The following is a 72,089-nucleotide window of genomic DNA, read 5'->3' as shown; positions in this document are numbered from 1 at the left end:
GGAGAAAGAAGGGCAACAAAGTCATATGCAAAATGACCTGTGTGGTTAAAAAAAAAAAAAATGCAGGTGCATTTGACTTGTCTAGAGAAAAGAATGCCTATGCCAGCAAGACAGAAAATTGAGCTGAATAAGTGGTCAGATGCCAGAACACAAAGGGCTTTACATGCTAAGCCATAGCATCTGACTTGTACATATCCTGAAGGCTATGGTAATTTACCAAAAAGAAGTTATACAATCAAATAAGCATATAAAAAAAATAACCTTTACTGCAAGGGTTAGATGAGGCTGAGGGCAGAGTTGGCAGAGTGGGGCTGGGGAAGAACTTAAGCACAGAGACCAGTTTGAAGAGTGGCAACAGATAGCTAAGCAACTGTGAAGACCTGCAGCAGTGGAATGAAAAGGAAAAGAGAAACTTCAGGAAGTAAAATAAATAGGATTCAGTGACTAACTGATGTGGGCTGAGGATGATGGAGGCTTATATGATAACTTCAGGTTTGGGGCTTGGATAAACATGAACATAATGGAGCCATAAAAAAAATATCTTGGTTAAAGACATAAAGGCATCTTGGTTAAAGATGAGAAAGGTTGAATAAAGTAAAAGGAGGAAATAAAGTGAAGACTACTCCAGCAGTTACTATTACATCTTTCTACATCAAGAGCAGATGATGAAAACAATCTCATAGATTTCTCCCTAATCCTCTATATTTCCTTATATATGGCCAAACCATGCTTTGTGCAGAACAAAATAGATTGTTTAATAACCAAAGGAAAACTTTAGGGTACACTTGGTACTTAAGAATATACTTGTAAAAGAAATTACTCTGCTAAATTACTTTTGCCTCTTCAGCAAAGTGTACAAAACACTCGAAAATTCTGAATGGATTAGGTGATAAATAGGGCAACAGTTAGCTTCCTGCCCAGAACTTGAAAATGAAATACCCCTCTGGTAATTAAACAATAAAAGCAACACATAGTGAAACATATCAGGAATATGCAGAATCTTAAAGAAACAGATTGTTAAGTGTATTAACAAATCTAAACAATGCATCTATTTAGAATTACGTGTTAATAGAACTAAACACAGGTAGGAGCCATCTAAGCATTTCTCAAGGAGAAGGACACCCAGTAAAGATGAACATCTCGTCTTCCTGGCACATATATTCCTACTACTGAACTGCATTAATAAAGCTATTAAAATCTGATGCAACTAAAAATTCAAATTAAAAATCCCTTTCCTTTGATTACAGATACTTTACTGGATCACATGTTTAAATTTGGCTTCTAAAGTAGATATCTATTTTTAGTCTGTCCCATACCCATCTCTTCTTCTGCATAGAACTCCACATTGACCAAACCCTTCCTCCTCTTCAGAATAATGCTCCTTCTTTTACCCCAGTAATGTAACATAGTACCCGCCATGTTCTTAAAAACTCAGCCCCTTAGAAACAATAGAGAACAGTGGAAGACAGAACCAATGAATGGAGAGCAATAGTTGTGGCGACATCATTTGAGCCCTTGGGTCAGACTATACTAGAAAGGCAGTCATAATTCCTAGACTTCCCACTTACATGAAGTATTCAACTCTGTAATTTTGTTTATGCCAATTTGAGATTCATTGTCTAGAACGTGTAACTCTGAGTTCTAGTTAATACTTTATATGCATCATTATATAATGTCTAGGGCATACACCACCCCACTCCAGTACTCTTGCCTGGAAAATCCCATGGACAGAGGAACCTGGTGGGCTGCAGTCCATAGGGTCGCTAGGAGTCGGACACGACTGAGCAACTTCACTTTCACTTTTCACTTTCATGCATTGGAGAAGGAAATGGCAACCCACTCCAGTGTTCTTGCCTGGAGAATCCCAGGGACGGGGGAGCCTGGTGGGCTGCCGTCTCTGGGGTGGCACAGAGTCGGACATGACTGAAGCAACTTAGCAGCAGCAGCAGCAGGGCATACACCCTATCTGTCAGCTACTTATGAACATCAAGCTCTATATACAATGAACTGTTCCTGGTCTTATAAAAAATTAAACACCAACCCATAATACTAACATAGGGCTCCAGTTAAAGCAATCAAGTCCAACCTTCAAGTCCATTAAAGTCTATAAACAGACAATTGAAATGAACACATTTTTCTCAAATTATGGTCTTTTTTTAATTATAAAATACAAGATGTGGAGAAGATTTACATCTATTTCATTTGCCAAGTTAGAGGGAATGGGTATGACTTAATTCTTTTTAATCTTAATCATACAGTGATTACTGAAGCTTAGTTTCCATAAATCATTTCTATGAGAAATTCTTGAAGTTGACTGCCAGTTTGTTGTTGTTCAGTCACTAAGTCATGTCCAGCTCTGCAACCCCCTGGACTGCAGCACAACAGGTTCCTCTGTCCTCCACTCTCTCCAGGAGTTTGCTCACTTCATGTCCATTGAGTCAGTGATGCTACCTAATTATTCAATCTCTGCTGCCCTTCTTCTCCTTTTGCCTTCAATGTTTCCCAGCATCAGTGTCTTTTCTAATGACTGCCAGTTTATCAATCTGCAAATCAAGATGGCTGAAAAATCTCAGTGTCAATCATGCAGAGTGGCTAGGAGATCATAACTGCAACCCTCAAAATACCTCTCAATTAGAAATGCAAAGATTTCTGAAAATCAAGAACACTGAAACTCCCTCCAACATGGGAGATTTCTTTTTTCTTAATTTAAGAAAATTTCTCCAATGTCTTTTTATTGAGTTAAAGCATTACTGAGTAAAGCATTCATAAATGCAAGTCATGCAAGTCATCTACAGGGTAGATGATCTCCAAAAGTGGAATAAAATAAACTAAATGAAGTTCAGTTCAATTGTGCATTAAAATGTGCTTATGAAGATACAGCTCAAAAATAAAATAAATTATGTATGAAAATGAGTTACATTACTGCTTTGATATCAAAACCAAAATGTTTCATAAAGTTCACATGTAGAAAGTTACTAGTAAATTAGTAAAAAATAAAAAAATACAAGCTTGATTATTTTTCACAGTGATTATATTTTTAAATTTCTCATCACTTTTATAAAAGGTTTCATCCAATGTCAATCACTTGCTTTCCCCTTTCTTACTATAGTTTGAAAACTTAAATTAATGACTACATAAATTTGATTAGAAGTTAAATATCATTATTTCAAATCAATATTCCATAAAACTTGGGAAACAGGAATTCTTTACTATATATCCTACACAATCCTGCATATTAATAAAATTTTTAATAAATAATGAGGTCATCCTCAAATTTTATTCCATGTACTATCCAACCTCTTTAGGGTAGGTACAGAAGAAATTTGGAGAAGAGTATCTAGCAGAAATAATGTGCCTATATAATCTTTCACAGTCAAGTTAGGGGCCATAGCTTGTGAACTGTATCATAACAGATCACCAAGAAAAAATGATGGATAGTGTATCTTAAACAGCAAAGCCACAACATAAAGAAATAGTAATACCGGCTTCAATTGATTAAACATCTTCTCCATGATACACTTTATGCCGAGGTCCAGCCCCGGCTGATCCAGGGTTCTTGAAGGGGAGACGGCATCAGCGACTTATTCAAATATTCATCAAAGATATAAAGAGTAATAGAATGAGGATAGCTCAGTAGGAAAATTCAGTGGAGAAAAGAGGCTGAGTAGCTTGGTTTACGCGGAAAATCAATATAACCTGTGACACCAGGTTAGCTCTGACCACGGAGGCCACAGGCGCCCTCTTGAATAGCGGAAGGTGCCCCACCCTAGACACCTTCTTGAGTGGGTCTTAGAAGCCCAGGCAAATAAATGGTCACAGAGGACCTCCGCGCTTCAGATGGAAAATTCAGCCGGAATGTGAAAAGAAAGAATGACATGGGGAGACCAAGCTTTGGTGAGCAAGGCCCGTAGCTTTATTTTCAACAGGGGCTTTTATACCCTAAGTTACACATAGAGGATAATAGGGGATGTGAAATCATGCAAAGTCAGCAGTCTTTGATCCTTATCAAAAACTAGGGTTTCTTTCCTGCAAATTTATCGTATACAAATGGTTTAGGTGATTTACATCATCTTCTGGCCAGAAGGCTATTAAATTTTTATGACTCTTGACAATGGTTTGTCAACCGTAAGACTTATTTTCTCTAAGAGTAATTATTTTAAAGTTTGGTGCCATCTTCCGAAGGTGTTAGATAAAATTGCCATTCCTATAGGGCAGAGGTGTATGGGTTTACAACAAAGGAAAGAATTTTTACCTTAAGGGTCTAAAGTTGCTAACACAAAGGCCACTACTTATTTTTTTCTACATACCAGCTATATTAATTATACACATTTAAGGATACAATACAGGGGATGTGGAAACTTGGCAGCAAGCATTGGCTTCATCAATGAAATCTTTTACTAGTTTTATTCTGACAGTTTCTAAACTCTCTGAGAAGCTCTAAGCTATTTGAATATCTTAAGCTTCCTCTGCCTTTCAGGGCTGAGAAGACTGTAAACATCATATGCATAGCTGTAGGAGTCGGGTAAACATGTCAGGCGAGTTAGAGAGCTATCTGAGGGGTTTGGATTTAAACACTCCTAATGCCCAGGAAGTTTATTAATGGAGCTGTAAGTTAACTGTTTGTCAGAGAGAGCAAGATGGTGGTGGGGGACAGCCCCCAGTAAACTCAGAGGTGAGAGCACAAAGCAATAAAGTAGGGCAGATTCTGTTTTTTGGGTGTAGATGCTCGAGAATATCCAGGGGGACTCCTGAGGCTCGATTCTGGCCTTTGTGTATGCCGAGCCTCCTTCCTCATGACCTTTGCCCATGAGTGGAGTGCCTCTCACCGGCTCCTGGCAACTTTATCTGTACTAATTTATTAATCCTACAAATGCCTAAATGGTAGTCTAAATTTGCACCCCAGATAAATGTCCCTCTCCTCCACAACAACCATTGTGCAATTAAAATTTTTACCTTAGAAAAAATGACTAGATGTTACATGACTTTGAACTTTGAGAAGGCTCACAAATAGTTGAGACGCACCAATGAAAGCTTAAGTTGATAGTACCAATAACCTCCTTCATCTCATACCCCGACTTCCATCTCAAATGATGCTAGTATTCCAGTAGCTCATCATTTCTTTACATTTGATGTTAGTTTTCTTTCAGTGTCATAAAGAGGGAAAGAAAAAGATGGTAATTCTAACTCCAATTAGAGTATCCTTCTCTCTTACATACATGTGTGTGTATATATATATATACATGTGTGCACATTACACAAATAATATTCAACAATCAGATAAGATCAGTCACTCAGTCGTGTCCGACTCTTTGCCACCCCATGAATTTCAGCACGCCAGGCCTCCCTGTCCATCACCAACTCCCGGAGTTCCACTCAGACCTCACGTCCCATCGAGTCGGTGATGCCACCCAGCCATCTCAATCCTCTGTCGTCCCCTTCTCCTCCTGCCCCCAATTCCTCCCAGCATCAGAGTCTTTTCCAATGAGTCAACTCTTCGCATGAGGTGGCCAAAGTACTGGAGTTTCAGCTTTAGCATCATTCCTTCCAAAGAAATCCCAGGGCCGATCTGCTTCAGAATGGACTGGTTGGATCTCCTTGCAGTCCAAGGGACTCTCAAGAGTCTTCTCCAACACCACAGTTCAAAAGCATCAATTCTTTGGCACTCAGCCTTCTTCACAGTCCAACTCTCACATCCATACGTGACCACAGGAAAAACCATAGCCTTGACTAGATGAACCTTTGTTGGCAAAGTAACGTCTCTGCTTTTGAATATGCTATCTAGGTTGGTCATAACTTTCCTTCCAAGGAGTAAGCGTCTTTTAATTTTATGGCTGCAGTCACCATCTGCAGTGATATTGGAACGCCAGACAAATAAAGTCTGACACTGTTTCCACTGTTTCCCCATCTATTTCCCATGAAGTGGTGGGACCGGGATGCCATTTTTTCCTTCGTTTCCTGAATGAGAGCTTTAAACCAACTTTTCACTCTCCACCTTTCACTTCATCAAAGGCTTTTGAGTTCCTCTTCACTTTCTACCATAAGGGTGGGTGTCCATCTGGGCAATATCCCCTGGAGGTTAAATTTGATATTTCTCCCGGGCCATCTTGATTCCAGCTTGTGTTTCTTCCAGTCCAGGCGTTTCCTCATGATGTACTCTGCAGTATAAGTTAAATAGGCAGGTGACAATATACAGGCCTTGGACCGAACTCTTTTTTCTATTTGGAACCAGTCTGTTGTTCCATGTCCACTTCTAACTCTGGCTTCTTGACCTGCATACAAAATTTCTCAGAAGCAGATAGGTGGTCTGGTATTCCCATCTCTTTCAGAATTTTATTTTATTTTGTTTGTTTATTGTGATCCACAGAGTCAAAGGGCTTTGGCATAGTCAATAAAGCAGAAATCGACTGTTTTTCTGGAACTCTCCTTGCTTTTTCCAATGATCCAGCGCATGTTGGCAATTGGTTTCTGGTTCCTCTGCCTTTTCTAAAGCCAGCTTGAACATCAGGAAGTTCATGGGTTCACATATTGCTGAAGCCTGGCTTGGAGAATTTTGAGCATTACTTTACTAGCGTGTGAGATGAGTGGCCATGTGCAGTAGTTTGAGCATTCTTTGGCATTGCCTTTCTTTGGGATTGGAATGAAAACGGACCTTTTCCAGTCCTGTGCCACTGCTGAGTTTTCCAAATTTGCTGGCATATTGAGTGCAGCACTTTCACAGCATCATCTTTCAGGATTTGGAATAGCTCAACTGGGATTCCATCACCTCCACTAGCTTTGTTCATAGTGATGCTTTCTAAGGCCCACTTGACTTCACATTCCAGGATGTCTGGCTCTAGGTCAGTGATCACACCATTGTGATTATCTGGGTCCGTGAAGATCTTTTTTGTACAGTCTTCTGTGTATTCTTGCCATCTCTTCTTAATATCTTCTGCTTCTGTTAGGTCCATACCATTTCTGTCCTTTATCGAACTCATCTTTGCATGAAATGTTCCTTTGGTATCTCTGATTTTCTTGAAGAGATCCCTAGTCTTTCCCATTCTGTTGTTTCCCTCTATTTCTTTGCATTGATCGCTGAAGAAGGCTTTCTTATCTCTTCTTGCTATTCTTTGGAACTCTGCATTCAGATGTTTATATCTTCCTTTTCTCCTTTGCTTTTCATTTCTCTTCTTTTCACAGCTATTTTAAGGCCTCCCAGACAACCATTTTGCTTTTTTGCATTTCTTTTCTGTGGGAATGGTTTGATCCCTGTCTCCTGTACAGTGTCACGAACCTCAGTCCATAGTTCATCAGGCACTCTATCTATCAGATCTAGGCCCTTAAATCTATTTCTCACTTCCACTGTAGAATCATAAGGGATTTGATTTAGGTCATACCTGAATGGTCTAGTGGTTTTCCCTACTTTCTTCAATTTAAGTCTGAATTTGGCAATAATGAGTTCATGGTCTGAGCCACAGTCAGCTCCTGGTCTTGTTTTTGCTGACTGTATAGAGCTTCTCCATCTTTGGCTGCAAAGAATATAATCAGTCTGATTTCGGTGTTGACCATCTGGTGATGTCCATGTATAGAGTCTTCTCTGTGTTGTTGGAAGAGGGTGTTTGTTATGACCAGTGCATTTTCTTGGCAAAACTCTATTAGTCTTTGCCCTGCTTCATTCCATATTCCAAGGCCAAATTTGCCTGTTACTCCAAGCAGTGCCAAAATTAACTGATTAATTTGCTAGATTACTGGGAAAAACTTTACCACTGTCCATCAGCACAGCGCCCTCTTGAGGCAGGAATTCTTTTATGATTTCATTTTTCTTTTTCATTGATCTTGTAAATTATATTTTTGCCCCAAAGACACCACATCTATTTCTGCATCACTTCAAGACAAGTAGATGGGGGAAAAATGGAAACAGTGTCAGATTTCATTTTCTTGGGCTCCAAAATCACTGCAGACAGTGATTGCAACTACTAAATTAAAGATGCTTGCTCCTTGGAAGAAAAGCTATGACAAACATAGACAGTGTATTAAAAAGCAGAGACTTCACTTTGTGACAGAAGTCCATATACTCAAAACTATGGTTTTTCCAGTAGTCACATATGGATATGAGAGTTGGACCAGAAAGAAGGCTAGAGCTGAAGAACTGACGCTTTTGAACTGTGGCGCTAGAGAAGACTGCAAGGAGTCTGTAAGGAGATCAAACCAGTCGATCCTAAAGGAAATCAGTCCTGAATATTCATTGGAAGGACTGATGTTGAAGCTGAAACTCAACACTTTGGGCACCTGATGCAAAGAACTGACTCATTGGAAAAGAGCCTGATGCTAGGAAAGACTGAAAGCAGGAGGAGAAGGGGACCACAGAGGATGAGATGGTTGGATGGCATCACCAACTCGATGGACATGAGCTTGAGCAAGCTCTGGGAGATAGTGAAGGACAGGGAAGCCTGCTGTGCTGCAATCCATGGAGTCACAAAGAGTCAGATACAACTTAGCAACTGACAACAACAAAGACAGTGGGAGGGATCTTAAGTTTTTATTCATCATTTAAGGAGTTAATAGTGAAATAAGTATTATTAGTTGAATACTTCTTTCCAAATAGTCCTTATGTAGAGATCCTGTTGATCCAGGATTGGGTTGGAAGGACCAGAACACTGTCCACCTGGCCTCCCCTCAATTCCTAGAGCAGCTACTAGGAGAATTTCAGAGAGCTGCTAGAAATCACTGATGAAGGCACACTAAGACGGGAGAACAAAGGCTTGTGTCAGATATTGTAAAAGTACAACCCTGTAGGCCAAATCTGTCCTGTAAGAGTGTTTTGTTTGGCTCACATTGTTTTTTCTTTTTCTTTGAGGTAAGCATTTTAAAATTGAAGTATTTTCAGTAAAATTTCTTGACTTCCAGCTTTTATTTAAAAATAAAATAATCTGGCTATAATGAACTTCCATTTTCATAGGAAAATAATCAGCTAGATCTGTGTGGCAGTGACTCTTTCACGTATGCTGTTTGCCATATTTCCTTATTCACCCCCTTTTATACCTTACAATGCTAAATTATGCTTTCCACCTGAGCCTTGTAGCAGTTAACTTCGTAACCAATGACCAAAATTTTAGTAAAAGTGTTGCTGCCAATAAGCTGATTGACCTTAAGCAAGTCATTAAATCTCTTTGGGACTCAGTGTCTTCACCTGACATTGGGAAATAAAGCTTAGAAAACAATACATCCTCATCTCTAAGAGTCCTTCTAGCACTAATATTTATTCTAAAATTTAGAATATTCTCTCTCTCTTGTAAATGGACTGCCTCCTATAACTTCTACTATCAGTGAAATCTTATCTTGACAACCACTAAACTAAATTTAAAATAGTTTTATTAGTTCATTTAATCACAAAACAAGACTTCACTAATTTAAGAGTACTGAAAAGAAATATACACATACTTCAATCTTAATGCCCTTGGAAAGGCTTATTCATGCCAAATTTGATTTGGAAAATTTTGACTGAGCAGCCTCTCTGAACACCTGGGACAACTGACTTCAATTAGATTACAGCTGGTATTGTCCATTGTCTATTAAAGCCTAACAAAGAAGAGAGAAAGGTGGGGGTGTGTTCACTCTCTTCAATTAAATTCTCTTCCACACAACTGATTTTAGGAAGTGATCTTACCCAAAATTTACCCAAATTTCCTTTGCCATAATTACTCTACATTATCTAATTTGGATTTGTTTTCAGTCTATTATTTCAAAAAATTAAGTCACTAAAAAAAACCCTGAGTAATTTTCTTCCTAGTAAATTAAATCTCTCTCAGATCACATTCTCAAGAGTATATTGTGTATTTGCTGAATCAGTCTAGAACAAGTGTACACATAATCACTACCTAGGATCATCAATAAAACAACGTAAGGTTCTCCAGAAAACAAAATACTAAATATGCAAACTGATAAGTGTATTAGTTGTTCTATCTTCACTCTTTAATACAGAAGGACCCCAACTAAGAAGGGTTTGAGGCTTTGCCACTCAAACTATAGTTTGTGAACCAGCAACATCAGCATTCCCTGGGAGGCTTTTAGAAAAGCAGAATCCCAGGCTACACCCACAAACCTGCGGTACTAGAACCTACAGTTTAGCAAGACCCTCAGGTGATTTATGCATAGATTACAATTTGGAAAATACTGGTCTAGGCACATTAAAGACATAATGGGTAGGCCTAAATTGTAACCTGATGCTGCTATTTATTACCTATACTTAATTTCACCTGTTTCTTCATCCATAAAATGAAACGAAATATTAATTACCTCAAGGAATGTGCCCTGATTTTATTTCTTTTTTACCCCTAAAGAGACTGGCACAGAGTAAGTCCTCAATAAATATTTGCCAAGTCTAGTTACCAAAAAAAGTTAGAATCGAAAAATTCTGACTCTTAAAACGTAAATGCATATTTAACAAATCAAAATTTTTTTTACCATGAACTGAATCTGTTTATTTTGATTAAGATGTGGAATTATTTTCTTTGGTCTTTTTTCTTAAAAACTTAAATGGAGATTAAAAGAGAACTGACTTCCTTACTCTTTCTTCTCTCTTCTTCCTCAAACTCATTGTCCCTTCTAACACAAATGAAGGAAAGATCTCTGAAGAGAACACTGAATGAGCACTGTAGTAATTTTTCAGGACCTCCAAATGACTGTAACTAAATTGAAATCCCTCAAAGTCCCAATCCAGCACAAAGAAACCATGCTGTTAAATGGCTAAATTACAAGACAGCAACACAAATCAAACTTATCCACAGCACAGATGCAATGTTTGGGTAAAAGCATTGATTTGTTGAAAGAGAGAGAGTTGCAGGATAACCAGGGAACTGAAGTTTGCTAAACCAAATAAAGAAAATCAAAACAAACAGGAATAAATGTAACAAAGATACCATAAAGGGTACCTTTGAACTACATGAATAAAACACAGGATGTGGGCTATCAACAGCCCTAACTGTTAGGAGCAACTAATTAGGAGCAACTAATATGAGACCCTTTGAATAACTTGGCACCCCAGCTTTTCAACTATGGACCAAAATTATAAAATGTAAAACATTCTATTGCATTTGTAATATGAAAGAAACTGCTCATCCAGTATTGGTAGTAATAGGCTTTTCTATGTAAACCATAATCTTAACTAAATTAGTAAGATGTTTAAAAATTATTTTATAAAATATCAGTTCAGTTCAGTTGCTCAGTTGTGTCCAACTCTTTGCGACCCATGGACTCCAGCATGCCAGGCTTCCCTGCCCATCACCAACTCACAGATCTTGCTCAAACTCATGTCTATCGACTTGGTGATACCATCAAACCATCTCATCCTCTGTCATCCCCTTCTCCTCCTGCCTTCAATCTTTCCCAGCATCAGGGTCTTTTCAAAATGAGTCCGTTCTTCACATCAGGGGGCCAAAGTATTGGAGTTTGAGCTTCAGCATCATTCCTTCCAAGGAATATTCAGGGTTATTTCCTTTAGGATTGACCAGTTGGATCTCCTTGCAGTCCAAGGGACTCTCAAGACTCTTCTCCAACACCACAGTACAACAGCACTAATTCTTCTGCACTCAGCTTTCTTTATGGTCCAACTCTCACATCCATACTTGACTACTGGAAAAACCATAGCTTTGACTATATGGACTTTTGTTGGCAAAGTAATGTCTCTGCTTTTTAATACACAGTCTAGGTTCATCATAGCTTTTCTTCCAAGGAGCAAACGTTCATGGCTGCAGTCGCCATCTGCAGTGATTCTGGAGCCCAAGAAAATAAAACCTGTCCACTGTTTCCATTGTTTCCCCAACTATTTGCCATGAAGTGATGGGACTGGATCCCATGACCTTCATTTTTTGAATGTTGAGTAATAAGCCAGCTTTTTAACTCTCCTCTTTCACCTTCATCAAGAGGCTCTTTAGTTCTTTTTCACTTTCTGCCATAAGGGTGGTGTTATCTGCATATCTGAAGTTATTGATATTTCTATCAGCAATCTTGATTCCAGCTTGTGCTTCATCCTGTCTGGCATTTTGCATGATGTACTCTGCATATAAGTTAAATAAGCAGGGTGACAGTATACAGCCTTGACGTACTCCTTTCCCAATTTGGAACCAGTCTGTTGTTCCATATCCACTTCTAACTGTTCCTTCTTGACCTGCATACAGATTTCTCAGGAGGCAGGTAAATGGGTCTGGTATTCCCATCTCTTTAAGAACTTTCCACAGTTTGTTGTAATCCATACCATCACAGGCTTTGGCGTAGTCAATAAAGCAGAAGTAGATGTTTTTTTGGAATTTGCTTGTTTTTTCTATGATTCAACGGATGTCGGCAATTTGATCTCTGGTTCTTCTGGCTTTTCTAAATCCAGCTTGAACATCTGGAAGTTCACAGTTCATGTACTGTTGAAGCCTGGCTTGGAGAATTTTGAGTATTACTTTGCTGGCGTGTGAGATGAGTGCAATTGTGTGGTAGTTTGAGCATTCTTTGTCGTTTCTTTGGGATTGGAATGAAAACTGACCTTTTCCAGCCCTGTGGCTACTGCTGACTTTTCCAAATTTGCTGGCATATTGTGTGCAGCACTTTCACAGCATCATCTTTTGAAAGCAAAAGTGTAGTTGCTCAGTTGTGTCTGACTTTTTGCAACCCCATGGGCTGTAACCTGCCAGTCTCCTCTGTCCATGGAATTCTCTAGGCAAGAGTACTGAAGTGGATTGCCATTACCTTCTCCAGGGGATCTTCCTGACTCAGGGATCGAACCTGGGTCTACCGCATCACAGGCAGATTCTTTACCATCTGAACCACAAACAGCTCAGCTGGAATTCCATCACCTCCACTAGCTTTGTTAGTAGTGATGCTTCCTAAGGCTCACTTGACTTTGCACTCCAGGATATCTGGTTCTAGGTGAGTGATCACACCATTGTGATTATCTGGGTCATTAAGATCTTTTAATATAATTCTTCTGTGTATTGTTGCCACCTCTTCTTAATATCTTCTGCTTCTGTTAGATCCATACTGTTTCCTTTATTGTACCCATCTTTGCATGAAATGTTCTCTTGGTATCTTTAATTTTCTTGAAGAGATCTCTAGTCTTTCCCATTCTATTGTTTTCCACTATTCTTTTGCATTGATCGCTGAAGAATGCTTTCTTTTCTCTTCTTGCTATTCTTTGGAACTCTGCATTCAGATGGATATATCTTTCCATTTCTCCTTTGCCTTTAACTTCTCTTCTTTTCTCAGCTATTTGTAAGGCCTCCTCAAACAACCAGTTTGCCTTGTTTCATTTCCTCTTCTTGGCTATGGTCTCTTTTTTTTTTTTTGGTAACATTTTTTATTTTATTTTTTTTAATATAAATTTATTTATTTTAATTGGAGGTTAATTACTTTACAATATTGTATTGGTTTTGCCATACATCAAAATGAATCCACCACAGGTATACACGTGTTCTCCATCCTGAACCCCCCTCCCTGCTCCCTCCCTGTACCATCCCTCTAGGTTGTCTCAGTGCACCAGCCCCAAGCATCCAGTATCATGCATCGAACCTGGACTGGCGATTCGTTTCATATATGATATTATACATGTTTCAACGCCATTCTCCCAAATCATCCCACCCTCTCCCTCTCCCACAGAGTCCAAAAGACTGTTCTATACATCTGTGTCTCTTTTGCTGTCTCGCATACAGGGTTATCATTACCATCTTTCTAAATTCCATGTATATGCATTAGTATACTGTATTGGTGTTTTTCTTTCTGGGTTACTCCACTCTGTATAATAGGCTCCAGTTTCATCCATCTCATTAGAACTGATTCAAATGTATCCTTTTTAATGGCTGCATAATATCCCATTGAGGAGAAGGCAATGGCACCCCACTCCAGTATTCTTGCTTGGAATATCCCATGGATGGAGGAGCCTGGTGCACTGCAGTCCATGGGGTTATGAAGAGTCAGACACGACTGAACGACTTCACTTTCACTTTTCACCTTCATGCACTGGAGAAGGAAACGACAACCCACTCCAGTGTTCTTGCCTGGAGAATCCCGGGGATGGGGGAGCCTGGTGGGCTGCCATCTATGGGGTCGCATAGAGTCAGACACTAGTGAAGCGACCTAGCAGCAGCAGCAGCAGTACACCATTGTGTATATGTACCACAGCTTTCTTATCCATTCATCTGCTGATGGACATCTAGGTTGCTTCCATGTCCTGGCTATTATAAACAGTGCTGTGATGAACATTGGGGTACACGTGTCTCTTTCCCTTCTGGTTTCCTCAGTGTGTATGCCCAGCAGTGGGATTGCTGGGTCATAAGGCAGTTCTATTTCTGGTTTTTTAAGGAATGTCCACACTGTTCTCCATAGTGGCTGTACTAGTTTGCATTCCCACCAACAGTATAAGAGGGTTCCCTTTTCTCCACACCCTCTCCAGCATTTACTGCTTGCAGACTTTTGGATAGCAGCCATTCTGACTGGCGTGAAATAATACCTCATTGTAGTTTTGATTTGCATTTCTCTGATAATGAGTGATGTTGAGCATCTTTTCATGTGTTTGTTAGCCATCTGTATGTCTTCTTTGGAGAAATGTCTATTTAGTTCTTTGGCCCATTTTTTGATTAGGTCGTTTATTTTTCTGGAGTTGAGCTGTAGGAGTTGCTTGTATATTTTTGAGATTAGTTGTTTGTCAGTTGCTTCATTTGCTATTATTTTCTCCCATTCTGAAGGCTGTCTTTTCACCTTGCTTATAGCTTCCTTTGTGGTGCAGAAGCTTTTAAGTTTAATTAGGCCCCATTTGCTTATTTTTGCTTTTATTTCCAATCTTCTGGGAGGTGGGTCATAGAGGATCCTGCTGTGATATATGTCGGAGAGTGTTTTGCCTATGTTCTTCTCTAGGAGTTTTGTAGTTTCTGGTCTTACATTTAGATCTTTAATCCATTTTGAGTTTATTTTTGTGTTGGTGTTAGAAAGTGTTCTAGTTTCATTCTTTTACAAGTGGTTGACCAGTTTTCCCAGCACCACTTGTTAAAGAGATTGTCTTTAATCCATTGTATATTCTTGCCTCCTTTGTCAAAGATAAGTTGTCCATAGGTGTATGAATTTATCTCTGGGCTTTCTATTTTGTTCCATTGATCTATATTTCTGTCTTTGTGCCAGTACCATACTGTTTTGATGACTGTGGCTTTGTAGTAGAGCCTGAAGTCAGGCAGGTTGATTCCTCCAGTTCCATTCTTCTTTCTCAAGATAGCTTTGGCTATTCGAGGTTTTTTTGTATTTCCATACAAATTGTGAAATTATTTGTTCTAGCTCTGTGAAAAATACCGTTGGTAGCTTGATAGGGATTGCATTGAATCTATAGATTGCTTTGGGTAGTATACTCATTTTCACTATATTGATTCTTCCAATCCATGAACATGGTATATTTCTCCATCTATTAGTGTCCTCTTTGATTTCTTTCACCAGTGTTTCATAATTTTCTATATATAGATCTTTAGTTTCTTTAGGTAGATATATTCCTAAGTATTTTATTCTTTTCGTTGCAATGGTGAATGGAATTGTTTCCTTAATTTCTCTTTCTGTTTTCTCATTATTAGTGTATAGGAATGCAAGGGATTTCTGTGTGTTGATTTTATATCTTGCAACTTTACTATATTCATTGATTAGTTCTAGTAATTTTCTGGTGGAGTCTTTAGGGTTTTCTATGTAGAGGATCATGTCATCTGCAAATAGTGAGAGTTTTACTTCTTTTCCAATTTGGATTCCTTTTATTTCTTTTTCTGCTCTGATTGCTGTGGCCAAAACTTCCAAAACTATGTTGAATAGTAATGGTGAAAGTGGGCACCCTTGTCTTGTTCCTGACTTTAGGGGAAATGCTTTCAATTTTTCACCATTGAGGATAATATTTGCTGTGGGTTTGTCATATATAGCTTTTTTTATGTTGAGGTATGTTCCTTCTATTCCTGCTTTCTGGAGAGTTTTTATCATAAACGGATGTTGAATTTTGTCAAAGGCTTTCTCTGCATCTATTGAGATAATCATATGGCTTTTATTTTTCAATTTGTTAATGTGGTGTACTACATTGATTGATTTGCGGATACTGAAGAATCCTTGCATCCCTGGGATAAAGCCCACTTGGTCATGGTGTATGATCTTTTTAATGTGTTGTTGAATTCTGATTGCTAGAATTTTGTTAAGGATTTTTGCATCTATGTTCATAAGTGATGTTGGCCTGTAGTTTTCTTTTCTTTTTTTTTTTTTTTTCTTTTGGCATTTTTGTCAGGTTTTGGTATTAGGGTGATGGTGGCCTCATAGAATGAGTTTGGAAGTTTACTTTCCTCTGCAATTTTCTGGAAGAGTTTGAGTAGGATAGGTGTTAGCTCTTCTCTTAATTTTTGGTAGAATTCAGCTGTGAAGCTGTCTGGACCTGGGCTTTTGTTTGCTGGAAGATTTTTGATTACAGTTCCAATTTCCATGCTTGTGATGGGTCTGTTAAGATTTTCTATTTCTTCCTGGTTCAGTTTAGAAAAGTTGTACTTTTCTAAGAATTTGTCCAGTTCTTCCACGTTGTCCATTTTATTGGCATATAATTGCTGATAGTAGTCTCTTATGATCCTTTGTATTTGTGTGTTGTCTGTTGTGATCTCTTCATTTTCATTTCTAATTTTATTGATTTGATTTTTCTCCCTTTGTTCCTTGATGAGCCTGGCTAATGGTTTGTCAATTTTATTTATCCTTTCAAAGAACCAGCTTTTGGCTTTGTTGATTTTTGCTATGGTCTCTTTTGTTTCTTTTGCATTTATTTCTGCCCTAATTTTTAAGATTTCTTTCCTTCTACTAACCCTGGGGTTCTTCATTTCTTCCTTTTCTAGTTGCTTTAGGTGTAGAGTTAGGTTTTTTATTTGACTTTTTTCTTTTTTCTTGAGGTATGCCTGTACTGCTATGAACTTTCCCCTTAGCACTGCTTTTCCAGTGTCCCACAGGTTTTAGGTTGTTGTGTTTTCATTTTCATTCGTTTCTATGCATATTTTGATTTCTTTTGTGATCTGTTGGTTATTCAGTATCGTGTTGTTCAGCCTCCATATGCTGGAATTTCTAACAGTTTTTCTCCTGTAACTGAGATCTAATCTTACTGCATTGTGGTCATAAAAGATGCTTGGAATGATTTCAATTTTTTTGAATTTACCAAGGCTAGATTTATGGCCCAGGATGTGATCTATCCTGGAGAAGGTTCCGTGTGCACTTGAGAAAAAGGTGAAATTCATTGTTTTGGGGTGAAATGTCCTATAGATATCAATTAGGTCTAACTGGTCTATTGTATTGTTTAAAGTTTGTGTTTCCTTGTTAATTTTCTGTTTAGTTGGTCTATCCATAGGTGTGTTGGGGTATTAAAGTCTCCCACTATTATTGTGTTATTGTTAATTTCCCCTTTCATACTTGTTAGCATTTGTCTTACATAATGCAGTGCTCCTATGTTGGGTGCATATATATTTATAATTGTTATATCTTCTTCTTGGATTGATCCTTTGATCATTATGTAGTGTCCTTCTTTGTCTCTTTTCACAGCCTTTGTTTTAAAGTCTATTTTATCTGATATGAGTGTTACTACTCCTGCTTTCTTTTGGTCTCTATTTGTATGGAAAATCTTTTTCCAGCCCTTCACTTTCAGTCTGTATGTGTCTCCTATTTTGAGGTGGGTCTCTTGTAGACAACATATATAGGGGTCTTGTTTTTGTATCCATTCAGCCAGTCTTTGTCTTTTGGTTGAGGCATTCAACCCATTTACGTTTAAGGTAATTATTGATAAGTATGATCTCGCTGCCATTTGCTTTATTGTTTTGGGTTCGAGTTGATACACTGTTTTTGTGTTTCCTGTCTAGAGAATATCCTTTAGCATTTGTTGGAGAGCTGGTTTGGTGGTGCTGAATTCTCTCAGCTCTTGCTTGTCTGTAAAGCTTTGGATTTCTCCTTCATATTTGAATGAGATCCTTGCTGGGTACAGGAATCTGGGCTGTAGGTTATTTTCTTTCAACACTTTAAGTATGTCTTGCCATTCCCTCCTGGCTTGAAGAGTTTCTATTGAAAGAGAAGCTGTTATCCTTATGGGAATTCCCTTGTGTGTTATTTGTTGTTTTTCCCTTGCTGCTTTTAATATTTGTTCTTTGTGTTTGATCTTTGTTAATTTGATTAATATGTGTCTTGGGGTGTTTTGCCTTGGGTTTATCCTGTTTGGGACTTCTGGGTTTCTTGGACTTGGGTGATTATTTCCTTCTCCATTTTAGGGAAGTTTTCAACTATTATCTCCTCAAATATTTTCTCATGGTCTTTCTTTTTGTCTTCTTCTTCTGAGACTCCTATGATTCGAATGTTTTGGCATTTAACACTGTCCTGGAGGTCTCCGAGATTGTCCTCATTTCTTTTAATTCATTTTTCTTTTTTCCTCTCTGATTCATTTATTTCTACCATTCTATCTTCTAATTCACTAATCCTATCTTCTGCCTCTGTTATTCTATTTGTTGCCTCCAGAGTGTTTTTGATATATTTATTGCATTATTCATTATATATTGACTCTTTTATTTCTTCTAGGTCCTTGTTAAACCTTTCTTGCATCTTCTCAATCCTTGTCTCCAGGCTATTTATCTGTGATTCCATTTTGATTTCAACATTTTGGATCATTTTCACTATCATTATTTGGAATTCTTTATCAGGTAGATTCCCTATTTCTTCCTCTTTTGTTTGGTTTGATGGGCATTTATCCTGTTCCTTTACCTGCTGGGTATTCCTCTGTCTCTTCATCTTATTTATATTGCTGAGTTTGGGGTGTCCTTTCTGTATTCTGGCAGTTTGTGGAGTTCTTTTTATTGTGGCATTTCCTCGCTGTGTGTGGGTTTGTACAGGTGGCTTGTCAAGGTTTCTTGGTTATGGAAGCTTGTGTCGGTGTTCTGGTGGATGGAGCTGGATTTCTTCTCTCTGGAGTGCAATGAAGTGTCCAGTAATAAGTTATGAGATGCCAATGGTTTTGGAGTAACTTTGGGCAGCCTGTATATTGGAGCTCAGGGCTGTGTTCCTGTGTTGCTGGAGAATTTGCATAGTATGTCTTGCTCTGGAACTTGTTGACCCTTGGGTGGTGCTTGGTTTCAGTGTAGGTATGGAGGCGTTTGATAAGCTCCTGTCAATTAATGTTCCCTGGAGTCAGGAGTTCTCTGGTGTTCTCAGGGTTTGGACTTAAGCCTCTTGCTTCTGGTTTTCAGTCTTATTTTTACAGTAGTCTCAAGACTTCTCCTTCTATACAGCACCGTTTAAACATCTCCTTTAAAAGACAATGGGCTGCTTTTCTGGGTGCCTGATGTCCTCTGCCCGCATTCAGAAGTTGTTTTGTGGAATTTACTCAACATTTAAATGTTCTTTTGATGATTTTGTGGGGGAGAAAGTGGTCTCCCCATCCTATTCCTCCGCCATCTTAGGACCGCCCCCTTGAGTATGGTCTTGATTACTGCCTCCTGTACAGTGTTACAAACCTCCATCCATAGTTCTTCAGGCATTCTATAAGATCCAATCCTTTGAATCTGCCACATCCACTGTATAATTGTAAGCAATTTGATTTAGATCATACTTGAATGGTCTAGTGGTTTTCCCTACTTTCTTCAATTTAAGTCTGAATTTTGCAATAAGGAGTTCATGATCAGAGCCACAGTCAGATCTTTTTTGTTGACTGTATAGAGCTTCTCCACCTTTGGCTGCAATGAATATAAACAATCTGATTTTGGTATTGACCATCTGGCAATGTCCATATGTAGAGTCATCTTTTGTGTTCTTGGAAGAGGGTGTTGCTATGACCAGTGCATTCTCTTGGCAAAACTCTGTTAGCCTTTGCCCTGCTTCATTTTTTACTCCAAGGCCACACTTGCCTGTTACTCCAGGTATCTCTTGAATTCCTACTTTTGCATTCTAGTCCCCTATGATGAAAAGGCCATCTTTTTCTGGTGTTAGTTTTATAAGGTCTTGTAGGTCTTCATAGAGCCATTCAACTTCAGTTTCTTCAGCATTAGTGGTATTTATAAAATATATTTTAAGTCAAATGATTCCCTAGGTACCATTTACTTGCAGATCTTAGGCATAACCATTTTAATGCTTTTTTTCCCAATGCCACTAGATTAATAGTCTCATCTTGCCAAATGGCAGGCCTTTAATCCTTTTTGGTATCCTTGGATGTTCTAAAGTTAATGGAGAATATTTCACATAGTATTTGCAGAGCCTCCTATCTCTGCTGGCTTTATTCTCTGGCTCTTAACATTCCTTTTAGCTAATTCTATTTGGCAAGGAGCACATAGGTGGTAATGACCTTTGACATCCTTTGAGGTGTCTATTTTCTCAACATCTGGTGCCTGTGACACCATCCTGCCTCCAAGTTCTTGAGATAAACACCAGCTGCAACTCTATTCTGGTCTTGAATACATTGATGTTAACCCAGTCTTAACCTAGAGTCCTCACCTGGAAAGGAGGTATTTCCACTTTTCATCTCTTCACATATGAAGGCAAAAGAAATTCCACAAACCTGGGCTTATGGTGAAAAAGTGCCTTCAAGTTTGCCATCTCTTTTTCAATATCATAAGCACCCACAAGAATCTGAGCAGGAATAAATTTTATTCTCACATCTATATCCTACACTAATTCTCCCTTCCCATTATGACAGATAAACCTTCATTTACTGTGATGACTCTTTTCTCACAGAGGCACTTTCATCTCTTACCTTACCTCACTCTGGTTTTCTTTATGAACTCCTATGGAGCCACTTTCCATCCTTTATAAGGGTCACAAATGTCAGTAAGAGTCTGACCTTGGATCTCAGGCAAATCAGAGGATGGAGTTAGAAATAAGGGGAAGTCTGAGAAGAAAGCATTCCATACCTCCAGATACTCAGAGTGCTGATCTTTGTAGGTCCACATTTTAAAACTAACCAGCAGCATGTTTTTGAAATATTAGAAATATAAACTTATATTAAAATGATTCTGATCAGCATCTTAAATACAAACATTTCTCAACTATTGAGTGTGCTTTTCATAAAGTCTGAGATAAATCTCAATGTTTTTGGCAAAAATATGATGGTGTAGGTGAGCCAAATAAACACAGATTTCAAAGTTTACACAGACAATTAAAACTATTTGCAGTTAACACACTAAGTAAAAATCTAATCATTAATCTGTAAGTTTCAATAGTATACATTTTGAAAAAGAAAGAATTTTGGATTATATAGGCCAACTATTGATACTTCATTTTAGAAATAAGAACTTGGGTAAAAATAACACTAAAAGTCATCAGGTTTGACCTCAAATTGAAACCTCCTATTCTTAGTTTTGTTCTCTTTCCCTTACATTCATTATCTTACAAGGATAGCCTGTGGGGTAAAAGCATTTTGCCTCAATGATACATTCATTCAGTTAGCAGATATTAATATTTATTGAGCATCCAACTGTGTTTCAACTGTTTTAGGTCACAAGAGAGGGTGACCCACCAGGAGTAAAAATCTTAGTTCAAATCTCAGGTCTTCCAAACTTCATGTGTGTTCCTATGCAAGTAGTATATATACTTAAATCTTAGCATCCTCATCCTAAAATGAAGCTTATAGTTAAGTCATCTGTAAGGTTTCTTTCGGTTCTCAGAATCTATGATTCAGTCAAACAGTTATACATGTTAAATAATAACAAAAAAAAAAAACCTCATGAATGAAGATTTAAAGTTTCATAGATACTTTAAGTAAGTGAAGTCACTCAGTCGTGTCCAACTCTTTGCGACCCCATGGACAGTAGCCTGCACCAGGCTCCTCCATCCATGGGATTTTCTAGGCAAGAGTACTGGAGTGGGTTGCCATTTCCTTCTCCAGGGAATCTTCCAACCCAGGGATTGAACCCAGGTCTCCTGCATTGTAGACAAACGCTTTACCATCTGAGCCACCAGGGAACTCCATGAGGGATCTTAATTCATAGATGCTTTACCCAAAACCAAATGCAAGATGCTCATTTGGCAGATTTAGGTTACCGGATAATATGTGATGAATATTTTTGCTACAAAAGGAGAAAAGAAGAGACTATGATAAATTACTACCTGTCACTATGCCCAAATAAATCAAACTACTAATACATTAAAAAAAAAAACAGGTTTAGTGAGTATCTTACATACTCAATAGTATATATTTTTAAATCTGGGTGATTCTAGCCATGCATCCCTTAAAAAATAGTTTGATAGCTCTAAACAGTCAGAATTAAGTCCTCAAATGCCTTTTATATAGAATTTCTAACCTCAGATATGCACATGACACCACCCTTATGGCAGAAAGTAAAGAACTAAAGAGCCTTTTGATGAAAGTGAAAGAGAATGAAAAAGCTGGCTTAAAGCTCAACATTCAGAAAACTAAGATCATGGATCTGGTCCCATCACTTCATGGCAAATAGCTGGGGAAACAGTGGAAACAGTGGCTGACTTTATTTTTTGGGGCTCCAAAATCACTGCAGATGGTGATTGCAGCCATGAAATTAAAAGACGCTTACTCCTTGGAAGGAAAGTTATGACCAACCTAGACAGCATATTAAAAAGCAGAGACATTACTTTGTCAACAAAGGTTCATCTAGTCAAGGCTATGGTTTTTCTAGTGGTCATGTATGGATGTGAGAGTTGGACTATAAAGAGGGCTGAGCGCTGAAGAATTGATGCTTTTGAACTGTGGTGTTGGAGAAGACTCTCAAGAGTCCCTTGGACTGCAAGGAGATCCAACCAGTCCATCCTAAGGGAAATCAGTCCTGGATGTTCATTGGAAGGACTGATGTTAAAGTTGAAACTACAGTATTTTGGCCACCTGATGTGAAGAGCTGACTCATTTGAAAAGACCCTGATGCTGGGAAAGATTGAAGGCAGGAGGAGAAGGGGACGACAGAGGATGAGATGGTTAGATGGCACAACCGACTCAATGGACATGAGTTTGGGTAAACTGGGAATTGGTGATGGACAGGGAGACCTGGCATGCTGCGGTTCATTGGGTCACAAAGAGTTGGATATGACTGAGTGACTGAACTGAACTGAAAGGACATCATAAATAAAATTTGACATCCATCTGAATTAAATTGAGATAATAGATAGTCTTGAAGGTCAGCATAAATATTAGATCTCATACAAGAGAGCAATTAGGGAGGGAGGTATAGTTTGATGAATTTCTTTAATATTTCTAAATATTTAATATTTCAAGAAATGCCAGAGGTTTAGGTTTTTAAAATCAAGTCTAATCAATAAACAGAATGACTAGTCATTTTGCTATCATAAAATAAGACAGTATGTTTAATTCTGGTCTTCTCTTATAAAGCTACAGTTGTAGATCACTGTAAATCCCATCCTTTCTTGTTATAAATGAGAAAAGCCAATCCTAAGGAGGTAAATATTTTTTCAGAAGTTTAACAGAGCCAGAGCTAAGACTGTAGTATTCAATTCTATTACACCATACTGCTATTTCCTAATTATTTTTTCCATTTAACTGGAAGTATAGCTTAACTGGAGTATAGCTGAAGTACAATAAACCGCATAAAATATACAATGGGATCAGTTTTGACATATGTATACACCCATAAAATCATCATCACAATCAGGATGATACTGTCCATAATTCCACGAAGTTTCCTCTGTATTTCTTTCCTTCCTCTACCCTTTTGCTCATGTGAGCATCAATTTGTTTTTAGTCACTATTGATTAATTTTCATCTTCTAGAATTCCACACAAATGAAATCACATAGTATATGGTGCTGTTTTGGCCATGGATTCTCTCACTCTGCATAATTTTAAGATTATCCCACATTATTGCATGTATCAGTGTTTATTCCTTTCTTTGGTGAGTATCGGAGAAGGCAATGGCACCCCACTCCAGTATTCTTGCTTGGAAAATCCCATGGAGAGAGGAGCCTGGTAGGCTGCAGTCCATGGGGTCGCTAGGAGTCGGACACGACTGAGCAACTTCACTTTCATTTTTCACTTTCACGCATTGGAGAAAGAAATGGCAACCCACTCCAGTGTTCTTGCCTGGAGAATCCCAGGGACGGGGGAGCCTGGTGGGCTGCCGTCTCTGGGGTCGCAGAGAGTCGGACACGACTGACGTCAGATACTGACTGACTTAGCAGTAGCAGTTGATGAGTATATTGCATTGTGTGGCTTCCTTGGTGGCTCAGCGGTAAAGAATCCACCTGCTAAGCAGGAGATGCAAGTTCCATCCCTGAGTGAAGAAGATCCCCTGGAGAAGGATATGGCAGCCTACTGCAGTATTCTTTCCTCATAAATCCTCTCGACAGAGGAGCCTGGAGGCTATAATTGGTGGGGTCAAAAAAGAGTTGGAAACAACTTTGCAACTAAACAAACAAACAAACAAAAAAGCATATCGAATTATGTGAATAGCAATCAGCTCAGTTCAGTCACGCAGTTATGCCCGATTCTTTGTGACCCCATGGACTGCAGCACACCAGGCTTCCCAATTCCCAGAGCTTGCTCAAACTCATGTCCATCGAGTTGGTGATGCCATCCAACCATCTCATCCTCTGTCATTCCCTTCTCCTCCCATCTTCACTCTTTTCCAGCATCAGGGTCTTTTCCAATGAGTCAGTTCTTTGCATCAGGTGGCCAAAGAATTGGAGTTTCAGCTTCAGTATCAGTCCTTCCAATGAATATTCAAGACTGATTTCCTTTAGGATGGACTGATTGAATGTCCTTGCAGTCCAAAGGGCTCTCAAGAGTCTTCTCCAACACCACAGTTCAAAAGCATCAATTCTTCGGCACTCAGCTTTCTTTATAGTCCAACTCTCACATCCATACATGACTACTGGAGAAACCATAGTTTTGACTAGACTGACCTTTGTTGGCAAAGTAATGTCTTTGTTTTTCAATATGCTGTCTAGGTTGGTCACAGTTTTTCTTACAAGGAGCAAGCATCTTTTAATTTCATGGCTGCAGTCACCATCTGCAGTGATTTTGCTGCTAAGTCGCTTCAGTCGTGTCCAACTCTATGTGACGCCATAGACGGCAGCCCACAAGGCTCCCCCGTCCCTGGGATTCTCCAGGCAAGAACACTGGAGTGGATTGCTGTTTCCTTCTCCAACGCGTGAAAGTGAAGTCGCTCAGTTGTGTCCGACCCTCAGCGACGCCAAGAACTGCAGCCCACCAGGATCCCCTGTCCATGGGATTTTCCAGGCAAGAGATTTCGGAGACCCCCCAAAAATAAAGTCTGTCACTGTTTAAATTGTTTCCCCAACTATTTGCCATGAAGTGATGGGACCAGATGCCATGATCTTTTTTTTCTGAATGTTGAGCTTTAAGACAACTTTTTCACTCTCCTCTTTCATTTTCATCAAGAGGCTCTTTAGTTCTTTTTCACTTTCTGCCATAAGGGTGGTGTCATCTGCATATCTGAGGTTATTGTTATTTCTCCTGGCAATCTTGATTCCAGCTTGTGCTTCATCCTGTCTGGCATTTCGCATGATGTACTCTGCATATAAGTTAAATAAGCAGGGTGACAATATACAGTCTTGATGTACACCTTTCCCTATTTGGAATCAGTCTGTTGTTCCATATCCACTTCTAACTGTTGCTTCTTGACCTGCATACAGATTTCTCAAGAGGCAGGTCAGGTGGTCTGGTATTCCCATCTCTTTAAGAACTTTCCACAGTTTATTGTGATCCACATAAAGGCTTTAGCATAGTCAATAAAGCAGAAGTAGATGTTTTTCTGGAATTCTCTTGCTTTTACTGTGATCCAAGGGATGTTGGCAACTTGGTCTCTGGTTCCTCTGACTTTTCTAAATCCATCTTGAACATGTGGAAGTTCATGGTTCATGTACTTTTGAAGCCTGGCTTAGAGAATTTTGAGCATTACTTTGCTAGTATGTGAGATGAGTGCAATTGTGCAGTAGTTTGAACATTCTTTGGCATTGCCTTTCTTTGGGATTGAAATGAAAACTGACCCTTTTCATTCCTGTGACTCCATTCATTCAAGTTTTCCAAATTTGCTGGCCTATAGAGTGCATCACTTTCACAGCATCTTCTTTTAGGATTTGAAATAACTCAACTGGAACTCCATCACCTCCACTAGCTTTGTTCTTAGTAATGCTTCCTAAGGCCCACCTGACTTTGCATTCCATGATGTCTGGCTCTGGGTGAGTAACTACACTGTGGATATCTGGGTCTTGAAAATCTTTTTGTACAGTTCTTCTGTGTATTCTTACCACCTCTTCTTAATATCTTCTGCTTTTGTTAGATCCATACCATACCCCTACAATCAGTCTGTCTCATCAGGAAGCTTCCATAAGCCTCTTATCATTATCTATCAGAGGGCAGACAGAATGAAAACCACAATCACAGAAAATTAATCAAACTGACCACATGGACACAGCCTTGTCTAACTCAGTGAAACTGAGCCATGCTGTGTAGGGCCACCCAAGATGGACGGGTCATGGTAGAGAGCTCTGACAAAATGTGCTCCACTGGAGAAGGGAATGGCAAACCACTTCAGTATTCTTGCCTTGAGAACTCCATGAACAATATGAAAAGGCAAAAAGATAGGACACCAAAAGATGAAGTCCCAGATTAGTAGGTGCCCAATATGCTACTGGAGAAGAGTGGAAAAATAACTCCAGAAAGAATGAAGAGATGGAGCCAAAGCAAAAACAACACCCAGTTGTGGATGTGACTGGTGATGGAAGTAAAGTCCAATTCTGTAAAGAACAATATTGCATAGGAACTTGGAATGTTAGGTCCATGAATCAAGGTAAATTGGAAATGGTCAAACAGGAGATGGCAAGAGCGAACATCAACATTTTAGGAATCAGTGAACTAAAATGGACTGGAATGGGTGAATTTAACTCAGATGAACATTATATCTACTACTGTGAGCAAGAATCCTTTTGAAGAAATGGAGTAGCCCTCATAGTCAACAAAAATGCAGTTTTTGGGCACAATCTCAAAAACGACAGAATGATCTGTTCATTTCCAAGGCAAATCATGTGGATAAATCACAGATTTATTCATTTACTCATTGATGAATGTTTAGATTTTCTTTAGACTGGGACTATTACAGATAAAGCTGCTATAAACTTTCATATACAAATTTTTCTGTGAGCATATGTCCTCATTTCTTGTGTGTAAATAGCTAAGAATGGAATGGATGGGTCATATGGTAGGTGTATGTTTAACTTGAAAACCTTGTGTCAATTTCCCAAAGTAGTTGAACCATCAGCATGTGAGTTTTGTTCTTTATAAACTTGCCAACATTTGGTATGGTTGGATTTTTTTGTATTTTTGTTATTGTTTTTTGTTTAATTTTAACCATTCTAATGGTATGCCATCACAGTTTTTATCACATTTGTTTAATTCCTTGGACTTTCTTGACACAATTTGAGCTATCCTGCAAATCTAGGGGAAAGAATGACACATATAATAATGTGATATGTAGCTGAAGGACAAGGATAAGTCTATTTTTTTTCATAAGTTATTTTCACCACAATGACAGTTACGTTAGTATCTGTACTGATTGACAATTAAAAATTGACTCAATGATTGTTGTTGCTGTTTAGTCACTAAGTCGTGTCTGACTCTGTGCAACTCCATGGACTGTAGCCTGCCAGGCTCCTCTCCCGTGTGATTTTCCAGGCAACAATACTGGAATGATTTGCCTTCTCCATGGGACCTTTTAAACCGTGGGATCAAAACCTGCATTCCTGCATTGCAGGCAGATTCTTTACCACTGAGCCACATTGGAAGCCCTTAATGATGCATAATACTTAATTATTTTTAGCTTTTTTAAAAGGACATTTAAACTTTTTTTCTCTACTCTTATTAACTTCTTTTTTTCTAAACAGAGTACAGAAAATAATCAAGGGATTTAAAACACAAGCGCCCAAAGGATGAGGGTGGATAATATAAAAACATGAAGTCATTCAAGGAATAAAATAGGAACTACTTATTGCATACCAAATTGAAGCACAGAGGCATGACCAACTAATTATCTGTGTTCAAGGAATTTCTTTTGAGCTGAATCTGGAAGAATAAGTAGTTTTCCAGATGGAGAAGTGGTAGAAATACATTCTTAGAGGAAGAAATAATGTATGCAAGGCCACTGAGTTGTTTGCATCCCTGGAAGAGAGTTCAAGAGCTAAAGATTCAATTAATGTCTATTGAATACACTAAAAAATGAGTTAAAAAACAAAACAAAACTTCATTTTCTCTTATTGTTCTCTGTCCCCTATACTTCAGTCACTAAAATTCTACTACTAGAGCATAATAATATAATACAAATTTCAAAGTGACTAATTTTATATCAGTTATATCCTAGGATGCTCCTTCCTAAAATCACCTTGGAATGCCTTAATTTCATCAGTAATTAATCAGTAATTTATTAAATAGTTAATGTAAAGTAAGCTAATTCTGGAGACCTCTCAGAGAGCCAAACATCACCTCTTAAAAGTATTAATCTTTTTCTTGCTTTATATCATAAGAAACAGATGATATTTAGACCGAGTCCTCTATCTATTCACTAACTATAAATCAAAAGAATGACTTTAATTGATTTTGGATCAAAAAATCAATTAATTGATAATTTTTCTTTAACAAAAAACCTACTTACAAGGGGATCTTTGATACAATTTAGGTGTCTTTTAAAAAAAAAATTTGTTTGGTGCTGTTTATGCTTCTCAAATAATAAAGTGATATGCTGGCAATGTTGATTGCTAAATTGATATTAAAAGATCTGTACAGTTACTTAATTCCTGAGTCATTATTTATCTTAACATTCATAAATACTAAAGTCCATCATCCTTTGTAAGAAATTATGAGATAGAATGATTAGATGGAAATTTAATATTTTTTTTCTAATCTAATATTTTACAGGAAAAATGACTACACAAAGGAAAAGCAGAGGGATATACTCTCAACTAAGGCAAGATTTAAATTACTGATGGGAACTTATGTTCAGAGAGATTTTATTTATTATTAAAATAACAGCAACTAAAAACTTTTTATAGCCATTTTACTTACTAGACACTATAAACAGTCCTCTATACTGGATTCAATCTCAAAAGCAACAGAATGATCTCTGTTCATTTCCAAGACAAACCATTCAATATCACAGTAATCCAAGTCTATGCCCTGACCAGTAACCCTGAAGAAGCTGAAGATGAACATTCTATGAAGACCTACAAGATCTTCTAGAACTAACACCCAAAAAAGATGTCCTTTTCACCATAGGGGACTGGAATTCAAAAGTAGGAAGTCAAGAAACACCTGGAGTAACAGGCAAATTTGGCCTTGAAGTATAGAATGAAGCAGGGCAAAGGCTAATAGAGTTCTGCCAAGAGAATACACTGGTCATAGCAAACACCCTCTTCCAACAACACAGGAAAAGACTCTACACATTGACATAACCAGATGGTCAACACTGAAATCAGATTGATTATATTCTTTGCAGCCAAAGATGAAGAAGCTCTATACAGTCAGCAAAAACAAGACTGGGAGCTGACTGTGGTTCAGATCATGAACTCCTTACTGCCAAATTCAGGCTGAAATTGAAGAAAGTGGGGAAAACCACTAGATCATTCAGGTATGACCTAAATCAAATCATTTATGACTATACAGTGGAAGTGAGAAATAGATTTAAGGAACTAGATCTGATAGACAGAGTGCCTGATGAACTATGGACGGAGATTCGTGACATTGTACAGAAGACAGGATTCAAGACCATCCCCAAGAAAAAGAAATGGAAAAAAGCAAAATGGCTGTCTGGGGAGGCCTTAAACAAATAGCTGTGAAAAGAAGAGAAGCGAAAAGGAAAGGAGAAAATGAAAGATATACCTATTTGAATGCAGAGTTCCAAAGAATAGCAAGGAGAAATAAGAAAGCCTTCCTCAGCAATCAATGCAAAGAAATAGAGGAAACAATAGAATGGGAAAGACTAGAGATCTCTTCAAGAAAATTAGAGATACCCAGGGAATATTTTATGCAAAGATGGGCTCAATAAAGGATAGAAATGGTACGGACCTAACAGAACCAGAAGATATTAAGAAGAGATGGCAAGAATACACAGAAGAACTGTACAAAAAAGATCTTCATGACCCACATAATCACGATGGTGTGATCACTGACCTAGAGCCAGACATCCTGAAATGTGAAGTCAAGTGGGCTTTAGAAAGCATCACTACGAACAAAGCTAGTGGAGGTGATGGAATTCCAGTTGAGCTCTTTCAAATCCTGAAAGATGATGCTGTGAAAGTGCTGCACGCCATATGCCAGCAAATTTGGAAAACTCAGCAGTGGCCACGGGATTGACAAAGGTCAGTTTTCATTCCAATCCCAAAGAAATGTAATGTCAAAGAATGCTCAAACTACCACACAATTGCACTCATCTCACATGCTAGTAAAGTAACGCTCAAAATTCTCCAAGCCAGACTTCAGCAATACTTGAACCATGAACTTCCAGATGTTCAAGCTGGTTTTAGAAAAGGCAGAGGAACCAGAGATCAAATTGCCAACATCCGATGGATCATCGAAAAAGCAAGAAAGTTCCAGAAAAATATCTATTTCTGCTTTATTGACTATGCCAAAGCCTTTGACTGTGTGGATCACAATAAACTGTGGAAAATTCTGAAAGAGGTGGGAATACCAGACCCTCTGACCTGCCTCTTGAGAAAACTGTATGCAGGTCAGGAAGCAACAGGAAGCAACTGGACATGGAACAACAGACTGGTTCCAAATACGAAAAGGAGTATGTCAAGGCTGTATACGGTCACCCTGCTTATTTAACTTATATGCAGAGTACATCATTAGAAACACTGGGCTGTAAGAAGCACAAGCTGGAATCAAGATTGCTGGGAGAAATATCAATAACCTCAGATATGCAGATGACACCACCCTTATAGCAGAAAGTGAAGAAGAACTAAAAAGCCTCTTGATGAAAATGAAAGAGGAGAGTGAAGAAGTTGGCTTAAAGCTCAGCATTCAGAAAACTAAGATCATGGCATCTGGTCCCATCACTTCATGGCAAATATCTCGGGAAACAGTGGAAACAGTGACAGACTTTATTTTGGGGGGCTCCAAAATCACTGCAGATGGTGATTGCAGCCATGAAATTAAAAGACGCTTACTCCTTGGAAGGAAAGTTATGACCAACCTAGACAGCCTATTAAAAGGCAGAGACATTACTTTGTCAACAAAGGTTTGTCTAGTCAAGGCTATGGTTTCTCCAGTGGTCACGTATGGATGCGAGAGTTGGACTAAAAAGAGGGCTGAGCACTGAAGAATTGATGCTTTTGAACTGTGGTGTTGGAGAAGACTCTTGAGAGTCCCTTGGACTGCAAGGAGATCCAACCAGTCCATCCTAAAGGAGATCAGTCCTGGGTGTTCATTGGAAGGACTGATGTTGAAGCTGACACTCCAGTACTTTGGCCACCTGATGCGAAGAGCTGACTCACTTGAGAGACCCAGATGCTGGGAAAGATTGAGGGCAGGAGAAGAAGGGGAAGACAGAGGATAAGATGGTTGGATGGCATTACCGACTCAATGGGCATGGGTTTGAGTGGACTCTGGGAGTTGGTGATGGACAGGGAGGCCTGGCGTGCTGCAATTCATGTGGTCGCAAAGAGTCGAACACAACTGAGCAACTGAAATGAAATGATACTGAGACAACCAAAATGTTGCAGATAAGGCATAGGGATCCTGACAAGGTATGGAATCTAACAGAAGATCCCTACCTAAATCTGGATCCCCAAAGAGCTACCCGGGCTCAAATAGAATAGAATAAAAATAAAGGAGCATTCTATTAATATTTGGGGTAGTTCTGTCACCAGAATACTTTTTAATACTGAAGGATGTTTTTAATATTGAAATGCTTGATCTCTGTCAAAAACAGCAGAGGTGGTTGTAATGCTTTAAAGACACATCCAGATCAAGGATGGCCAAATGGCATCAGTGTACACTGTAGGAATAGAGGTTTCACAGTAGAGATGATTGTGGAGAAAACTGAGTCATCACATGCCTATGGATAGTTACCCATGAAGAATACTCTCCATTATTGAAATCAGTATTAATAATGCCATCTGTAACTCAGATGGAAGAAAAAAAGACTGTCATATGAAATCAACATGGTCATTTAAATCACATTGGTTTTGCATTTTTGTTTGTATTTGATTTGCAATTTTTGTTTTATTGTTACATAAGTCTTGAATATCTAAAGGGTTTATACTTAGTTTTATGGTTGTACATATTATAATAGACTTATAAAAATTTTTTTCTTCAAAAGAGATATATACATTCTTTGGATATAGAGTGAATATAGAGTGTAGGTTTGATACGGACTGGCTTACCATTTGACTTCTTATGTAGATCCACCTACAGTGTGGACCACTCACTCAATTCAGAGAGTGCCATGGCAATTATGGTGGCCATTACAACTTGTGAAAGCTGTCTTTTATTTCAATATCTATGAAACTTTTGAAATGGTTCTATCCTGAAGCAGTAATATACCTCAGATGAATTAGGTTGAATCAAGTGAAAATGCCATTCTTATCAGTCAAAAACAACTATCTATAAGCATTTTCTTATCATACAACCTAATACATCATAAAGTTTCTTCTCTTTCAAGGAGAGCCTAACCTAAACCAGTATGAATGAACCATAAGAGAAATTTCTTAACAGGCAACTAACTCTCCTTGATGCTCTACTGATTTTTGCTGATGACATTCAGTTAAATTAGAAATTAAATGTAAAGGCTTTTTTAATATTAAAAATAATATATTGAAAAAAGCAACTATTGAACATATATATGGGCTTACCTAGTGACTTCAGCAGTAAAGAATCCAACTGCCAAAGCAGGAGACATGGGTTGCATCCCTGGGTTGGGAAGATTCCCTGGAGAAGAAAATGGCAACCCACTCCAGTATTCATGCCTGGGAAATCCCATGGACAGAGCAGCCTGACAGGCTATAGTCTATGGGGTGGCAAAGAGTCAGACATGACTTATCAAGTAAACAATAACAACAACAACAAGCAAATATATATAAGAAAGAAAGTTAGAAGGAATATAAAATTAAATCATAGTAAGTGAGACACTATTTTGGGGAACCACTTGGCCACTGATCACAGAGACCTTCTTCCTAATAGAACAGAAGTTAATTAATCAGGTTTTTGTATAAAGCAATAGAGAAAAGATCCAGAACTCCCAGAAATAGGTATCACTCAGAACAGCTTTTCAGTACAGTCTTTTTTATTTCCTATTCACTACAATACTAAGAAGTAATCAAATATTACCCACAAAAAGACAACCCATTTTTGTCTTTTCCTTTAATTGTTTTAAATTCCCCAAGAATGAAGAACCCCCACCCCCATCTAATCATAAAAGATGAAGGCAAAGAAAGTTTTGTCCACAGTTATTGCTTCCTTAGAGATGAATGTCCATAGTTATCGCTCCCCTATTTCATACTAAACATGATTATTAGTGACAATATCCAAGTGAAATGTATCTGGTTTCATTTGAGACAATGAAATGTGTGTCCCACTTTCTTCCTTCCAACACAAATATTTCAAAATAACAAGCATGACAAAATCTTCATGATACAGGGCACGATATGAAGAAGTATGAGGAACATCTCATATTCTTGTTACTCCCATGTTTAATGTTTTTATTTTCTCTTTTAGATTAGGAAACATCCCAAATCTTGTATACAGAAGCTTTATGTCCACTTTGTTCCCAGATAAAGGAAGGATTCTTTCTTGACAAGTGGGCAGTGAAGCCTGGCCTCAGAAACTATATTCCATGACTTCTCTGCATGGCACCAAAGGACTAAGGCTAAGAAAGAAGATACATATTCACAGAAAAAATGATTCAGATCTATGAAAAAAGAGCTAAATAAAATTATAATAAATGGTAAAATTTTCCTAAATTTCTGTGATAGCAAAGTCATTCATTTGTCCATTCACTCAACTGTTTACAAGAATCTATTTTACATAAGGTATTGTTTTAATATAAATAATCGACATTCATTGAGTACCTATTATGTGCCAAGAATTATACTAGCTATTTTATATACATTATTTCAAAATTATTATGAATAGGTACTATTATTATCCCAATTTTACAGAAGAAAAATAGGAAGCTGAAGAGGTTACATAACAAGTACATAAGTGGCTATGCTGGGATTTGAACGTATAACTGATTGTTTTCTTTCTACTGCACCATATGAACCACTTAAAAGCATTTGAAAACTGAATGGATATAAATATTTAGAGTACCTAACAATGTACAAATCAATATTGCATTAAATGTGAATCATTAATACTTCATTTGGGGTTTCAAAATTTCATTTGGAGTCAAAGCATAAATATCAAAGCACTTTTTCTGTTGACAGCAGTATTTCCCATTCTCATCTGTAGCACTTTCCAATGGCCAACGTCACAGTGAATTTTACAGGGGTAACTGAGAAACTATTATCATGTCAGCCAGTGTAAAACTTTCCTGCTGGTTCTTCTGTTAGTGGAGTTACCCCTCAAATGAAAAATGCCTGTGGAATATCCAAGACTGGGTTCTTTCCTGCGTGTTTGCTAAACAATAGACAGGAGTTGCAACTACAGTTCTCCCTCTATTTTGACTTCCATGGTAGTGGACTAGAGCATGATCCTTTCATAAAAATATTTGATTATTTATTTATATAATAATCTCTTACTAAGTACCTACTTATGCAATCTATGCTAAAGGGATGTTTGTTCAAAGAAAATGTAACCAATGATAGTTTACGTATCTATTGTGACAAAATAAGGCATATTTAGGAACCTTCTATGATTCAATTTGCATACATGCTCTAAGGAAGACATGTTAAAAGAGTCTATTCCTACTTCCTAGTCCTCTAAATACCTCAGATCTTTATCAGGAGACACAAGTGCTTTTTCTGTCATTTTTATCCCTAACTCTATGCATATATTCCTTACACATTGCCAGTGCTAAAATAATACTGTTTGTTATTCAAATAAATGAGCTCTGTATCTTTTCAAATCCTTTAGCAGGATCCATTAAAAAATAACAGTAGCCTGTGGGTCAGAGGCTCTGGCTCGTATCCGGACAATATGCCAAACCTACCATCTCATTTTTTAAACAAGCCGTAGCAACAAACTCCCTCCATGAGAGTGAATGGAACTGAACGGATGGCTAGGGTTTCAAGGGATGGTACCAGATGTTCCTTAGTATAACTCTAGTGGCTTTCAACTCATTTCTGAAAATAATTGCTTTAGAATGAGGCTTCCACCAAGAGCTCATGATGAACAAGCAGACTTCTGCATGTGATTCTGGGAAGAACATGTGAGTAGTCAAACCCTGCAGACGTAGGAACTGTGGGGAAGATGAAAAACTCTGAGACCCTACCATCAGAACAGACTTAGGAGTTTCAGCAGGAATAGACTAATTGGTCCCACCTACTGTGTCTACAGGCTTCCCTGCCAGCTCAGTGGTAAAGAATCCACCTGCAACACAGGAAACACGGGTTTGAGCCCTCAGTAGGGAAGATCCCCTGGAGAAGGAAATGGCTACTCATTTCAGTATTCTTGCCTGGAAAAATCCCATGGACAGAGGAACCTGGCAGACTACAGTCCCTCTGGTCGCAAAGAGTTGGACACAACTTAGTGACTAAATGACAACAAAGTAGGTCTACACTAGGAGATAAAACTGACTCTGAGCAAAGAAAGAAAATATAATCATCAAGATGCACCAAGTATCCCAGGAAGTTAGATAGGTAAATTAGATGGAAGCTTCCAGAAGTACACACTTTGGGCTCTCCTTGGGAGCAGGTAAAGCTGCCTAGAGGCAGTCTGTGACAATATTATACTTCATGAAGTGTGCAGGCAAGTAAAGTCTGTAAGCTGAGTATGGGAGAAGAAAATCAGACTCTAAAGGCAGTAATTACAAACGGCACACAAGGTCAAGGCAGGACACAGAAAGATTGGACTAATATTGAGTCTGATAATCACAAAATTTTCCAAGAAGAGCTCTTAAAATCACCCTGTGTTCACTCCTTATACCAGTCCTTGAATTCTGTGAAACTGATGACTGCTTTTTGCTCAGAGAAAATCCATTTATTTGATTCTATTTTTACTTTTTTCCTCAACTTCTAAACTATCTATGACCAATATTTTTCAAATGGTTCTAAGGATGACTCCTTTGACCAAGACTCAACAAACAGAATCAAAAATGGTTATAAGATCACTTAGATCTTACATTAGTGGTCTGCTGCTGCTGCTGCTGCTAAGTCGCTTCAGTCGTGTCCGACTCTGTGCGACCCCATAGACAGCAGCCCACCAGGCTCCCCCGTCCCTGGGATTCTCCAGGCAAGAACACTGGAGTGGGTTGCCATTTCCTTCTCCAACGCATGAAACTGAAAAGTGAAAGTGAAGTCACTCAGTCGTGTCTGACTCTCCGTGACCCCATAGATTGCAGCCCACCAGGCTCCTCCGTCCATGGGGCAATCAGCTTAGACTCAAAGACAATCTGGCCTCTTTTCACTGCACATACAAAGCAGTAAGTTGAAGAGAAATTGAGTTACTTCCTTGACCTAGTACAACTACTTAGAGGTCACATTAAGACTAGAATAGCATGTCATGAACATGCTTAGTTCAGTGTTTGTTTTTTTCCCTAAACAGTGCTGGTTTTATTATAATGTGAACGCATTCAGCTTTCTTTACTTATTGTTCTATCTTGCACAAGATTGCATCTTGCCTTTCATTGCTAAGAACAAAACAAAACAAAACAAAAAAATGCAATGCCCAATAGGTTATACATCTCTGACAGTATATGACTCAAAAAGCAGCCATTAATTAATTCTGTAACCTCAGTAAACTCACTTAACCTCTGTGGTCCAGATTCCTCATAAGAGGAAGAAAGAGGAGGAAAAGGGGGGAGACAGACAGAGAAGTGGGTGATGGGAGAGGAAGGAGTTGGAACTAAATAAGCTAAAAGATTCCTGGATTTAAATAAAGCCTCCAGAGCTCTGTGTAGATGTACTCCAATTTTGGTAAAAACAGAGTCTAGGATACAAGCATGGTTTATATACATAAAAGTCTGTGTGGTAACAATAGCTAAGTTAGAGAATAATAACCATATGTCAAGCATTTTTCTAAGGGCTATGAACATCTATGAATTCACAGAATAATTGTCATAGAAACTCAATAAGATAAGCTCCATTATCTTTATCCCCATTTTCCAAATGAGGAAACTGAGGCACAGAAGTGAAGTAATATGCCAGTGTCATACATACAATGGGTTGTAAACTCAGGGTTTGAACTATCTAGTTCCAGTTATTATGCACTTAAAAGACCATTATACTGCCCCCTGATAATGGATGAGCTTGCAGGTTTGGGTGGCTGATGATGATAGAGATGACAAGATTTTGGATGGTCTTTTAAGATAAAATTATCTTAAATTTTATCTTTATTTAAGATAAAATAATAACTTTAATTATACCATGCTTCCTGCAGCAGTTTTCTTAGTTTATAGTAGTAAAACACCAATATTCATCCATTTGCTCAGATTAAAAATCAAATGATGACTCTTGATTTTTGCCTTTCTCTCATTCCAAAATCCATCAGCAAGTCCTCCTAGATCTACCATCAAAACAAATCTAGAATCCAACCATTCCTCACTGCCATACTGCTACCACTTGGTACACCTTCCTCTTCACCTTCATCTGTAGTGTTGCAATTACCTCCTAAATCACTTGCTTGATTTTACACTTTTACACTTACACTTCTACAGTCTAGTCTCCACATAGCATGCAGAATAGCTATTTTTAAAACATAGACTACATCATTCCTCTACCCAAAACCCTCCTACGGCTTCCCATTGTATTTAGAATAAAATACAATCTCTTTACTAAGGTCTGACTCTGTATGATCTGGCCTTCATGGACTTGTTATCCACTTCTTTTTGATGGAATATATTTTGCAATCTGAATAAACTTCCTGAAGTCTTTGAACTTCTCTTGTGATGTTATGTACTTTTTTCCAACCAAAGTATAACAGCTATGTACTTACTGGAAGAGAGTTAACTCATTAGCATTAAACACTAACATAATTACTACATTAAAATCCCATGCCATGTGAAGATGCAGAAATGAAAGCTGCCCCCTGCTTTCTTTCTTTTTCACAAGCTATGGAAACTTTCTAGACTACCCTGAGAATTCTTTTTTCTTTCAAGTGACAAAGAATGCCTGCTCAGAAGGTTTTTATTGTCTAGGTATTACCTATTCATCATTACAAGTGATAAGTTGCTGGCTGAGATTGATTTCCAATTTTTACAGAAGCTTTGGAATAATTAGTGATACCATTTAATTTTAAAATCTGTGATAAGCTAATGGCAAACATACATAGTGTATGGAAAGGAAAACCTGTTGCTTCCCAGAACCTGATTTCCTCATCATGGGAAATCAAATAGGTCAAATACAGCTCATCCATAAAAATTAAAAAAGAAACCCTTGTTTCTAGTGATAGTTCAGGTAAGTGCTTCAGCCAATTCTACTCACATGTTCTAAAAGAATTAATTTCTCCCTTACATATCTATGGGAGTAATGACTATCTAGTGACTTAAAAGACCATAAAATGGATATAATCCATTTTCTTTCCACTAAATATCCCACTGCAGTATCTATGATTTGACCTTCACATGTACAGACAATAATAAAACTAAAAATTTCTCAATTGACTGATTTCTCAGCTCAGTCATAGGAGTTGAAACAAGTTAGCTCTCAATTTCCAAAATAGTATTAAGAGAAACAGTCTTTTTTTCTGTGCTAATTAGGGCTGTGCATTTAGTTATCTAGAAACAGATTTGAAGTTGTGTCCTCTGCTAACCTTCTACTGATTAGATCTACATATTTTGAACTCTATTTGGAGCATAGATTACAGTTCTGTGACTCTGTCATTAAAATAAGCAGCCCCAAAGTAAAATGTAATCACAATGAACCAAGGAATTAGCATGAAATACTAACTTAGTAATTCATTCAAAGGACAAGTTAGCTTCCCAAGTGTTAGCTTCAAAGATTGCAGATAATAAACTAAAAACATAAGCAAATTGAAATAAAGTGAGTAAACATAACTCTTGAGGCTGATTTAGGTCATTGTACTCCTTCATATCTTTCCCAGTAGATAAAATGGAGGCTGAACTGCTGATATCTTAACCAGGCATATTAAGAATATTTTATGACCAATACAGTACTAGCACTGACCTAGTAGCATAGACCCAGCTTGCCAGAGTGAGGAAGTAGTGTCTTTGAGGGCCTTTTGGGGCAGGCATCAACCATTCACTTGCTGATTTTGGGGAAGTCTGGTGGATTCCGGTGGGGGAGACTCTAGAGCCAAGCCAGCAGGGTGAGAGTAGGCCCACTCAAGAGCTTGGGTATAGGATCTTTACTCATCAGTAAGAAAAGAGCCATACAGTGCATACCAACTGAACATTATCTTTAAGACTGTCATAAGCTTTGGATAATTGAAAAAAGGAATTGGGAAAGAATGAACATTTTGAGGCAGGAGATAGATGGGTTCCAAGCTACTCATTTAAAATACTCCTCTGTCCATACTTTGAGATAGAAATGACAGGAAAACCTTCTTCAATGAACAATCCAAAGAAATATAGGAAATAACAGAAGGGGAAAGACTAGAAATCTCTTCAAGAAAACTAGGGAAATCAAAGGAACATACCATGCAAAGATGGGCATAATAAAGGAGAGAAATGGTAAAGACCTAATAGAAGCAGAAGAGATCAAGAAGAGATGGCAAGAATACATAGAAGAACTATACAAGAAAGATCTTAATGACCTGGATAATCACAATGGTGTGGTCACTCACCTAGAGCCAGACATCCTGGAGTGTGAAGTCAAGTGGGCCGTAGGAAGCACTTCTGCCAATAAAGCTAGTGGAGGTGATGGGATTGCAGCAGAGCTATTTAAAATCCTAAAAGCTGATGCTATTAAAGTGCTACACTCAAAATGTCAGCAAATTTGGAAAACCCAGCAGTGGCCACAGGACTGGAAAAGGTCAATATTAATCCCAGTTCCCAAAAAGAGCATTGCTAAAGAATATTCAGACTACCAGACAATTACACCCACTTCCCATGCTAGTATGGTTATGCTCAAAATCCGTCAAGCTAGGCTTCAGCAGTACTTGAATCAAGGACTTTCATATGTACACGCTGGGTATAGAAAAGGCAGAAGAACCAGAGATCAAACTGCCAACAAATTCACAGGATCATAGAGAAGGTAAGGGTATTTCAGAAAAACATCTACTTCTGTTTCATTGACTATGCCAAAGTCTTTGACTGTGTGGATCATAACAAACTGAAAAACTCTTAAAGAGATGTGAATACCAGATCATCTTACCTATCTTCTGAGAAATTTGTATGTAGTCAAGAAGTAATGGTTAGAACCTTATATGGAACAACTGACTTGCTCAAAACTGAGAAAGAAGTACAGTGCAATCAGGCTGCATATTGTCAACTTGCTTATTTAACTTCTATGCAGAGCACATCATGCGAAATGCTGGACTGGATGAGTTACAAGCTGGAATAAAGACTGCTGGGAGAAATATCAACAACCTCAGATATGCAAGATGATATTACTCTAATGGCAGAAAGTGAAGAGGAACTAAAGAGCCTCTAGATGAAGGTGAAAGAGGAGAGTGAAAAAGCTGGCTTAAAACTCAATATTATAAAAACTAAGATCCTGGCATTCAGTCCCATCACTTCATGGGAACTAGATGGGGAAAAGGTAGAAGCAGTGACAGATTTCCTCTTCTTGGGTTCTAAATCACTGTGGACGGTGACTGCAGCCTAGAAATTAGAAGACAATTGCTTCTGGGAAGGAAAGCTATGACAAACCTAGATAGCATATTAAATAGCAAAGACATCACTTTGCTGACAAAGTCACTAGTCAAGGCTGTGGTCTTTCCAGTGGTCATGTACGGATGTGAGAGTTGGACCATAAAGAAGGCAGAGCACCAAAGAATTGATGCTTTTGAACTGTGATACTGGAGAAGACTCTTGAGAGTCCCTTGGACAGCAAGATCAAATCAGTCAGTCCTAAAGGAAATCAACCCTGAATATTCATTGGAAGGACTGATGCTGAAGCTCCAATACTTTGGCCACCTGATGTGAAGAGCCAACTCATTGGAAAAAACCCTGATGCTGGGAAAGATTGAAGGCAGGAGGAGAAGGGGGCACAGAGAATGAGATGTTTGGATGACATCACCAACTGAAAGGACATGAATTTGAGCAAACTCTGGGAGATGGAGAAGGATAGGGAAGCCTGGTGTGCTGCAGTCCATGGAGTCACAAAGAGTCAGACACAACTTAGCGACTGAACAACAACAACAACACAACAGTATAGGTATCAAAATCTCTTTCTCACTTTAGACCCAAAGCCCTGAGGAATCTAAGACTTAGATTTAAACCTTGCCTTTTGGCTCACCATTTTCTTCCTAGGAATTAGAAAAATACTTGATGCATATTAAATACTTTTAGTGAACAAATGGAAAGGTTAGTTTGATTTTAAAATGTTACATACCATACAAGGCCAATTATTGTTTGCTTACAATAAAGTATGAAGTTGTGCAAGTAAAAAAAGGAAAAGATACAGTAAACCCCTACATACAAAACTTAATTGCAACCTTTCAAAGACTTAAACATGCATTCTCATGACCAATCATGTAAGTTAGTTCATGTGTCTGACATACATTGTCAGGTGTGCAGCTTCTGCAAGTGGTTATGCTTTTGTATACTTTATTTTTTGGTTTGTTTTTTATGTATTATCTGGGTGAAAAGTATTGATATTATAAACCTGTTACAGTACAGTACTATATACCTGATTGTGTTAGTTGGGCACCTAGGCTAAATTGTTAGACTTACAAACAAATTGGACTTATGAATGCCCTCTTGGAATGGAGTCTTTTATATATAGGGGACTTACTATAATGATAAAAATATGTAACATTTATTGAGTTCCTACTATGTGATAATCACTATATTACAAATACATATGTCCTTATTTAATTTTCTGAAAACCCCATGAGATAAGCATAATTTTCACTGTCTTCATTTTGTAGATGAGGGAACAAAGGCTTAGAGTAATAAATTCCAAAAATCAAGAGCTAGTAAGCAGTAGACCAGAGTTTTAAGTCAGGTTTGTAAATTACCAAAGACTGAACTCTAATCTCCATACATTCAGTTTCCCTGTGTTTAATTCATTTTACATATAGCCCCTTCCTTTGGGGTGAATGAGTCAACAAATATTGCGTGGTTCTCTACTGGATTGGATTAAGTATGCATAAGAACCAAAGTAATGCACTGTAAGAGTGATAACAGGAAAAACTGCTGCAGACATGTTCTGATATCTAGTTGATGAGCAGATGGTGTACTTCTGAGAAATATCAGGATATATGAAAGAAAACATTTAGGCAACTGATGTTTATATGGGTGCAATTTTCTGGCTATAGCAGATGCCTATTGCTTCCTGAAATATGCCATATTCCACCCTAAGTACAGAAAAATACATATAGCTGACAAAGTTGAATAGATTGTGGCTTTGCATATCAGTAAATTATACTTACTAATCCTGTAAGGCATCATTTAACCAAGAACTCAGAAGCTGAAATTGATCTCTCAGGTACTATGGCACAATAGAAAGAACATAGACTTTGGAATCAAACAAGCCTGAGCTCATAATCCTGGGCTGTATAATCTTCAACACTGTTTTTAACTGTACAGAGCTCAAGTTTTTTATCACTAAAGTAATACAGTATTCATAACTTGTTGGTTCTGTATGATTCAAATAGGAATAAAGTGTCTGACAAACAGTAGGCACTTAACAAATGCTAGCTAATTATCCAAATCAAATCAAAGTTTGGCATAGCTAGTATGAAGGTTAATTCTTTTTTGAAACTTTAAACTTTTTATTTTGTATTGGGATATAGTCCATTAACAATGTTGTGGCATTTTCAGGGAATAGTGAAGGGACTCATCCATACATATACATGTATCCATTCTTTCCCAAACCTCCCTCCATCCAGGCTGGCACATAACATTGAGTGGACTTCCATGTGCTATACAATATGTCTTTGTTGCTTATCAATTTTGAATTTTGAATATAGCAGTGTATACATGACCTTCCCAAACTCCTTAACTATCCCTTCCCATATAAGTTTGTTTTCTAAGTCTATGAGTGTCTTTCTATTTTGAAAATAAGTTCTTTTTAAATTGCACATATAAGGGATGTCCTTTGATATTTCTCCTTCTCTGTATGACTTACTTCACTCACTATTGACACTCTGTTGGTCCATCCATGTTGCTGCAAATGGCATTATTTTGTTCTTTTTAATGGCTGAGTAATATTCCATTGTGTATATATGTACCACATCGTCTTAATCCCTTCCTCTATCCATGGACATTCAGGTTGTTTCCATGTCTTGGCTATTGTAAACTGCTGCAATAAACACTGGGGTGCATGTGCCCTTTTGGATCATGTTTTCCTCTGGATATATGTGCAGGCATGGGATTGCAGGGTCATATGGTAGCTCTATTTTTAGTTTTTTTAAGGAACCTCCATACTCTTCTCTATAGTAGCTATAACCAATCTACATTCCCACCAACAGTGCAGTAAAGTTTCCTTCTCTCTATACCCTCTCTAGCACTTGCTGTTTGTGGATTTTTTGATGATAGTCATTCTGACCAGTGTGAAGTGATATCTCATTGTAGTTTTGATTTGCATTTCTCTAATAACTAGCAATGTTGAACATCTTTTCATTGTTCATCTGTATGTCCTCTTTGGAGAAATGTCTATTCAGGTCTTCTACCCATTTTTTGAGTGGGCTGTTTTGATGCTGTTAAGCATCATAAGTTGTTCGTGAATTTTGGAAACTAATACCTTACCTGTCATAGCATTTGCAGATATTTTCTCACAATCTGTGGGTTGCCTTTTTATGTTGTTCACTGTTTCCTTTGCTGTGCAAAAGCTTTTGAGTTTAAGTAGGTCTCATTTGTTTATTTTTTTATTTCCATTATTGTGGGAAATGGATTGAAAAAGATTTTGCTGTGATTTATGTCAGAGTGTCTGCCTTTGTTTTCCTCTAGGAGTTTTATAGTCTTTATAGTTTTAAAGACATTTAGGTCTTTAATCAACTTAATGTAGGAACTTGGAGGGTGTTTTATAGTGAGATTAACTTTTTCTTTTGGCCATGTGCCATGCAGGATCTTAGTTCCTCTTTCAGTTCAGTTCAGTTGCTCAGTCATGTCCAACTCTCTGTGACTCCATGGACTGCAGCACGCCAGGCTTCCCTGTCCATCACCAACTCCCAGAGCTTACTCAAACTCACGTCCATCATATCAGTGATGCCATACAACTCTTTCATCCTCTGCCATCCCCTTCTCCCATCCTCAATCTTTCCCAGCATCAGGGTCTTTTCCAATGAGTCAGTTCTTCACATCAGGTGGTCAAGTATTGGAGTTTCAGCTTCAGCATCAGATCTTCCAATGAATAGTCAGGACTAATTTCCTTTAGGATTAATCAGTTGGATCTTCTTGTAGTCCAAGAGACTCTCAAGAGTCTTCTCCAACACCACAAGTCAAAAGCATCAATTCTGGAGAGGGAAGTCCTAAGATGCCAGAGGAATAGGACAAGGAGACCACTTCCTCCCCTACAAATTCATCAAAAGATCATTTGAACTCTGAAAAAATTCCAAAAAACAACTTCTGAACGATGATGGAGGACACTAGGCACCCAGAAAGGTAGCCATTGTCTTCGAAAGGAGGTAGGACAAAATATAAAATATAAAAAGAGAGACCAAAGAGTTAGGGATGGAGACCCATCCCGGGGAGGGAGTTGTGAAAGAGGAGAAGTTTCCAAACACCAGGAAACCCTCTCACTAGTGGGTCTGTGGGGAGTTTTGGACTCTCAGAGGGCAACATAACCCGGAGGAAAATAAATAAATAAATAAAACCCACAGATTACGTGCCTAACCACAACTCCCAGCAGAGAAGTAGCCCAGACAAGGGCCACCAGCAAGTGGGAGCTGAAAAGGGAGGCATGGGCTGTATTGTTTAGCTTAAGGACCAGGCCTGAATGCCCTAAGGACAATCTGAGGGAGCTAATGTGAGATAGCAACCCAAACTGTGGGATAGCCAGAGAGAGAGAGAAAAAAAAAGAGAGAACTTCCCCGAGAAATGGAAAAAGCAACAGAGTTCCAGAAAAACATCTATTTCTGCTTTATTGACTATGCCAAAGCCTTTGACTGTGTGGATCACAATAAACTGTGGAAAATTCTGAAAGAGATGGGAATCCCAGACCACCTGATTTGCCTCTTGAGAAATTTGTATGCAGGTCAGGAAGCAACTGGACATGGAACAACAGACTGGTTCCAAATAGGAAAAGGAGTACGTCAAGGTTGTATATTGTCACCCTGCTTATTTAATTTATATGCAGAGTACATCATGAGAAACGCTGGACTGGAAGAAACACAAGCTGGAATCAAGATTGCCCGGAGAAATATCAATAACCTCAGATATGCAGATGACACCACCCTATGGCAGAAAGTGAAGAGGAACTCAAAAGCCTCTTGATGAAAGTGAAAGTGGAGAGTGAAAAAGTTGGCTTAAAGCTCAACAGTCAGAAAACGAAAATCATGGCATCCGGTCCTATCACTTCATGGGAAATAGATGGGGAAACAGTGGAAAGTGTCAGACTTTATTTTTCTGGGCTCCAAAATCACTGCAGATGGTGACTGCAGCCATAAAATTAAAAGACGCTTACTCCTTGGAAGGAAAATTATGACCAACCTAGATAGCATATTCAAAAGTAGAGACATTACTTTGCCTACAAAGGTTCGTCTAGTCAAGGCTATGGTTTTTCCTGTGGTCATGTATGGATGTGAGAGTTGGACTGTGAAGAAGGCTGAGTGCCAAAGAATTGATGCTTTTGAACTGTGGTGTTGGAGAAGACTCTTGAGAGTCCCTTGGACTGCAAGGAGATCCAACCAGTCCATTCTGAAGGAGATCAGCCCTGGGATTTCTTTGGAAGGACTGATGCTAAAGCTGAAACTCCAGTACTTTGGCCACCTCATGGGAAGAGTTGACTCATTGGAAAAGACTCTGATGCTGGGAGGGATTGGGGGTAGGAGGAAAAGGGGATGACAGAGGATGAGATGGCTGAATGGCATCACTGACTTGATGGATGTGAGTCTGAGTGAACTGTGGGAGTTGGTGATGGACAGGGAGGCCTGGTGTGTTGCGATTCATGGGGTTGCAAAGAGTCGGACACGATTGAGCGAAATGAACTGAACTGATTAGCTCTATAAGATCCATGGTCATGTCTGTTTTCTCCACCACAATATAAGAAGCCAAAACTGTATCTAGGAAATTGTAAGTATTTGGTATATATTTGTATATATTTGTGGACTGAATGAACAGAATGAATTGTTTATGGTTATTAATTGTTTTAACTCTTGTTTTTTAACTATAAAGAACTTTTCACTTAGTTTCAACCTAATCAATTCACTTTGTTAATGGCTGTTTACTGCTTGTAATAATGTTATGTTCATGCTAACAATATTTGGGGTCTATAATTTTAAACTGACAGGTCTTAAGAATGAAATGTGGCTCTGTCGACTAAAAAAAAGATATACAACTTGAGAGTTGTGAGTTAAGTTTTATTTGGGGCAAAATAAGGACTGCAGCCTGGCGGCAGGGGCAGCATCTCAGATAGCTCTGAGAGACTGCTCCAAACGTGCACTGGGAGAAAGTCAATATATAAGGTTTTGGTGAACGGGGAGTTCAATGCCATGAAGCACTCATTTTACAAAAGGTTTCTGTTAGTCATGAGGATCTGATGTCACTGTGAAGGGATTTAGTGCTTCTCTAGATATGAGGGGCTTCCGTGGTGGCTCAGAGGTTAAAGCATCTGCCTGCAATGCAGGAGACCCAGGTTCAATCCCTGGGTTGGGAAGATCCCCTGGAGAAGGAAATGGCAACCCACTCCTGTATTCTTGCCTGGAGAATCCCATGGACGGAGGAGCTTGGTGGGCTACAGTCCAAGGGGACTCAAAGAGTCGACACGACTGAGTGACTTAACTTTCACTTTCACTTTAGATATGAAGAGATGCAAGGATTGAGATCATAAAATCTGTTCCTAAAAACATCCAACTATCTAAAGACCTGTCCCACCAGATTCCCTGGAGCACAGAGTGCCTCACTCCATCGTGAACTCCCTCAGGGATTGTTGAAGGTCAATAGTTATAGCAGCATGGGGTTCAATCTAATAGAGGCAGATGGCAAATGCCTTTGTTGTTCAGTCATTGGCAATGCTCTTGGTAAGTGCCAATTTGTAGTTGACAGCTCTAACATGAATCATTCACACTTCTATTGTTATAATGTGAAAGTAAAAGTGAAGTCACTCAGCCATGTCCAACTCTTTGTGACCCCATGGACTGTAGCCTATCAGGCTCCTCAGTTCATGGGATTTTCCAGGCAAGAGTACTGGAGTAGGTTGCGAAATTCACTCCTGAGGGCACAGGGTGAAGGATAGAGGAGGGAAGGTTAACAAGAACTATTATTATGTTACAAGTTTTATTCCAAAGGAAAAGGGTCAAAAGTTTTGAAAACCTTTGTATTTGCAAGAAATGTACTCTGTGGATAATAGGGCCATATCTCTTTTAGTTGACACTCTTTGGTTCAGGGATATTTAATTTCTTGATATTCTTGCTTCTTTAGCTCAAGGCTAGACTTTCAGAACAGTTCTGCTAAGCCTCACCTCAGTTCCACTTGGGGTAATACAACTTTTACTAGCTTGTTTCCAAGACAAGATGCGAAAAGGAAGGAGTTCTCCCAACTCACAATAATGCTTCCAAGTCATTAGCCCTCTGTGTACTTTGTTTTTATAAATACACAGGTAAAAACAGAACTCCAGGGATTTCCATGATAGTGCCAACATCAAGGTCTTAAAATCCAGGCCTAATGTGAGAGATAAGACTTCCTTGGAAAATAAATAGGACCACTGTATCTCTACTCAATAGCTTCAGATACAGTTTTGGTATATTTAAGAAAGATCCAATTCTTACGACTCTTATTTTAAACAGTTTTACTAAGGGCAGCATTAAAGGTAATTTAGGTAATTTAAACAAAGCAAGGAAAAAGAATGCTAATTACTTTAGGGAAATGTGTAAATTTCCTATTCATTGAATGCTCAACGGTTATTTGTTCTAATTGCTCTTTAGTGAGTATTTATTGTGCACTCTGGCAAGCTGCTCATTAGAATTGCTGATTCAAAGATAAGAGGAAAACTGCAAAACTACCAATGAGTTCACTGTATCCTGAAATCCTTTAAGTCCTTAACTCTTATGGCAGCACAAAGTTATCAGGAATCTAAAGACCCAGTTCTGCCAATCCCAACCTGAAACTCTGATATGTACTCAGAACTTAACTTGCAAGTTTTACACAGATTGACCCAGCTTGCAAAGTTGAAAATGGTGGCTAAATAGTTTCTGACACTACAAGTCCTTGAAAAGAGGTAATCTTGGCAAGCTGTGATGTTAGTTATGTCAGGGAAAAAAAAAAACGTAAGGAAAGAAAACTTTTTAAAATAAATGTGGAAGTGCTCCTAAAGAGAGAGCTGCTGCTTAGATTTAAACTGTCCTTTTTTACTTTCTTCTTTTTTTGAGAAAAAACACTCTAGTACTGGAGAAAAAACACTCTAGTACTGGCAAAAAAAAAAAAAATGTTTTGGCCTAACTCACACAAGTTAACAAGAGGCCCCCTTTCCATCTCTTCAGATTCTCCTGTTCTTCCAATTGCAGCGGAAGTCATTCCCCTTCCAAATTCTGCCTGAGTAAGCTTCCAAAAGCTTCAGCCTGTATCGATTTCCTTTTTCACTAAAGCATCATTGTCTCTGCTGCTCATTATATTTCCTGTTTCTTGGTTGCTTTACTGCTATTGAACTGTTCCTCTTCTCCATTATCAGAGTATAAACTCCAGGAGAGCTCGAAGAGTGCTTTATCTCCTTTCAAACTAGGAGAGGATGTTATGAGGAACTACTGGTAGGGTGTTGTGACAGCACTAACACAGACTGGGGGCTTTGGAAAGACTGTCCAGAGGAGATACCCCAATGCAACATTCCCTCATTTCCTAGGCCTCTGCTTAACCTAATGATCCAGCCAGAGCTCTGGTTTTATCTTCCTTCTGACTATATTTACCTCTCTTTTTGAAAGCACATCCACTTTATACTCAACCTTTTTGGTTCTGCTTCAGCTTTAAGTCTTTATTCATTTCTTTTTCATAGAGGCTGAAAAGGCTGAGCTAGAAACAAGCTTGCTTCAGGTTTAATTGGGTACTCTGATTTATTTTTATTTTTCTCTCATACCTCTGTATTATGTATGCTGTGGTGCTACTGCATGTGGATAGGTTCCAGGTCACTAGTTGGCAAACCTGTACTCCAGTTCCAAAGTGGTAATTCACTTGAAGACTTCACTGTCTGTTGAGCAAGCATGTTATTTGTGTCAGAACAGAAGATAAAGAACATTGCAGCAGATTTTCCACTCCTGAATTTTTGTGTTCTGCAAGTAAGTGGTAGTATTATATCCACTCTATGAGTAGGTGTCTGAGGACAGAGAAAGTTTATGTATTTAAAAAGCATAGGAATAAACTCAGAAGTTCTTTTTCTAGGTTATAAAGGCACTTTTTCCTTCAAAAACATATTTGTATAACAATGTTCATAGCAGCATTATTTAAAAGAGACAAAATGTGGATGCAATCCAAATATCCATCAACAAATGAATGGTTAAACAAAATGTGGCATATACATATAGTGAAATATTGGAAGAAATGAAAGTCACTAAGTCATTTCCGACTCTTTGCAATCCCATGGACTACAGTCCATGGAATTCTCCAGGCCAGGACACTGGAGTAGTTAGCCTTTCCCTTCTCCAGGGGATCTTCCCAACCCAGGAATCGAACTCAGGTCTCCCACATTGTAGGTAGATTCTTTACCAGCTGAGCCATAACGAAAACCCAGTGAAATATTATTCAGCCTTAAAAAGAAAAGAAATTCTGGTACATGCTACAATGCCAGGGTCCAGGCTCAGCAGAGTCCAGGGATACCCTCAGGATGAACAGCATCAGTGAAAGATGACACGGGAAGAACAAGCTTAGGTGAAGCAGGGTCTGCAGCTTTATTTTCAAAAGGAGCTTTTATACCCTGAGTTACACATTCCCAGAAGTGAAAGATGCAGAGTCATGCAGAAAGTACTAAATAAAGTTACATTCTTATGGAGCAAAAGTGTAGTGGGTTACAACAAAGAAAGAACTTATTAACTCAAAGGTCTTATGTTGCTAATGCCAAGGCTATTACTTGTTTTTTCTACATTCCAACTATATCAACTAATGCACTCCCAGGCACACAATGGGTAAGGGATAAGGAAACTTGGCAGCAAGCATTGGCTCAACAATGAAACCCTTCACCAGTACTATTCTAATAATTTTTCACCCCTCAAAGGGCTCTATGCCCATTAGGACTTTTAGGATGCTTAGGCTTCCCGTGCCTTTCACGGCTGGGAAGTTGTGAACAATCGTGTGTGTTAGTTGCAAGAGTATGGATAAACCTGCCAAGCAAGCTAGAATGCCAACAGGAGTTTGAATTGAAATACTCCTTTCATGACCGGGAGACTTATTAACTAGAGCCCTAAGTTGATTTTCTTCAGAGAAAGGTGGTCGGGGATAGCCCCTGTTAATGTCAGAAGAGTTGGTGAAAGGCATAATATAGTAAACAGGAGACAGACAGATTTTGGTTTCAGGGTAGATGCTCGAGCAGGTCCAGGGGAGTCCCTCGAGTCCTGATCCACCATGCTTGTCAGGTCTCCTCCACATGACCTTGTCATGGATGGGATCTCCTGTGCTGGCTCCTGGAACTACAACATAGATGAATCTTCAAGATACTATACCAAGCAAAAATAAGCCATTCACAAAAGGACAAATATTGTATTATTCCACTTATATGTGGTACCTAGAGTAGTCAAATTCATAGAGAAAGAAAGTAGAATGGTGGTTGCCAAGGGGTAGGGGGAGCACGAATGGGGTGTTAGTATTAATATTAATGGGTACATAGTTTTGGTTGGGAAATATGAAAAAGTTTCCAATATGGAAGGTGAAGGTAACTGCACAATAGTATGAATGTACCTAATGCCACAGAACTGTACACTTAAAAACGGTTAAAATGGTAAATTTTATATTATGCATATATTGTGCTTGTGCTTAATCGCTCACTTGTGTCTGACCCTTTGTGACCCCATGGACTGTAGCCCACCAGGCTCCTCTGTCCATGGGGATTCTCCAGGCAAGAATACTGAAGTGGGTTGCCCCGCCCTCCTCCAGGTGATCTTCCCAGCCCAAGTCTCCTGCATTGCAGGAAGATTCTTTGACATCTGAGCCACCAGGGAAGCCTTTTGGAATACTATTTCTCTCTTCCTTGAAAGTAACAAAACAATGAAAGGAACTAAAAATGGGATTCTGCCCATTTCTTCACTGGGTTAACCCCAGTCTAGTGGTTTCAATAATGAGTTATACAAATAAGACTAACCTGACTGTTTTCTTGTTAAGGTGTTTAAAAAAAAAAAAAAAAAACAGATATCTAAGGGAAATACATATTTTAAAACCATTTAAAAACTTTTCTTTAAATCACTTATCCTTCACATACCAGGTAGATTTTATTTATTCTGCCCCTAGATATTTCCCATACCTGAAATTCAATGTATAGGGACATAAAAATTGTATTCTACAATAGAAAATAGGAATTAATATGCACAGGTAACTTAGGAAAGGGAACACATTTTCTTAAATCAATTAAGCCAGTATTGCTGACAGTATGATCCTTGCATTACAACTAGAGAACCTATTAAAATTCTTATTGTAGATGTACTGAATCAGCATCTTTGGGACTGGTGACTTCTAACCTGCATTTTCAATTAGCTCCTCTAAGTTAAATTAATGTACACTGAAGTCTGAAAACCATTAAACTAAAACAAAAGTAAATAATACCAATATAAGGAGTATATCTCCTTAGACAAGCAGGTGTGAATCTGATCCGAGGGTAGAAATATGAGGCTCTGTATACTGAAATCAAAATTACGATATCTTTATCTATACTCACTGATTCTTCAACTATGATAGACAACATTAGAATGATGTCACAGTTCAGTTCAGTTCCGTTCAGTCGCTCAGTCATGTCCGACTCTTTGCAACCCCATGAATCACAGCACGCCAGGCTTCCCTGTCCATCACAAACTCCCAGAGTTCACTCAGACTCATGTCCATTGAGTCAGTGATGCCATTCAGCCATCTCATCCTCTGTCATCCCCTTCTCCTCCTGCCCGCAATCTCTCCCAGCATCAGTCTTTTCTAATCAGTCAGCTCTTCCCATGAGGTGGCGAAAGTACTGGAGTATCAGCTTCAGCATCATTCCCTCCAAAGAAATCCCAGAGCTGATCTCCTTCAGAATGGACTGGTTGGATCTCCTTGCAGTCCAAGGGACTCTCAAGAGTCTTCTCCAAGACCACAGTTCAAAAACATCAATTCTTCAGTGCTCAGCCTTCTTCACAGTCCAACTCTCACATCCATACATGACCACAGGAAAAACCATAGCCTTGACTAGACATACCTTTGTTGGCAAAGTAATGTCTCTGCTTTTGAATATGCTGTCTAGGTTGGTCATAACTTTCCTTCCAAGGACTAAGGGTCTTTTAATTTCATGGCCGCAGTCACCATCTGCAGTGATTTTGGAGCCAAGAAAAATAAAGTCTGACACTGTTTCCACTGTTTCCCCATCTATTTCCCATGAAGTGATGGGACCAGATGCCATGATCTTTGTTTTCTGACTGTTGAGCTTTAAGCCAACTTTTTCACTCTCCACTTTCACTTTCATCAAGAGGCTTTTGAGTTCCTCTTCACTTTCTGCCATAAGGGTGGTTTCATCTGCATATCTGAGGTTATTGATATTTCTCCCGGCAATCTTGACTCCAGCTTGTGTTCCTTCCAGCCCAGCGTTTCTCATGATGTACTCTGCATATAAGTTAAATAAGCAGAGTGACAATGTACAGCCTTGATGTACTCCTTTTCCTATTTGGAACCAGTCTGTTGTTCCTTGTTCAGTTCTAACTGTTGCTTCCTGACCTGCATACAGATTTCTCAAGAGGCAGGTCAGGTGGTCTGGTATTCCCATCTCTTTCAGAATTTTCCACAGTATATTGTGATCCACACAGTCAAAGGCTTTGGCATAGTCAATAAAGCAGAAATAGATGTTTTTCTGGAACTCTCTTGCTTTTTCCATGATCCATTGAATGTTGGCAATTTGATCTCTGGTTCCTCTGTCTTTTATAAAACCAGCTTGAACATCTGGAAGTTCACGGTTCACGTATTGCTGAAGCCTGACTTGGAGAATTTTGAGCATTACTTTACTAGCATGTGAGATGAGCGCAATTGTGCGGTAGTTTGAGCATTCTTTAGAATTGCCTTTCTTTGGGATTGGAATGAAAACTGACGTTTTCCAGTCCTGTGGCCACTGCTGAGTTTTCCAAATTTGCTGGCATATTGAGTGCATTGCTTTCACAGCATCATCTTTCAGGATTTGAAATAGCTCAACTGGAATTCCATCACCTCCACTAGCTTTGTTCGTAGTGATGCTTTCTAAGGCCCACTTGACTTCACATTCCAGGATGTCTGGCTCTAGGTCAGTGATCACACCATCGTGATTATCTGGGTCGTGAAGATCTTTTTTGTACAATTCTTCTGTGTATTCTTGCCACCTCTTCTTAATATCTTCTGCTTCTCTTAGGTCCATACCATTTCTGTCCTTTATTGAGCCCATCTTTGCATGAAATGTTCCCTTGGTATCTCTAATTTTCTTGACGAGATCTCTAGTCTTTCCCATTCTGTTGTTTTCCTCTATTTCTTTGCACTGATCACTGAAGAAGGGTTTCTTATCTCTTGTTGCTATTCTTTGGAACTCTGCATTCAGATGCTTATATCTTTCCTTTTCTCCTTTGCTTTTCACTTCTCTTCTTTTCACAGCTGTTTGTAAGGCCTCCCCAGACAGCCATTTTGCTTTTTTGCATTTCTTTTCCATGGGGATGGTCTTGATACCTGTCTCCTGTACAATGTCACGAACCTCAGTCCATAGTTCATCAGGCACTCTATCTATCAGATCTAGGCCCTTAAATCTATTTCTCACTTCCACTGTATAATCATAAGGGATTTGATTTAGGTCATACCTGAATGGTCTAGTGGTTTTCCCTACTTTCTTCAATTTAAGTCTGAATTTGGCAATAAGGAGTTCATGATCTGAGCCACAGTCAGCTCCTGGTCTTGTTTTTGCTGACTGTATAGAGCTTCTCCATCTTTGGCTGCAAAGAATATAATCAATCCGATTTCGGTGTTGACCATCTGGTGATCTCCATGTATAGAGTCTTCTCTTGTGTTGTTGCAAGAGGGTGTTTTCTATGACCAGTGCATTTTCTTGGCAAAACTCTATTAGTATTTGCTGTGCTTCATTCCGTATTCCAAGGCCAAATTTGCCTGTTACTCCAGGTGTTTCTTGACTTCCTACTTTTGCATTCCAGTCCCCTAAAATGAATAGGACATCTTTTTTGGGTGTTAGTTCTAAAAGGTCTTGTAGGTCTTCATAGAACCGTTCAACTTCAGCTTCTTCAGTGTTACTGGTTGGGACATAGACTTGGATTACTGCGATATTGAATGCTTTGCCTTGGAAATGAACAGAGATCATTCTGTCGTTTTTGAGATTGCATCCAAGTACGGCATTTTGGACTCTTTTGTTGACCGTGATAGCTACTCCATTTCTTCTGAGGGATTCCTGCCTGCAGTAGTAGATATAATGGTCATCGGAGTTAAATTCACTCATTCCAGTCCATTTTAGTTCACTAATTCCTAGAATGTCGACATTCATTCTTGCCATCTCTTGTCTGACCACTTCCAATTTGCCTTGATTCATGGACCTGACATTCCAGGTTCCTATGCAATATTGCTCTTTACAGCATCGGACCTTGCTTCTATCACCAGTCACATCCACAGCTGGGTATTGTTTTTGCTTTGGCTCCATCCCTTCATTCTTTCTGGTGTTATTTCTCTACTGATCTCCAGAAGCATATTGGGCACCTACTGACCTGGGGAGTTCCTCTTTCAGTATCCTATCATTTTGCCTTTTCATACTGTTCATGGGGTTCTCAAGGCAAGAAGACTGACGTGGTTTGCCATTCCCTTCTCCAGTGGACCACATTCTGTCAGATCTCTCCACCATGACCCACCCGTCTTGGGTTGCCCCATGGGCATGGCTTAGTTTCACTGAGTTAGACAAGGCTGTGGTCCTGGTGTGATCAGATTAACTAGTTTTCTGTGAGTATGGTTTCAGTGTGTCTGCCCTCTGATGCCCTCTTGCAACACCTACCATCTTACTTGGGTTTCTCTTACCTTGGGCTTGGGGTATCTCTTCACAGTTGCTCCAGCAAAGCGCAGCCGCTGCTCCTTACCTTGGACGAGGGGTATCTCCTCACCGCCTCCCTTCCTGACCTTCAACGTAGGATAGCTTCTCTAGGCCCTCTTGTGCCCGCGTAGCCACCGCTCCTTGGACGTGGGGTTGGTCCTCCTGGCCACCGCCCCTGGTCTCTTGCATAGGGGCATGGGGGTAGCTCCTCCAGGCCACCGCGCCGCCGCCCCTGACCTCGGACGCGGGGTAGTCCTCCCGGCCGCTGCTCCTGACCCCAGACTTGAGTAGCTCTTCTCGGCCGTTCCTGCACCGCCGTAGCCTGGCACTCTCGGCCGCTGCCCCTGACCTCGGACGTGGGGTAACTCCTCTTGGCTGCCGCCCTTCGGGCATGGGGTCCTCCCGGCTTCTGCCCCTGACCTCAGACATGGGGTAGCTCCTCTCTGCTGCACTTCGTGCGCCCTTCGCAGCCACTGCCACGCTTCGTGCGCCGGTCGCAGCCGCGAAGCAAACACTTTCATAGGGAGTTACAAGGAAGGGAACAGTTTGTTTTTGTGAAGTGTTTTATAGAACTTAAAAGAAAAGCCTAGTATGTCATGTGTGTAAAAATAAATAAAACAGAAACCACAACTAAGAGTCAGGATGCCAGAAAGGGGAGCTCTCACATGCCATGACAATAGAGCCCAAGAGAAAGATGACTCTCATCTTGCCTGGCAAGAGGTCAGCAAATGAGTTCTGTCACAGCTCAATTAAAAGCCACTATACTTTGAACTTTCAATTCCTCTGATGGACTCACTGTTTTCTACAGCCCTCCCAACTTCAATGATCCCCTCTTTGAGAAGGTTATCTCTTTGTTGTGCAGGGATTTGCACTGTGGTTCCCCATGGTTGTAGATCCAAAATTGCAATTCTTTGTTGATCCCAAATAAACCCATTTTGCTGAAAAAATATCTGGCAGTCTATTTGGGCACAGTCCCTTGGCATTTCCATCTTTCATCAGTCAGTCCAAACTCAGATATAACTTTGCATTATTATACAGTGTGTATATTTAATTTGAATTTCTAAGTAACTTCTAACCAGGGCCACCCAAGATATTTATGCTTTTCTTCCCTGAAGACTTTTGTCTTATGTCTTTGAGAATGTAGAGTGTCTTCCTATGGACCAAAAAAAAAAAAAAAAATGCTATATATGTAGAAAGTGTCAAAAGAATTAAAAGAATACATAAAATGATTTTTGTCTCTCTAGGAACTATACTTCTGTCAAAAAATAAAAAGGAGAAGAGGAAAGGCTAAAAATTGAAAGCAACAAAAAATTAGTTTAAAATATTGTTAGTAATGCAAAAGGCTTGGTATTTACAAAGTCTTTTCCACAGTCCCAATATATATCCTATAAAAAGGATTTCATAACACTATGATTCTAATATGTTTCATAGTCAATGTGGCTTGAGTGATACGGTTCTCTCCTCTTCCACTTCTCTAATGTATATACTATGCTTTCATCCTGTCTTTTCTGCCTGTATGTCTATATTTAACTCTTTACGTCCAAATAAAGAACGCTAATTCTGATTGGAACTAACAAGAACAGTTCCTTTTTCAAAAAAAATCTAGTTTCATAGATAAACTATAAAATGATATCTGTTAGTACTTTCAGAGAAGGCAATGGCACCCTACTCCAGTACTCTTGCCTGGAAAATCCCATGGATGGAGGAGCCTGGTAGGCTGCCGTCCATGGGGTCGAGAAGAGTCGGACACAACTGAGCGACTTCACTTTCACTTTCCTGCATTGGAGAAGGAAATGGCAACCCACTCCAGTGTTCTTGCCTGGAGAATCCCAGGGACAGTGCAGCCTGGTGGGCTGCCATCTATGGGGTCACACAGAGTCGGACACGACTGAAGTGACTTAGCAGCAGCAGCAGCACTTTTTTAAGTACTGTGAATAAATCTCTTTGGAGCAATTATCTAGGAAATGGTCATTATCACTCCCCACCCCAGCCCTGGATGTTTCACACCCATGCCATACTCTGGGTTCAGAAAGAAGCAGCTGCCTGAGAAGTATGGGAGTACGTTCATCTGTAGCACCAGATGGAATGAATGGATACAAGAAAATCCATGAGGGAAAAAGAGCTTTCTGGTCTTCCTGGCTGAATGGCTAGGAGAGGCTAGGGAGAGGTGGAAGAGTACAACTTGAATCAGAGGTTTCAAGCTGGGTGATAAAGAAAATCATGACACCACCAGCAGAAATAGAAAAAATAAGAATTGGTTTTGAGAGAAAAGTATTGCATTTCACTTGAGACAGAATCTTAAAACTGATGACTGGGTATTCAAATAGAAATGTAAGCAGAAAACTGCTGATACAATAATACAGCTAAAGAGAGGGGCAGACCCAGAGAGGGTGATTTATCATTTTCATTTATGCAGTGATTATGACATTAAATGGATGAAACATCTCAAGAGAAGGAATAAAGAAACACAAGCAAAGCACATGGATGGAACTTTAAAGTATGAAGAAGAAGAGAAGCCAGTGAAAGGGACAAAAGAATAGTAAACAAGGACTGGAAAAGAATTTTAGTGACTCAGAGTTATAGAGATCAAAGAAGGAAGAAAAGCAAGAAAGTGGGGATCTCAGTTTTGTGATACACAAGAAAAAGGACCAATGACCATAGAAAGATAATATGCACATACATAATTTAAAATTTTCTAGTAGCCACATTTTTAAAAAGTAAAAAGAAATAAATGAAATTATTTTAAGAATATATTATTTATCCCAATTTCAAAAGTAAATTAAAAAATGTCAATACATGGTATAAAAATTATTGAGAATTTAACATTCTTCTTATCTTTTGCCATCTTTTAAATTTATTGTGTATTTTACACTTGCAACACATCTCAATTTGGTTGCTATATTTCAAGTGCTTAATAGCCATACATGAATACTGGCTTCCTTACTGGACAACTCAGGGTCAGAGAATGTAAATATGCCCCAGGCTACACAGTAAAGACAGGAATAGGTTATGGAAGCCAGTAACCAAAGTGCAAGTGGAAATAAGATAACCTAAATGGATTATCTGAACCTCAGATAAAACGTGGGATGAGAGTGGCAGTTAAAGGTCCTCGAAATGACATTGGGGAGTAAGGAGCATATCTCTGTCATGTCTAATACACTAGGAGGAAAATAAGAAATGAGGATGAGGCCACTGTGAAAGCGTCAGGGGAAGGTAGTCCTATTGGAAGAGTTATATTTGAGTCATGTTGAAGGAAATATTTGATTATGAGGAGCAGTGTTGCTGCTAAGTCACTCAGTCTTGTCCGACTCTGTGCGACCCCATAGATGGCAGCCCAGCAGGTTCCTCCGTCCCTGGGACTCTCCAGGCAAGAATACTGGAGTGGGTTGCCATTTCCTTCTCCAATGAGGAACAGTAGTATGGAAATAAAGATCAACCAAATTAAAACTAGCAAAGGCTATTTATGCAGAACTTGCTATAAAGAGGAGTTAGCCACTATCACTTGCATTTTGGCAGAAACTCAAAGCAGGCAAAGGAGTGGGGAAAACTTTGTAGTGGAAAAAAGGAAAGGTTTCAGGTATTCCTTGAATGGAGGCTGTTAGTGTGGAGAAGTTGCAGACTGGCTAACTAGAAATGGGACATCCTATGCAATTAGTTGCTGCTGCTGCTGCTAAGTCGCTTCAGTCGTGTCCGACTCTGTGTGACCCCAAAGACGGCAGCCCACCAGGCTCCCCCATCCCTGGGATTCTCCAGGCAAGAACACTGGAGTGGGTTGCCATTTCCTTCGCCAGTGCATGAAAGTGAAAAGTGAAAGTAAAGTCACTCAGTCGTGTTCGACTCCTAGCAACCCCATGGACTGCAGCCCACCAGGCCCCTCCATCCATGGGATTTTCCAGGCAAGAGTACTGGAGTGGGTTGCCATTGCCTTCTCCAAGGTACATATTTGGCTTTTTCTGGTTGGTCCTAAATAGGAATCTGGGACAAAAATTAGGGAAGCTGTTAATTATTAATTAAGTTCTAGGCATTTGGAAATTCTGAAAGAGGAATACCAGACCACCTGACCTGCCTCTTGAGAAATCTGTATGCAGATCAGGAAGCAACAGTTAGAACTGGATATGGAACAACAGACTGGTTCCAAATAGGAAAAGGAGTACGTCAAGGCTGTATATTGTCACTCTGCTTATTTAACTTATATGCAGAGTACATCATGAGAAATGCTGGACTGGAAGAAGCACAAACTGGAATCAAGATTGCCAGGAGAAATATCAATAATCTCAGATATGCAGATGACACCACCCTTATGGCAGAAAGTGAAGAGGAACTCAAAAGCCTCTTGATGAAAGTGAAAGTGGAGAGTGAAAAAGTTGGCTTAAATCAACATTCAGAAAACGAAGATCATGGCATCTTGTCCCATCACTTCATGGGAGATAGATTGGGAAGCAGTGGAAACAGTGTCAGACTTTATTTTTCTGGGCTCCAAAATCACTGCAGATGGTGATTGCAGCCATGAAATTAAAAGATGCTTACTCCTTGGAAGGAAAGTTATGGCCAACCTAGATAGCATATTCAAAAGCAGAGACATTACTTTGCCAACAAAGGTCTGTCTAGTCAAGGCTATGGTTTTTCCTGTGGTCATGTATGGATGTAAGAGTTGGACTGTGAAGAAGACTGAGTGCCCAAGAATTGATGCTCTTGAACTGTGGTGTTGGAGACGACTCTTGAGAGTCCCTTGGACTGCAAGGGGATCCAACCAGTCCATTCTGAAGGAGATCAGCCCTGGGATTTCTTTGGAGGGAATGATACTGAAGCTGAAACTCCAGTACTTTGGCCACCTCATGTGAAGACTTGACTCATTGGAAAAGAATCTGATGCTTTGAGGGATTGGGGACAGGAGGAAAAGGGGACAACAGAGGATGAGATGGCTGGATGGCATCACTGACTCAATGGACATGAGTCTGAGTGAACTCCTGGAGTTGGTGATGGACAGGGAGGCCTGGCGTGCTGTGATTCATGGGATCGCAAAGAGTCGGACACGACTGAGCGACTGAACTGAACTGAACTGAGGCATTTGGAGCAAATTGTAATAGAGTTATTATTTGGTTTTTTTTTTTTTTTTTAATTGTTTCTAGAGGTAGACCCTTGACTTCCTACAGTCAGATTTATAGCAAGCTGGATTCCTCAGCTGCTTACTATAAGCAATGAGTCAGTTTCCTGGGCAAGTTGCTGCAAATTCTGGTCCAGAGTTCTATTCATATATATGGTCTGGCCATTATCCATTTGTATATTTTGTCTCTCACTAGCCTTGCTTCTGTTATTCATTGTAAAACTGTACTTTTGAATTTAGTGTAGCTCAGGAATGTCACATGTTAGATGTCAAAAGACCTGAGTCATTATCTCCATTCTTTCATAATTAGTAGTGTAACCGTAAACTCATCATTAAACTTTTCTGTACTTCAAATTTTCTCATCCACAACTGAAGAGAAATCAAGTTTTCATCTGCAACAAATACAAAGAGAAGACAGAAAGAAAAAAATGAAGGAAGATGGCAACCACAGAACAGAGAAAACTAACAATGCTTCCATATAAATAAAATGTAATTAGACAATAAATTATAGACACAAAAATGTTAAAACTCAATCTAGAAGTGAACAAGGAACAGAGAAATATGAAGTCATAGTTAACCAAACAATGGGAGAAATTAGAAAAAAATGTATGTCAACAATTAAGACTAAATTACAAAATGTCTACGTACCAACACAGGCAATAGGTGAGAATCAAACAATGTCATAATCTAAACAAAGGCCTAAGTAAGAAAAGCTGGCACTGAAGGGCATTATATAAAGAAAATTATTAGAATTAGTATAAAATAAAATACACTGGAATAAAATTACAAACCTTTCTAAAGCAATATAAAAAAGGACAAAGGAAACATAATAAATGTGAATGACAAACACCAAAAATTATCAATAATATTAACTAGTTCAAACTCATGTATTACAAGTACAACCCCCCTCTCTACCATATATAAGAGAAATCCCTAAAACAAAATTATTCAGAAAGTTTAAATATAAAGAGATGGACAAAGGTATACCAAAATAAAAGCAAACAAAAAGAAGGAAGTAGTGATCTTAATCCCTGACAAACTAGAATTCAGTACCTTAAGCATTAAAATAAATGACATGCATTAGCATAAGAATATGAATATATACTAGTTTTGAATACTTATGTGCTATTACCTCATAAAGCAAAAACTACAAGAAATATAGGGGCTTCCCTGGTGGCTCAGACAGTAAAGAATCTGCCTGCAATGCAGGAGACCAGGATTCAATCCTTGGATCTGGAAGATCCCCTGGAGAAGGGAATGGCTACCCACTCCAGTATTCTTGCCTGGAGAAGTCCATGGACAGAGGAGCCTGGCAGGCTACAGTCCATGGGGTCGCAGAGTCAGACACAACTGAGCAACACAAGAATGTAAGGAAAAATAGCCAGAAATACACAGTAATGTACAATTTTAATATTCTACTCTCAATCCAAGACACTTGACAAAAAATAAAGATATAGAAATCCTAGACAACATAGGCAATAAAGTAAATTATATGAATATATATCAAACTTTGCATGCCAAATATATCTTCAAGATCCCATAAACATTCATGAAGACAGTCAATATCTTATGGTTCAAAGAAAATCTCAATGAGCATAACAAAGTAGAAATGATACAAAAATAATTCTCTCAAATTAAAAACACAGAAATCAATAACAAAATTAAAACATAAATAGACCTTTCCATATAAACTTAGGTAATGATTAAACAACTCAAGGCAAAGGGGAACTGAAATTTCAGAATTATTTATATATAAAAATAATGGAATTGAAGTAGTATTTATCAGTACCAGTGAGATACAATCAAAGTGAAGATCAGAGAAAAAAATCATAGTATAATAAAAAAAATCTGTATAATCAATGGTTATACAGAAAAAAATGAAAGGATGGCAATAAATAAATATCCACTTGAATTGACAGACATTTCTTGTTCTTAAATAGGACTTATTTAATACAGAGATGTCAATTCTTCACCAGTATATAAAATTTCACTTGGGAGTAATTAAAAATAAACAGAAAATGAAAAAGGGCAATATTAAAAATAATGGCAAATGAGTTATAAATATAAAAAAGAATAAATTAAAATGTTCAGTTTTGGAAAATATTAGCAAAATAAGAATCAGCTAGCTAATTAATCAAGCAAAAAAGGAACACAAATCTACAAAAGTAACCATTAAACAGGAACTTTAAAAAAAATCATAAGACATTGCATGGTACAACTCTGCTAATAAATTGTAAAACCTAGATGAAATATATACCTTCAGAATATTAACCCTAGTGTATATAAAATGTCCAACAAACTAATTTTCATAAAAGAAATAAATATACTTTTTCACAACAGTAGCCCACAGAAAGCTCAAGGCCAAAATGGTTTCACAAGGAAATTCTAGCAAACATCCAAAAACCTGCCTATCCTCCTCCTAAATACGTCTTTAATTATGATCCATGCCCAGTACCATTCATTGCCTGAGCTCAGAGCTTCATAATCTTTTGCCTGGATAGTCCATTCTTTTTCCTCTATTTTTTCCCTATAATCTGATGCTGGAGTGCTATTTTGAAAATGAAAATATGATCACAATTTTATTTACTTTTTCAACTTTAATGTACTGATAACTGAAGTCATAGGTGTGAAAATTACAATGGGGCAAATTCTGCCATCATCTTAAACACAATCTAGGAAAAGAAAGGAAAGTGAAGTCGCTCAGTTGTGTCCAACTCTTTGCAACCCCATGGATTGTAGCCCACCAAGCTCCTCTGTCCATGGGATTTTCCAGGCAATAGTACTGGAGTGGATTGCCATTTCCTTCTCCAGGGGATCTTCCCGACCCAGGGATCGAACCCAGGTCTCCCTCATTGTGGCCATCTGAGCCACCGGGGAAGTCCTTAAACACACTGTAATAGATCTTATTATCAATATACTTTCTGAGTATATGGGCTTAAGGTACCTTTGGTACATTCAGACTGTTTCTTTGGAAGACATTAATAGTAAAGAATCCACCTGCAATGCAGAAGATGCAGGAGATGTGGGTTCAACCCCTGGCCTGAGAAGATCCCCTGGAGGAAGAAAAGGCAACCCACTCCAGTATTCTTGTGTGGAGAATCCCATGGACAGAGGAGCCTGGCGGCTACAGTCCATGGGGTTGCAAAAAGTCGTACACAACTGAGTGACCGAGCACACTCACAGAATTGAAAACACAGGTAAAGATGGAGTTCTAGATAATATATCAAAGGAAACTAAAGGAAAAAAAAAGAGGTTAGTAGGGAAAAGATGAGGGCATAAGACACATCTTTCCAGTGATTTTATGGCATAGTCAGGTAAGTAACCATTTCAATCTTAAGAACCTTGTCTCAGGATAATTAGTCAGGGTCATATAACTAGCATATGCTATAGCCAGGACTAAAGCCCAGATTGCAGCCATAGCCAGCATTCTGTAAATACTGTCTTTCTTCATCTAATAGTCCTCCCCATATCTATTCTTTGAAATGTCAAGACTTTTTATACTACCTATATAAAAAGTATAATTTTTATACTTTTGATAACTCACTTCTCTTAAATTTTATTCTCCTTAAAAGCAAGAAACATATTTTATGGTACCCTTTAATCAACAAGGGTGCCTAGCATAGTGAAGCACTAATTCATGCTGCTTAACTCTTGTATATTATTAACTATTATTATAAAACATATTTTATTAAATCTATTAGATTTCTGAGAAGACTGGTACATACTTTTAATACAGTTTTGAAAATGTCAAACAATAATCAGTATTGATGCTGCAAAAAACAAAGAGCTTTATTTGGGGGTCTTAGGAATTGCAATTTGGAGACTTCCCTTGTTGTGCAGTGGAAAAGAATTCTGCCAATGCAGGGGACATGGCTCAATCCCTGGTCTGGGAAGATTCTACATGCTATGGAGCAACTAAAGCCCATGTGCCCTAACTACTGAGTCTGAGCTCTAGAGCCCATGAGCTGCAACTACTGAACCTGTGTGCCACAACTACTAAAGCCTGACCACCATAGAGTCTGTGCTCTGCAATGAGAAGCCACCACAATAAACCTGTGCACTGCTATGAAAAACAGCCTCTGCTTGTCACAAGTAGAGAAAGCCCATGCAAAGCAACAGCAACAAAGACCCAGCACAGCCAAAAATAAATTAATAAAAAAAAATTTTTTTTAAGAATTGTAATTTGAGACACACAGATTCAGGTGAAACCAAAAGACTGTTCTGAAGAAGAGAAAGAGAAGTTTAAAAAAACAAAAACCACAAGCATGTTAAATTGTGAGAGAATTGTGATAGACTCTGATGCAAATAGATGGGGAAACAATGGAAACAGTGAAAGACTTTATTTTCTTGGGCTCCAAAATCACTGCAGATGGTGACTGCAGCCATGAAATTAAAAGACACTTGCTCCTTGAAAGAAAAGCTATGACCAAACTAGACAGCATATTAAAAAGCAGAGACATTACTTTGCCAACAAAGGTCCATCTAGTCAAAGCTTTGGTTTTTCCAGTAGTCATGTATGGATGTGAGAGTTGGACTATAAAGAAAGCTGGGCGCTGAAGAATTGATGCTTTTGAACTGTGGTGTTGGAGAAGACATCTTCTGCAAGGAGATCCAACTTCAAGGAGATCCAACCAGTCTATCCTAAAGGAAATCAGTCCTGATTATTCATTGGAAGGATGGATGCTGAAGCAGAAACTCCAATACACCTGATGCGAAGAACTGACTCATTGAAAAATACCTTGATGCTGGGAAAGATTGAAGGCGGGAAGAAAAGGGGACAACAGAGGATGAGATGGTTGGATGGCATCACTGACTCCTTGCACATGAGTTTGAGTAAGCTCTGGGAGTTGATGATGGACAGGGAAGCCTGGCGTGCTGCAGTCCATGGGGGTCGCAAAGAGTGGACACAACTAAGCGACTGAACTGAACTGAATTGATGCAAGTCAGGGGATATTTGTCCTTAAGGAATCACGAGTTGTTTTAGGCTAAGGATTCAGTAAGTAGATAGGCTGTCACAAGTTTATATTAGGATACATGACGGATAAGTATCTTGAGAAGGACGAGAAGTGTTCAAAAGGTCAGATTCCATCTGGACTGAGAGGTACATAAGTCACATTTCCTCAGTAGCTTCTCAGTCTCCATTTTAGAAAGCTCTCTTAGCAATACTGACTCTATTTTGATTTTCCTTTCTCAAAAGAGATTAAGAGGAAATGTGTCACGCATAAAACACTGTACACATAGCAATCTTATGGCTTAGATTTTTTTTTCCTTAAACCAGGGACAATTTCAAATATTTTGGTTCGTTATCACAATAAAAAGTTCCAAAAATTATAGCAGCCATATATTTATTATTAATTTGAACTGCTGTTGCATGTAAAAATTGTGCTATAAATGAAGTCAGGAAAATCTAATGACGTGGAAAAATACCTTGATTGATTTAATAAAGTATTTTCAACTTAACGTGTAAATAATATTTTGCTTAATCTTGACTACTGAATATACTTCACACCCTCAGGCTAATATTGAATATCTGAAAGAAGTGTGCAAGTATTAGTCACTCAGTCGTGTCCAACTCTTTGCAATCCCACAGACTATAGCCCACAAGGCTCCCCTCTGCCTGAGATTTTCCAGGCAAGAATACTGGAGGGGTTGCCATTTCCTTTCCAGGGGATCTTCCCAACCAAGGGATTGAATTCAAGTCTCCCCACATTGCAGGCTGAGCCACCAGCTGTTAATCCATTATATACATTCAGTAAGGTTAATTTTTTAATATTATATCAGGAAAAATGCTCATCAGTGCTCACCATTCAGACTAACTGAAGTAAAGGCTAATGTGGTAAAAAGTTTGAAAGATGTATTAAAGTAAACTTACTACTAAAAATAAACACAATAAATACATGATACCTAGTTAACAAACTGCTTCAGTGAATAATTGGAAATTAGCATATTTACAACTGTGTTTTTCTGAAGTATATAAAGACCCATGAAAAGTTTGCTTTCTTAAGCAGTTTTTAACATAAACATGCAAATTTTATTAACATTGTTAATTTTCTTAGGAAACCCTTTTTACATAGATGGTACAAAAAAATTTTAAGCAAATTATCAGAGTGTAAATTCACTAAATGTAAATGAATATTTATGTGCATATAGATTGCTGCCATTTAATTTGGTGTGCATTTCTAGATTATTTCTTTATTTATTTTTATTCAAAGAAATTCAAGTAGCCTTCTTTTTACCACCTGAAGAAGTGAAAATGTAAGTTTGTGAGAGCATTGTGACTCTTACTTAGAGCTACTATGGATAACAAAGAAGACTCCCATCATGGCTGCACTAAAAGGTAGTTTCTAGAAGTGACAGACTAGAAAAGAATCCAAAAAATCTTAAATAGGCCCCAGCTCATATAGATGCCAACAGGCCTCAGTTCCCTTCACCAAAGACTTTCTAAAATTGTATGCATTGCAAAAAGTCTGAAGCCTTGTCTTGATACTCAATTGAGCATTCAATACCAAGCAATAAATTATTCAAATGGAAAGACTGATTGTCTTTAAACTACCACATATTCATGTGGTTTATGTTTTTTTTCCCTTTATATTGAAAGTGAAAGTATTACTCAGTCGTGTCTGACTCTTTGTGATCCTCTGTCCATGGAATTCTCCAGGCAAGAATACTGGATTGGGTTACAATTTCCTTCTCCAGGGGACCTTCCTGACCCAGACATCGAAGCCAGGTCTCCCACACTGCAGGCAGATTCTTTACCATCCGAGCCACCTGGGAAGCCCAAATAAACAAGAGTAAGAACCACTCAGGTTCTGACACAAAGAGATAACTCTGAATTAGCCTGAAATTGGATAACTGAGGATAATTTAATAGACTACAAAAGTATGGGAAGGGTTACAGGAAATCAATTAAGCACAGTGCTTTAATCCAGGGTCGGATGGTGGAGCGTGGTGAGCTGCCGTCTATGGGGTCGCACAGAGTTGGACACGACTGAAGCAACTTAGCAGCAGCAGCAGTTGTAGGGTGATACTATTCCTCTACATCTGATGGTATGAAGGGAGAAAATGGCTACTCAAACCTGGAGAGAGAAGGACACGACAGGATCTACATCCTCTGCAAGAAAGACCAATCAACATATTATTGAGTGAGAACCCCTAAGAATAATAGGGAATAACTGCCCTGACTTAAGCTTCCAGAGATTTCCATTGGCTGAACATAACCAGAAGCCAGAGGGTAATAGAACTCTCTGATGCAGTCCAGATAGGTTAGCCCTCTGGGGCATAGACAGAAGGGAGAAGAGTAGGGAGTAAGGTTGGAGGGCAAATGGAAAATATCTACTATAGTACTCTTTTGCAGATAACATAAAATCTAACTCAAGCTTATCTAAGCAAACAAGGGTATACATTCACCTAAGTATCTGGAAACTATAAAACTATCGTCAGGCCCATCTTCACTCAGCATTTCAAAGGATGTCATGGGATTCAGTATCTTTCCATCTCTTAGCTGTGCTCCCTTCTGTGTAGACTATATTCAAAGTGGCAAGATATTTGATAGCAGTTTCAGGTTGAAATTTTGAATTTCAAAAATTCTTTTTGAAGAAAGTAAAAGAATAATAAAGTAAACACACACACACACACACACACACACACACACACACACACACACACAAGGACCTTTCAACAAGTTTAAAGAGAGTTCCTGGGCTTAACTCTCAGCTGCCTAAGTCAAGTCACCTGCCCATTCCTAAACCAATCAATTTAAACAGGAATGAAACATGATGGCCTATACTGAATCACATGCCTATTCTTAGACTCAATAGTGTAAGCCACACAAAGCCCAAGGACAGAGGGTGGGGAAAAGGTGAGTAGTGTTACCAAAACTAGTAAAAAGATAGGCATCTGAAAGACAACGAATGACCACAGAGGCCTATTTGGTAATCTAAATCACGTCTCAGCTCTAATTATCATGACATTCAGGAATATATGAATCCACCAGTTTAGGCTGACCATGGAGCATTAGAAAAATATGGTAAAAACTTTCACTTTTCTTTTATTTCTACATTTGATGCCAATAAACCCATGGCACACTTATTAATATGTATATATTTATATATACATATATGTAGATATTGCTATATATAAGTATGTATATAAAACTTTCCATCTTGGCAATAATTTGATTTGTTGTGGTATTAAACATTTATATTAGCTTTCTATATCTACAAGCAGTGTGCACACATAAGCATTCTCTTCAGGACACCAATTCTTGATAAAAAAAAAAGGAGCCATTTCTTTTTTAGTTAGTGTCACTTCTTTCCAAACTATTGGCATAGAAAGATGAATTAATGAGTCAAATTGGGGCTAATAATAATAAAATTACACATTGGGATATTTTTCTCTGAAAAGGAAACATCTTTACTTTCAAACATAAAGCACACTGTCACAGAAACTTAAAGCCAGAAAGGCCTGAATTATTTTAGAAACTGAGAACCAAACAAGTTCAAGTGACCTAAAAACTAGGTAACATTTTAAAATCAAATCTTGAAGAAAGGAAATTCTGTGTCCCATATAAATTAGCCAGGGACACTATATGAACTTGCAGTACACACTAAATTAAACCATGTGAGTGGCAAGTAACTATTAAGGCTGAACCTGGATGTATACTCCCCTTAAATCAACCTGTTAAACGAAGAAAAGCCCAAACCAGGTAGACACAGAATTTAGTTCTCTCAGATCACATTTATAGGGTAAATGGAGTTTTTTTTTTTTTTTTTTTTTTTTACTGCAGCTGTGTATTTGCTGATAAGACAAAGTAAAGAATGCAAGTACTTAATCATCACATCTCGAAAATGATACAGAAAATCATCTATTTTTAGCTGTATACTGTGCTTTTTTTAACCTTTCCTCTTAATAATGTACCTACATATTGTTTTGAAATTGCTTGCCTACACAAAGCACATAGCTTCTCATAGGTTTATAGGCTGCTGCTGTTTATAGGCTGGCTTCATGTTTATTCCTCTACAGAAAGATCACATCTCTAAAATTATCCAGTAACAAATCTAAAGCTATATGATTAGAAAAGCAACTGGAGAGCAGGAAATCATTTTCTTTTAGCCTGTTTAACAATAAACAAACTAAGATGTATCAAAATGAAGACTCATTCCTATTTAAGATTGCTTTCCCTTTCTCCTCTTCCTCCTCCCTGTTGAGCTGGGGGACTTAAATATGCCACAATGATATCTGGGTACAAGGGCTACCCATTTTGCATTTTAATCGGTCTCATTTTTGGAAAATGGTATCCTTGGAGATCATGTTTCACCATTGAGATGTATCTCCCTAGGGTTCTTCTTACCCAGGTTGAGAGATTGGTAAACCTCCTGCCAATTCTGCTTGAGTCTTTCTTTCTCACTTACATTCTGGGCCCTTTCTTGTGAACACAGAGAAATGTTCACTGTTTGTTCATACATCTCTTGGACCACAAAGGTTCCATGTTTGCAGCAGGCACTTGCTGTGACATACCATCTCTAGAGAACGCTCTGTTCCGTAATGTTCTCTTGTTGTCATAGTGTGGTAAACCTCAGTAAGTCTACCAAAGTCCCAGAGAGAAACAGTGATTCATAGAGAGCAAACCCATCAGAGTAAGAGGGGGAGGATTCATGACCATTCTCTCCTCTCCCTATACGTGCCCCAGAATTTATTCCAAGGGAATTCGTTTCATTTACATAGAAAATAACAAAGTTATCTTTTCTCTATCTCCATTACCATTCTAAATCTTTATATATATTTATAATAACTTGTTTTAAAGTCCTTGTCTATTAATTTCATCATCTCTTCATTTCTTCATCTATTTCTATTGATGGATTTTTTTTTTTCACCTGGCTATGGGTCACAGTTTCATGATTCTCCACGTGTTTAGCAATTTTTTAATGAATGCTTAGTATGAAGAATTTTATTTTTGAATGACTTTTGTGTTTCATTAAAGGGAGCTGAGTTTTGTTCTGGTAAGTAATTAATTTATAGGCATACCTTGTTTTACAGCATCTCACTTTATTGTGCTTCATAGATACTGTGGTTTGTTACCATTTGCATTGTCAGATGATGGTAAACATTTTTTCAGGAATATTTTTAATTAATGTACGTAATTTTTAAGGGTTTTTTAGATTGCATTCTTTATAACAGACTTCTGCTGCTAAATCGCTTCGGTCGTATCTGACTCTGTGCGACCCCATAGACGGCAGCCCACCAGGCTCCCCCGTCCCTGGGATTCTCCAGGCAAGAACACTGGAGTGGGTTGCCATTTCCTTCTCCAATGCATGAAAGTGAAAAGTGAAAGTGAAGTCACTCAGTCATGTCCAACTCCTAACCACCCATGGACTGCAGCCTTCAAGGCTCCTCCGTCCATGGGATTTTCCAGGCAAGAGTACTGGATTGGGGTGCCATTGCTGTCTCCGACTTCAGTATAGTATAAACATAACTTTCACATGCACTGGAAAACCCCAAAATGCATGTGACTCAATTTATTGTGATATTCATTTTAGTGCAGGGGTCTAGAATGGAACCCACAATATCACTGAGGTATGCCTACACCTGAAGTATAACATGATCATTTTGAAGCTTCTATTTTAACTTTATTAAGGTTAATCTAGAACAGATTTTACTCTAGAGATAGTTTTAGCCCTTCTTCTTAGAAGTAAAATGAATGGCATATCCATTTGGGGATCTCCATTGAATTCCCTGAGCATGAACAGGCCTTTCCTCCCAATTGGTCAGAACTCAAACATCTACCAACCTTGTGAAACTCTGACGGTTTTTCAGTTTATAGCTTTCTTATAGTCGCTCCTTTGCTGGTAGTCATTTGTCTTGTGGAGTCTCACCTCATATGTGTACAACTTGTGGAGTTCTTTTGGAGTCTCACCTCATATATGTACAGCTTAGTGTTCAGTCAAAATGCTCAAAGGGACATCCATACAAATTTCTGGAGATCTTTCCCTACCTACCTCCCTTGTTTTTGGCCCTCTGCCCCATAAATTAGTTTCCTAAGCTTCTCTGACTCTCTTGTCTCCACAGTTTAGAAAGGCTGCCATGTTTTGTCTGGGTCCCACCTCTCTTCACAACTGTCTGTGAAGTGCCTCCAGCCAGAACACTGGGAATTGTAAGACTAATCTAGCTTGATTTCCTTCTCTCAGACACTGTAGTTTTGCACTGCCTGTTGTACAATCTCTGAAAACAGCTGTTTCATATACATTGCCCAGTTTTATTTATTGTGGAAGGGTGAGCCAAGGCTTTTGATTGTCTCATTTATACAAATATTACTGACAACCCCTAAAATAATGGATATCCTTCTATGTATGTGCCAACCGAGAAAAGGATCACCATTTAATCATTTATGCTAGGAAAAAAAATTAATAATTCATAAATGATACTATCAAAACCCACCCTAAATTTCAGTAGGTATATAAA

Source organism: Bos taurus, chromosome 1, assembly GCF_002263795.3.
Source record: "Bos taurus isolate L1 Dominette 01449 registration number 42190680 breed Hereford chromosome 1, ARS-UCD2.0, whole genome shotgun sequence".
Classification (NCBI taxonomy): domain Eukaryota; kingdom Metazoa; phylum Chordata; class Mammalia; order Artiodactyla; family Bovidae; genus Bos; species Bos taurus.
This window is presented reverse-complemented; position numbering follows the sequence as displayed.